This window comes from Salvia miltiorrhiza, chromosome 8 (genome assembly GCF_028751815.1).
Source record: "Salvia miltiorrhiza cultivar Shanhuang (shh) chromosome 8, IMPLAD_Smil_shh, whole genome shotgun sequence".
Taxonomy (NCBI): Eukaryota; Viridiplantae; Streptophyta; class Magnoliopsida; order Lamiales; family Lamiaceae; genus Salvia; species Salvia miltiorrhiza.
Genome location: NC_080394.1, coordinates 7,023,874 through 7,084,821, shown reverse-complemented (window position 1 = coordinate 7,084,821; position 60,948 = coordinate 7,023,874). Strand labels below are relative to the sequence as shown.

At 35.5% G+C, this 60,948-nt stretch overlaps 6 protein-coding genes and 1 long non-coding RNA gene across 11 annotated transcripts in view; 4 read left to right on the top strand and 3 right to left on the bottom strand.

Moving 5' to 3' along the window:
• Positions 1 to 9,807: 9,807 nt before the first annotated feature.
• LOC131000571 (uncharacterized) lies at positions 9,808 to 13,013 on the top strand. The gene is made up of 5 exons (XM_057926570.1): positions 9,808 to 10,915; positions 11,392 to 11,420; positions 12,036 to 12,214; positions 12,308 to 12,437; positions 12,525 to 13,013. The coding sequence occupies exons 1-5, from the start codon at positions 10,161 to 10,163 to the stop codon at positions 12,794 to 12,796; spliced, it is 1,365 nt and encodes a 454-aa protein (XP_057782553.1). The 5' UTR covers positions 9,808 to 10,160; the 3' UTR covers positions 12,797 to 13,013.
• Positions 13,014 to 14,679: 1,666 nt separating this feature from the next.
• LOC131000570 (sugar transporter ERD6-like 7) lies at positions 14,680 to 24,118 on the bottom strand. Of its 3 annotated transcripts, XM_057926569.1 has the most exons (19): positions 24,095 to 24,118; positions 23,205 to 23,376; positions 23,073 to 23,135; positions 22,910 to 22,999; positions 22,752 to 22,811; positions 22,594 to 22,659; positions 22,439 to 22,504; positions 22,296 to 22,371; positions 22,152 to 22,216; positions 16,316 to 16,408; positions 16,158 to 16,238; positions 15,981 to 16,065; positions 15,865 to 15,908; positions 15,729 to 15,791; positions 15,589 to 15,648; positions 15,473 to 15,526; positions 15,339 to 15,398; positions 15,142 to 15,256; positions 14,680 to 15,048 (listed from the first exon to the last, which is right to left on the bottom strand). In XM_057926569.1, exons 2-19 carry the CDS (start codon positions 23,340 to 23,342, stop codon positions 14,930 to 14,932), a joined length of 1,398 nt encoding a protein of 465 aa, XP_057782552.1. In that variant the 5' UTR covers positions 23,343 to 23,376; positions 24,095 to 24,118; the 3' UTR covers positions 14,680 to 14,929. The 3 variants fall into 3 exon arrangements, with proteins under 3 accessions (XP_057782552.1, XP_057782551.1, XP_057782550.1); XM_057926568.1 differs by lacking the exon at positions 24,095 to 24,118 and having other exon boundaries at positions 23,205 to 23,418; XM_057926567.1 differs by lacking the exons at positions 22,152 to 22,216; positions 22,296 to 22,371; positions 22,439 to 22,504; ... (4 more) ...; positions 23,205 to 23,376; positions 24,095 to 24,118 and adding exons at positions 16,488 to 16,552; positions 16,659 to 16,734; positions 16,805 to 16,870; ... (3 more) ...; positions 17,466 to 17,528; positions 17,615 to 18,165.
• On the bottom strand, positions 20,221 to 22,055 carry LOC131000610 (sugar transporter ERD6-like 7). Its single transcript, XM_057926623.1, has 9 exons — positions 21,803 to 22,055; positions 21,633 to 21,717; positions 21,491 to 21,534; positions 21,327 to 21,389; positions 21,183 to 21,242; positions 21,064 to 21,117; positions 20,919 to 20,978; positions 20,721 to 20,835; positions 20,221 to 20,637 (listed from the first exon to the last, which is right to left on the bottom strand). The coding sequence occupies exons 1-9, from the start codon at positions 21,803 to 21,805 to the stop codon at positions 20,519 to 20,521; spliced, it is 603 nt and encodes a 200-aa protein (XP_057782606.1). The 5' UTR covers positions 21,806 to 22,055; the 3' UTR covers positions 20,221 to 20,518.
• A 1,017-nt stretch (positions 24,119 to 25,135) lies between the features above and the next one.
• On the bottom strand, positions 25,136 to 27,926 carry LOC131000549 (probable LRR receptor-like serine/threonine-protein kinase RKF3). The gene has a single exon (XM_057926525.1). It carries the CDS (start codon positions 27,686 to 27,688, stop codon positions 25,757 to 25,759), a length of 1,932 nt encoding a protein of 643 aa, XP_057782508.1. The 5' UTR covers positions 27,689 to 27,926; the 3' UTR covers positions 25,136 to 25,756.
• Positions 27,927 to 50,558: 22,632 nt separating this feature from the next.
• On the top strand, positions 50,559 to 53,866 carry LOC131000577 (receptor-like cytosolic serine/threonine-protein kinase RBK2). 3 transcript variants are annotated; one of them, XM_057926580.1, is made up of 8 exons: positions 50,559 to 51,018; positions 51,550 to 51,948; positions 52,037 to 52,288; positions 52,401 to 52,555; positions 52,797 to 52,876; positions 52,979 to 53,114; positions 53,209 to 53,358; positions 53,447 to 53,866. In XM_057926580.1, exons 2-8 carry the CDS (start codon positions 51,570 to 51,572, stop codon positions 53,603 to 53,605), a joined length of 1,311 nt encoding a protein of 436 aa, XP_057782563.1. In that variant the 5' UTR covers positions 50,559 to 51,018; positions 51,550 to 51,569; the 3' UTR covers positions 53,606 to 53,866. The 3 variants fall into 3 exon arrangements, with proteins under 3 accessions (XP_057782563.1, XP_057782562.1, XP_057782561.1); XM_057926579.1 differs by having other exon boundaries at positions 50,660 to 51,018; positions 51,104 to 51,948; XM_057926578.1 differs by having other exon boundaries at positions 50,661 to 51,018; positions 51,547 to 51,948.
• Positions 53,867 to 56,590: 2,724 nt separating this feature from the next.
• On the top strand, positions 56,591 to 57,392 carry LOC131000634 (uncharacterized). Its single transcript, XR_009093762.1, has 2 exons — positions 56,591 to 56,862; positions 56,982 to 57,392. It is a non-coding gene; the product is annotated as an uncharacterized LOC131000634 (long non-coding RNA).
• A 1,660-nt stretch (positions 57,393 to 59,052) lies between these two features.
• LOC131000526 (autophagy-related protein 18g) overlaps positions 59,053 to 60,948 on the top strand; it is a 6,132-nt gene continuing 4,236 nt past the window's right edge. The window contains 2 exon segments of the mRNA XM_057926484.1: positions 59,053 to 59,558; positions 60,081 to 60,539. Of these exon segments, the coding sequence (XP_057782467.1) occupies positions 59,394 to 59,558; positions 60,081 to 60,539 (624 nt within the window). The 5' untranslated portion in view covers positions 59,053 to 59,393.

Here is a 60,948-nt window from a genome sequence, read left to right as displayed (position 1 = left end):
TTTTATTTTTATTTTATTTTTTTGTTAGAAATTATTTTCAATATTTTCTATTTATATTTTTTCTGTTATAAAAATTTAAGGCAACTAAAAAGATTAAACTTATATTTGTTCATTTTTATCAATCATAAATAATTAATTCGTAGTTCAAAAATTGAATATTCAAATGTTTTCAGATTCATGTGTTTATTGAGATTATGTTGTTCATAACTTTGATTTTTTTATTGAGATTTATGTTTGCATTTGTTTATATTTAAATTATATTTAATATATGTATATATTTATTCAAAAGATCATTCAATTTCAATATTGGTCGTGCATCGCACGAGCGGACATACTAGTGTCATTTAATTGCGATTTGGTGGAAAAATTAATTTTAAACAGGTATGTGAATTTAATTTAATTTAATTTAATTTTTTTAGGCGAAAGGTGTATAATATCGAAAAGTCAAGAAGAAAAATCCGACTTTTAAATTATTTCACTTTGACTATCTCTAACAAACATTACTAAATTGTGTGCTGCTCCATTAACCACTCGACAAATATATTAGAAACCCAACACAATATTCCTTCTAATATAAAACTTTTTAATTGAGTTTGTGAGCGCGCATATACATATATTAACTTTTATTTTTATTTCGTCAATGAGACATAATTTAAATGATAAAGTTGGGGCATTTAAAGTCTCTCCTTTGTGAGAGACATTGGGTTCAATTTTGTTTGTATGCGGTGTAATTTTTGTCATTTTTGTATGGATAATGATCTCGTCTGCGTAGGTTATTTTTCCTTTTTGTGTGATGTAGAGATCCCGCCTACGTGCAATTGACTTATTTAATTATATAATAAATATCTCTTGTAATTCTCGAAAAAATTATTTTTATTTCCTAAATTTTATTAGATAAAGCCTCAAATAACTATAATAATGTGGTCTCAACATAGCAATATGGAGGAATAATTGATATGTTATCGTGGTCCAATTGTGATAATAATAGGCATAGTCTACATCACTATAATTAAATTATGAAGTGGCTAATTTATTATGAATATGGGGAATTATGGCCATCGAAAAATATGGGAATATTGTTGTGCCCATCCACGGTCCACCACATTAATTATGCCTTAGTACCAAATCTAAGGAATTTAACATGAGCATTTAATTTATCTCCCCAAAACAAATATGAGTATTTAATTTGTTGATGAACAGTAAAATCGAGGAGTATTATATTTCCTTCTTTTGGGTGCATTCTTCAAAATTTTAAAATTGCTATGATGAAAAATTATTTTCTATAAAAATTTAGTATTCAAATGCACCATATCATGAAATACATAATCTTTAAATTAATAATACATTTCCAAATAAATTTACATTATAACGAAATTGCATGCCCATGAACGTTATTTTATGTCACTCAAAATAAACGAACAAAATAATCAAGATGTCACATTCAGGATACAGTTCAATCTAATATGATAATTAGTTCACTCCTCCCTCACACAGCAGTAGTCGGATAACCTAATTTTACATCATATATTGTCATGAAATTAAAACATACTCCACCACTAATAATATTTCATTCACCATTACTTTTCACTTTTTCACCACTCATAATACTTTATTTACCCCTACTTTTCACATTTTTCATCTTTTCGTGTTAAAACTCGTACCCATCGTTCCTAGTAATTTATTTGGGAGACGAATGGAGTATTTAATACTCATTTTCTTTCAACTAGCTTGAATCATATTCCTTTTTGAGTCGCCTCAACTATCTTTAGTTATTTCCTTATATGGAAAAAATTAGGAAAAATAAGGAATATTAATTATTAAATTCTACAACTAATTAGGTTGTGCCCACTTATTCCACCCTTTTGTCTCTTTCACATCTAATCACTTATTCATTTTATTTCCAACACGCTTAAAGCACTGAACATTAATTTTTAATACTCATCTAAGTGTCACTTAGGTCTTAAGTAGTACTCCCTCCTATTCTAATTATATGTAGTTTTATTAGTTTGCATTGATTTTATATTATAAGTTATTTTGGTATAATATACCACAATTAACCTCATTTATTAAGGATATATTAGCTGATACAATTCAATAATAAGTTGATCCATTTTTATATCTATCGTTTTATTTTCTCATTTTCTCGTAGGCTGTATTTAATTTTAATTTAATAATAATTAATTAAAATTAAATTAGATAATTTATTTATTTATTAATATATGTGTTAAAGCTTAGAAAAACTTATAATTTGAATAGGACGATGATGCATGGATCATGGAGTACCATTTTGTCTTTAAAAAAAGTACTGTAGCACATTTTGGGCCCACCCAATTGCATTTATTTCCAACTGCAGGTATATATATTATTTGTTTATACGTGGTCTACCTCATGCTGATTAGTGATTGGTGATTACAAACATTTTGATTGAAATTGGAGCTGACAACTAAATATTTGGTTACTGAATAAAGAACTAGCATTTTCATGTTATGCAATACACGTGAAAATATTTTTCAATTTTTATATTTATATAAAATTAATACTAATTCAATTATTATACTTATAAATATAATAAAATTTTGATTTTAACTGAATATATTTGAATTGAATATAGAAAAAATAAAAAATAATTCACAATTATAAAATTTGATATTATGAAAAGCAAAAAAAAAGTTAAAAAAAGAATGCTAATAAAAAGAATTAAAATAGATTTATTCAAAAAAGATAAGAGAGGAGAGAGAAATTTATAAAATTTTAATATTTAAATAAATTTAAATTTTATAGTTTAAATCAAATATTTACATAAAATAGATATATCAAATTAAAGTTTTTATTGTGATCTTTAATTTGATATGCATATTAAATATTTTATAATTAATCGAATTTTACATTTTTTGGAAAAAAGTAAAACAACAAATACTAAGTTAAAAGAAAGGAAAATAAAAAGAAAAATAGAATTTAAACATAAACCTTCAATTTTATTATAACTACAAAATTACCACTTAATTTTGAAATTGTTTTCAAATTGAAAATTGCCTTTTTATTATAGTATAAATTAGACCCCGCTTCAAAATAAAAAATAAAAATAAAAAGACGAAGAAAAGAAAAGAAAAGAAAAGAAAAAAATTTAGCCTCTTGTCGACCCGATTCTCTGTATGTATCTATTGTGGATCAAATGTTATAGTATCAAATATGAGAACTTAAAATGAATGAACATCTCATTTTATGCAACGATTACAAGTTAACTTCATAAAAGTTATTTTCTCCAAAAAAAAACTTTATACAAGTTAATTTATGTAATTATAGGACAATTATAAATGTTAAGTTCGTTATTCTATAAAATAAATGCAAAGTTCATAATTTTTATGATAAAATGAGGTTTATATTGGAATTCAACCTTATACATATCATTCACCTTAATTATATATGTGAACACTTTTACTATACTATCTTAAAACTTGACGATGAAGTGCAGTCTGTTGGTAATACATTTCTCTTCCAATCAATAGGTCGGAGGTTCGAGTCACCTAGAAGGCTAGAGTGTGAGTGTGTTTTTTCTTTCTTTGGGTGTAACAATTTTTTTAAAACAATACTATCTTAAAGCTTATTATTGTCATCGAAATTTATTTTTTTATATAATTTATGAAATTAAAATATCACTAACAATTTTAGAGTAATTAATATTGAGTAAATATATTAAACAAAAAAAAATGATAACACGGAATCGCTAATCTATATTTGTGTGCATATATATATATGCCACTTCTAAAGGGGAATTATGTACTTATTTGACCTTACCTATCTATGATCACTACGTACCTAACTCAAACCACTGGGCTCGCCAAGTTATTGGTGCAGGAAATTTATATCTGATTAATTATTTCGGAAGTTCTGATTGAGCTCTTAATTAATGATATTAACCCAACTACATATCTTGTATAAAATGTCTCGCTTCAAACCAAATAAAAATTGTTATAAAAAAATAACCCAAACTTTAATCTCATAATAATTTTTAATCCAAATTTACAAATATCATAAATATAATCTGAATTTATCTATGTTGTTTAATTTATAGTTTGAGGCTGAATTCCGACTAATTGAGACTAACGTGTTTTGTCGGGAAACTAAAGTGGCATATAAGAAATAGAAAAAACTAATAATAACACATGTACAAAACTAATTATTGAATTTTTTTTAAAAAAATAGAGAAAATATTAGTATTATTTACCAAATCAAAATTCGTACTATAACCCAAAAAAAAAAATTATTGAGGGGCGGCAATCATTCAATTGAAGAGTTTGTACAATTTATGTTAAGTGTAGACAGAGAATCTGAGTAGTAATTGTTGCTAGTTGGCAGTGAGATGTCATAATATATACTATCCATTTACAAAGAAAGACAACATGAGTCCACAAATCACAATACATAATATACATTTCAAGCAAATAGAAAACGAAAGCTACTCTCTCGCGCTTTCTAGAAGACATTCTCTTATATAATAATTTTATCTCATTTGAATGATTCTCTTCCCTTCTTATATTCAACTATATCAATTGTACCACCGAAAACACCCCTACTATTAGGACTATTAGATTTTATTTCATCAAAAGTTGGGTAGAAAATAAATATTACTATTAGAAATTAATATATTTTGAATTACTAGAATTAGGTTTCATGCTCGAATTTATTTAATGAATTTGCTGGTGGGAACTGGGGTGAAATCCAAAAAATATTTGTAAGGTGAAGTTTAAGTAATTGACTGACAATTAGAGATTTAATAGATGGAGTAATAAAAAAAGATGAGTGTGGCTTAAAACCCATCCATTTGGCATCTTTATGGGACAGGCCGCCTTATCCTTCCATCCAAATACTCAATTAACAAATCTCATTACGGGGTTTCAAAAAAAACAAAAAACAAATCTCGTTATCATATTTATTAGAGTTTCAGGGTTTTTTAGGACAGTTTCTTAAATTGATTTGGACTATGTTTATTAATTAATGTCTTATTTTACTCTAAAAAAATTAATGCCCTATGTTTACAAGTCTAAATATTTTTGTCATAATTTCTAAATCAACATAAGTTATTGTCCTAAAAAATCCTCTGACTCATATTTATTGCCCTTTGAAATTTTCGTAAGGACATAGTGGAGGCTCGCAAGGCGGTGCACATCCAACTCGGTCGAACCCCCCAATATCACGCCTTCAAGACTCCCTCCGAGCTCAGAAGGAGAGATAAACGAGTGCACTGCACCACCTAATAAGAAAATTATTAATATTAAAAAATATATTCAATTTAAATATCGAGCCTAGTGGCTCTCATGGAGGAGCCCACCTACGAACCCAGCTTGTCATTACTCATACATGCTCTTAATTTGGGGTGCCAATGAGATGTTCATATTTTAATTAGTAATAAATATTTTATTACATGCACGATAACTGAAAATGAAATTAAATACATTACATCAATCATTTTCAATGCATTTTTTTTCAAAGCTTTATGATTTTAAAGTAATACGAAGATATAATACTATATAAAAGACATAATAAAAGCAAAAAGAAAAAGGTTAACGATATTTTATATCCTAAACTTTCAGCTTTTTATAAAATATTTTAAACTTTTGTTTTCTCTTAAAAAATTCTGAATTTTCATAAAATATTTTGAATTTTTATTTTATAATAAAAAAAATTTAAATTTTCAATATTTTCTATAAAATGTATCGCTACACAAAATTCAGTGACTAAGATATGACTTTTCTCAAATTGATTGTAGCTAAATTGTCAGATTTATACCACTAAGTTGATAATTTAAAACTTTCTGACAAAATGAGTCGTCTTCCTATCACCAATTTTATATAACGGAACATTTTATGAAAAGCGATGAAAGTTTGGGATTGTCTACGAGAAAAAAATGTTCAAGATATTTTATGGACACGTTAAAAATTCGGGATTTTTTAAGAGAAAATGAAAATTCAAGATATTTTATGGAAAAATACTGCAAATTCAAATTTTTTTAAGACAAAACAAAAATTTAAAATTTTTGTGAAAAATACTAAAAATTCGAGACAATAAAACACTATTAACCCAAAAAAATGGTAATTTAGTCGTGAAGTCAAGAATCGTTGAATTAGTACCAATATTTTTATGACAAAAACAAAGAAAAAACTAACTACCTGAAAAGCATACATTGACCTTCTATAAATCTTGAATTAGTAATTCTTATATTTGTAATTGAGTCAACTTTTGAGATAGTCATATTGAGCATTGAAATTTAATATTTGGTCATTCGTCTTAAAAACACAAATTTGGATAATTTTTTGCAATTTCAGACTGTATTACCTTTAATTTAGGCGGATCGGATCGAGTTGAGCACGTGGGTTGGTACTTTTGGCACTAATATTATAATTTGTGCCAAAAATACCAACAGAAAGCAAAACAAAAAAACTACTAATTAATTTAGTACTTTTGGCACTAATGTTATAATTTGTGTCAAAAGTACCAAATTACTTAGAATAAATGAGAATATCAGAATATTAGTGTCAAAAGTATTAAAAAAAAACAAGTAATTTAGTACTTTTGGCACAAATGATAATATTAGTGCCAAAAGTACCAAATTATTTGGTATATTTTTGTTCTAAGTAATTTAGTACTTTTGACATAAATTATAACATTAGTATCAAAAGTACCACTCAAACCCACGCCCAATCGATCGGATCCGCCTAAATTAAGGGTAATACAATTTAAAATTATAAAAAATGACAAAAATTTATATTTTTAAGTTGTATGGTCAAATATTGAGTTTCAATTCCCCAATATAACTATATATGAATGCATATTCTCTTTGTAATTTATACTATATGCTATTAACAACTGTAAAGTGACATAAATATCTTCCTACCGCTGTACCCTATAGTCCAATCGGCAATTTATTAAGTTGATAAGGACGATTAGTAGCAAAAGAGATATTTGTTGGGTGTATGTGTTAGTCAAGCGATAGAGTAGTTAATGATTAAATTTAAAAGTTTTGTGTTTGAATTTTTCGTGATATTGTTTTTAATTTTTTTATTTAATTATTAATTTATCAAAAAGATTTTTTTGCTGAATTTCTAAAATTCTAGTGTTTTTAACTTCTTAGTTATTTTTAATGGCGTTTGGGCTATTTGTTAATTTGTAGCCAAGCCATACAATGGTTTTCTTGATTTGCTCAATTATTTAGGCATGGAAATAAGAGGTGGGGTCCTACTCCTTTTTGTGATAAAATTAGCTACCTCAAATGTGCATATTATTTATACCCTACAGGCTACAATGGTAGGGAAATCAGAGGTAAGTGAAAGTTGGAAAACCTAGTAAAATTAGTTGTATTTTTATTACTCGTGGATTATTAATGCAAGCCATTTATCTTCTGGGTTTGAAATGTAAGTCTAGATCCTCTAAACAAAACGATGCATTAATAATTTAATCATTTTAAACTAACATACGTTATATATTAGGATCTGGGTCGATTTTGGGGCTGGACGATCGACTGTAGTCTGTACTAGTCCCCTAAAAAACAAAGACCCCCAAAATATTTTGGTTCATATATTTATAATTTTTTACCTTAAAAAAACAAGGATTTATTTGTAGCAATGTCAGTAAAGGATGTGCTTTTTAATTGTGTGGTTGTGTGTGTTCAATTCCTTCTAGTATTAGCATTTTTGCAACTTGCACATCAGGCTTTGAGAAGGGCCCAAGCACGAATTTAGTAATTTTTATATATTTCCAATTTTTTATTATATTTTTTAACTATTAATAAAGGACATATACATTTTTAAGAACTTGCACAACAAATTAGATTTTTTAAATGGCCCAAGTAAGAATTTTTAATATTTTTTTTTGCAATTCTAATTTTTATATTTTTTCAATAATTAATAAAGAGTAATTCTAAAAATTTACATGGGACCTCTCTTTTCTTAGCTCCGGCTTTGATCAGGATCGACTTTTGCGATGGTTTAGAAAAAACATGATTTATCTTGAAAGGTTATGCTTTGAAAAGGTAAGACATCCATCAATCTAATAATCATTTTACAAATTATTAAGTTGAATGTGTACAAAACCAAATTTTACAAATAATCATTTTACAAAACAGGATCGACTTCCTTTGAAGGTTGTCAATTTCCAAGTATAACAAGGCGAAGTCTTGAAACATGATTTAATAAAATGACAAAAATAAAACGCCAAATCAAAACGTCATTCCCAATTAGCAGGTGGAAATGTAGAATATATGCGACAACAATTTAGATATTACTTTCAAGATTTATGTTTATTTAAATGACGATACGAATCTAATTACTAACAAATTCTGAATTTTGGTTAATTGAAACACATCCTGTAATTTATACTACTATTATTCATAAAATTCTAAGAACGAATTAATCATTTTTAGAAAAGGTGGAACTTAATTTCTTAGCGGTGCGCGCCCAGTCAGCTTGCATTAAAGAAAAGTGGGGTGAGCTTACAATTTTGTATGGTATAGTAATGTTTGAGCTCCACAAATTATTAAACGTACTTTATTTATATTTCAATTCAATAATTGATCAAAGGTATTATTGTAAATTTTATAGGACAAAAAGACTTCCGACAGGCAAATAGATATGATCTCTCTATCTAGTACCTTTTCATGATCAATTTATTAAAAGAGAGAGAGAGAACTTCATTCATTTAAAAATGTAAAATTAAATAAAAAGAACAACTAGCATTAATCCATTATTAAACCGGTAGCTCTCGATTAAATATATGCATTATAGGCTTACACAGTCAATGAGTAAGTTCATTAAAAAAAGAGGTTAGTATCATTTAAATTAATGACAAATTAGAGAGGACTAGACCAATTCTTCATCTTCTTTTTTGTTTATTTGTTTTTTACTAGCTAAGAAAAGTTTACTGAATATTTTAGGATGAATAAATAAAAATAATATAAATTAAATTGACGAAAAAGTATATTTAATCTTACAGATATGAGAGAGAGAAACTGAAAAAGAATGCATGGGAGTTTAAGGCGCCGTGTTTTTGGTGACGTGGCGTTGCATGCATTGCATGGTGAAGTTTCGATACGCCGTGTTTGGTGAACCCCACTCTGTCACTTACATTTCAATTATTTATTTAATTGACTAATCATAAAGGTAGTTTCCAGTCACAAATATGATGATAACTACTTAACATTATATTATTTGGGAGCAGTTGGGTGTTTAATGTGTTCCTTTTAATAATCCAAATCTCTAAACTGTCCAAACACATACTACATATCTTTTGATCCTTTCCAACCCATGTTTCCTTCTTGGAGCAGTTGGCCATTTCCCCCCAGTGGGCCAAACTCCAATTATTTTGCCTTCCATTCCTTTTTTTTCTCTTTTTCTTAACATTCCGATGATAGCTGTGTTTTTCACCTTTTATATAAAAAATAATAATATAAGTATTATTATTTTGTTAGGGTAATAAAGTAGCATGGGTAGAGATATACACATTCTTCGAAAACAAAAATATATTGAAAACCCAATTATAATACGAAAATTTATTTCAAATGATATAATTTGAGCTTGTCTTACCACATTATTTTTCAAATATATTACTATATAATTCAAAGCTCGATGCAAAAAGTTAGGTTAGTTCTAAATCCTTTAAGAAACACCCACCCCTCATTCAATCTCTAGTTATTAAAGATGAATCAGTGACATAAATTAAAATTCCAGTTTAAGAGGAGTTGGAAGCTGGGATTAAGCAGTAAAGCTAACTTTTCATATCCGCTAACTAATTAGAGTAGCGTGAAAATCAATTTAGAGTAGTATTTGGCATAAAAATATTGAAATGAAAGACTTTAGCAGATTACAAGTAGTCCACTACGTAGCAAATTACATAATCTAATTAAGGTGTGAAACTGAAAATACAAGCTAATGATTCATCATCAAATTCAAAAAAGGCATTGACCTGCCCAAAAGTCACCTGCCCACTTCATTCAAAGACTGCCAACACATTTTCAACCTCATAAAACTCTCTCTCTCTCTCTCAGGCTCAAAAAAAAAAAAAACTCTCTCTCTCTCTCTTTCACTGAATTCATTGCACTTTGGCTGACATCTCTTCCAGCAATCATCCGCCGCATTCCATGCTGCGAATCGCACCGCCGCCATAATCAAATGCTCAAGGTATTCAACAAGAAGCTCCGCCGCCTCTGCTCCAGACTGGGGTGGCCCCGCCGCCGCACCCGCCGCTCCCGCCCCAAGATCGTCGTGAAGAAGCTCGGCAAATCGAGCTCCAGAGCTCAGCCGGAATCCGCCGCCGGAATATCGTCGGCCGTGATCTACCCCAGCTCCGAATTAGGCGGCGCGAAGGCGATAAGGTTCGTGTCATTTAATGCTGCCCTCTTCTCCATGGCACCAGCTGTCACCACAGCGGAGGAATCTTCGGGCGGAGAGCAGGAGCCAAGAAAAGGGCGGGAAAGGAACGATCGGCCGAGGAGCATTCTGAAGCAGTCTCCCCTGCATCCCGGCAGCGCCTCCGACGACCTGCCGTCGCGGCAGCAGAAATTCGCGAGGTCGAGATTGAGGGTTTCCATAAACCTGCCCGACAACGAGATATCGTTGAAGAGGAGCGGGCAGCTGAGCTTCGACAAGTTTGAGGAGCTGAGCGGAGAGAGCAGGCGGCCCGGCGGAGGTAGGGGTAGAGCGGTGGCGGAGGTTCTGCGGGAGCTGAATGCTGATGTGGTGGCGCTGCAGGATGTGAAGGCGGAGGAGGAGAAGAACATGAGACCGCTCTCCGATTTGGCTGAAGCTTTGGGAATGAAATATGTGTTTGCCGAGAGCTGGGCGCCCGAGTTCGGCAACGCCATTCTCTCTCGCTGGCCGATCAAGCGCTGGAAGGCGCACAGGATCTTTGATGACACCGATTTCAGGTTTTTTTTTTAATTTTTCTTGCTCTTTATGTTTTTTTTTTAGAAAATTCATGTTTACGAGTTTTCTGTCTGCTGTTTGTCTTGATCAATTAGATGCTTTTTTTGCTCTCTCTCTCTCACACACACACACATTTATGGCGTCAGTCAGCACAGCACAGCATGAATTGGTAAAGACAATAAAACACGAGATAAAATTAGTATGAGAAGCAAGGGATCTCATCTCATGTAATAAAAGGGCCAAAACATGAGCTATAATAAAAGGAGCAAAGAGTTTTTATTGGTGGTATGGTATATGCAAAGCTAGCTGATTTGAATATACAAAGAATCTATGCATGTGAGCTACAATTGCATAAAGATTTACTTACAAAACACCAGAGATTTAAAGTACAAAGTAAGTATACAAGTATAGCAATGAAGGTAGACATGATGAGAAAGAGACAAAGATTTGGGCTTATGCAAAAAGGCATCTAATGCAGGAATGTACTGAAAGCCACCATTGATGTCCTGTTATTTGGTAGTGTAGAAAATAGAATGACGATAAATGAAAGGATGCAGAACCGAGGCGAGAATAAATTCTCTCTCCGTAAGGCAAAATTACTTCCGCTCTGTGCTCGCGGATCTACAGTAATTGCCCCCAAGATACAACGGTTTCGGGATGATAGACGAGTCCTTAGCACTAGGAGTTCGCTATCCGGTCGAACGGCTTGATACTCGGGACTGAGTATGTAAACTAAACTAATATGACAAATTGATTATCTGAATTCGTTTGTTTTTAATCTCATTCTGGAGGGCCCTATTTATAGTAGTCCAAGGATTTCCTTGAACTGACGTGACTGTTTGGCCAAACAGGAGGTCCGAACCGACGTGTCTCTTCGGTCTTGAACTGCCACCACGTGCCCTGTTTGGGCAAACAGATCCGAACCATCGTGTCTCTTCGGTCCTCAACCGCTGCCACGTCCGTTTGGGCAAACATGTGGTCCGACCTCGTGTCTATTGGCACGTGCCATCCGTTGCAAACGTGTTTACTGCAACTCATCATTTTTACAGATCGACAATTATCTATCAAAGACCTATCATTTATTCCATGACAAAGATTAGAGTAAGTATTATTCCACTGTCCCTCAAGTAGGCGAGATCAACGTGTTCTGCACGCTCCTCGACCACCTAGACGAGAGCTGGAGGATGAAGCAGATGAACGCCATCATCCAGTCGACCAGCGTGCCCCACATTCTAGCCGGAGGCCTAAACTCACTAGACGAAACAGATTACTCCCAAGAGAGATGGTCGGATATTGTGAAGGTCAATACCATATATATACATATACATTCTTGGTTGATCATCATTCTTACAATGTAAGACCAATTATTAATGTCTGGTTGTTCGTGGGCTTAGTACTACGAAGAAATGGGGAAACCAACGCCCAAAGTGGAGGTGATGAAGCATCTAAAGAGTCGAGAATACACAGATGCTAAGGATTATGCAGGGGAGTGTGAGTCTGTTGTGATGATAGCCAAAGGGCAGAGTAAGAGCTACTAATCTATAACAACACATCCCTTGCAATTAAGTTCCCTCATTGAGTGTTGTTGTTGAAATGTATAACGCGGTGCAGGTGTGCAAGGGACGTGCAAGTATGGGACGCGAGTAGACTACATATTATCATCAGCAGACGCGCCTTACATGTTCGTCCCAGGATCATACTCGGTGGTCTCATCAAAAGGGACTTCTGATCACCACATTGTGAAAGTTGATGTGATCAAAGCAAGCAACAGCAGCAGCAGCAGCACTTCTGAGCACAAGGCGAGGCTGCAGCAGAGGAGGCCGACGCTCAAGTTTACACATTCTTCGTCTCCATCAAAGGCTGTATGGAAGATGCATTCATGAGGAATAGTTTGCATTATTTTGTTTTAATTTGGTTAGCTGATTTAGTTTGATGATTGAGAGAATAGATTTTATAGGCTGCTTCCTTCTTCATCTCAGTTTAAATTTCTGATGTAAAGGGGAAAAAGAGTGTTAGTTTAAACATGCAATGTGACTCTGATTGTATAGATAGATTCATTTGTAAAACAAGTTGTTAAGTAAATGTGCTTCTGGCTCTGTATTCTTGTGTTGTTTACTTGTGCGAAACATTTTATTGATATTTGATAGTGTGATATTGCCATTTATAAGAAGCATCTGATCTTCAAAACAAGTGGAAAAAAAAAAGAGAAAGAAAAAAAAAGGAACCACTATTGACAAATGGTATATTGTGTACAAACTTATAGTCATTATCTGTGTCTGAGGAGCTCGATTTGAAAATTTTAAATTTATGACCTTTAATCACAAGCTCACCTACGCTATCTGCTATGCTACCCAAAATAGGTGAACCTATATTTAAATATGAGTACATTTTGCCCTAAAAGAAGGGACTTGTCGTATTTATATAGTGAGTTAATAAGAGTTTAGAGGGTCAGACCGTTAGGTTTCGCTTTGCTATTTGAGTACTAGTTGTTGCAGGATGTACAATATAAATAATATAGAATTTTTTATATTCATAAAATGTTAATCTATAAGTTAATTATCAATATAAAGAATAATATCAAAACACAAATTACAATAAATTGTATTAAATATTATACGTATTAAAAATATTACATCATGAGGCATCCGAAGAAGAGAGGTCTTGAGTTCAATCCTGTCTGTGTGAGTGATGTTTTTCCACTTTATGTGGTGTTGTATTCCCGCCTACGTGCGGTGTTGTATTGTTTGGTGTTGAGGTTCCACACGCAGGGCGTTTCTCGCCTCCGTGCGGTGATGTTTTATCACCGTTTGGGTGGTGGTGAGGTCCCGCCTACGTGCGGGTTGTATAATTGATTATATTCAGATATCTCTTGTAATTTCAAAAAATAAAATATATTACATCATAATTCATAAGTTGACTAAACAATAATTAAGCACATAAACAATTGATTTAATTGAGTCGTCTAATTGAACGACTTCATGTATATCACAAATATTGATTAGATATGTACATTTGTAGAGTGTTTGGAGGAAATGTAATTACTAATTAGGCTATTAAACTGGAACTTGCATTTGGGCCATTTTTCGCTAATGGGCTCTTCTTTGATATATGCTTGAATTTATAAATTTTAAAGAGTAATTTTATTTATAGCCTCAATTTATTAATTAGTATAACTTTTTAACTGAAAATAATATCAAATTTATTAATTTATTCTCGAACCTCCCAAATTAAACATCAAATAAATATTTGAGTAATTCTATATAGTCCTATATTTTATCTTTCTAACCCCTTATGTAAAAAATAAAACAAATATTAATTCATATATTAATTTATTATCCCCCTAGTCCCAAATTGAATTTATAATAAATAATAACTTCATCTAGCGGCCCAGTTTTTTTTTTTTTTTTTGAGGAAAGTTCCCAAAATGATAAAAAACCAGTTCTTTCCCGTCAATAAAATGCACTCCCTATTGCGTCATCACTTTTCTTCATTCTTGTGCATGAACTTTCGACTTTTCCTTTTGCAACTTCTTGAATTTTCTAAGTAATTTTTTTTTAAAAAAGAGAGAGGAAATATAGGAATAAGAAGAAGAATTGCTCGAGGACTTGGGGAAATACAATTTAAAGTGGTTTAATTTTAAACTATTACTCCAGTAAAATCAATAAATATCTTAAACAGCATGCCAAAATTTATGTGCTTTAGTGGATGGGATGCGTTAAAAGAATGTCAAGTCTAAAATCTAAACTAACATTTACGAAAAATTGAATTGGTCACTGGTAAACATAATTCTATCGATTTTGTTGGAAACATATGTTGTTATGAGTTTTATGACACTGTATCAGCATTCATCTCACGTTTGAAAATGTTGATATAACAATGTTTCAACCAAGAAAAACCCTCTTGTTTGTAACAGCAGAGACTTGTATTTAGCGATGAAGATGTTTGCAGTTTATTGAATCATCATTGGCTTCTGACAGCAATGTTGTTGTAAGAAGAAATATTGAGATGAAAAGGATCTATGAAGAGTTGATTGCTGCTTGAATCTGCTCCAGAGTTCTCCCCTTTGTCTCAGGCACTACCTTAATCACAAACACTATTGCAAGTGCATTCACACCTCCATAAAGAATGAATGTTCCTGCAAGTGCAAGTGCAACCACATTCATTACCATTCTTCTTTAATTACTCTAAAATCCACATCAAAAATGCAAAAAACAGCCCAGTTTTATACCATAGGAGCTCCAGCTCATGAGAAAATTGAAAGTGTAGGAACAAGCCCAAGCACCAAACCAGTTCACCAGTGTGGCAAGGCTTCCTGCAACTCCTTTGATGTTTATAGGGAATATCTGCACGTAGCTCCTCGTCTCGTTTCAACATGTTTATATCAGAGTAGTGTAACGTAGAAAAGTTCCATGTTTGTTTTCATACCTCAGACATCACCACCCATGGAACTGCTCCCATTCCAGCTGAGAAAGCCGCTATGTAAACCTAGTTTCAATAAAGCATATGAAATTTTGTATTGATATGTAATGCAGCAACAAGATTAATTAAGAAGAACTTACCAATATGCCACTCACAGCTAGTGCTGGAGCTGCACCTTCTGCTATTCCATACTCCTGGTACAGAATGTTTCTTCCTCAATAACTTGTCTCAGAAAAAACATCAAATATGTACTTACCTTCACAAAGAATGAGCTCCCTGTCAGCAGACATCCTAAGACCAGTCCTGATCCTGATATCTGGAGACAAAAAGATACACAGATTTGCTTTAATTTAAGACCATGACAACAACATTACTTCTTGCTTATGGAATACTTACTACTAGAAGAGGTTTTCTTCCTGCTCTATCGATGAAAGCAGCGCCTAATGCAGTCACTATCACCTGACAGAGAGAAATGTTTCTTACACTTTGCTCAAATCCTAGTACTAAACTTTCACATAACGCAGCAAGCTACCTGAAGAATCGCGTAGATTATAGTTCCAACTTCAGCTGGGAATCCTGTGGAGCATCGCAGATTCAATGGTAACGACTTAAAGATTACAAGGGACTTGTTTCTTCTAAATGTATTACCTGCAGACTCAAAGATACTACTTGTGTAGAAACAAACTCCATTGATACCTCCAAACTGTTGGCAGACCATTAGTCCTACTCCTATCTGTTTTTGTAGAAAAATTGGAAGTGGTAGTGAGAGAGAGAGACACACACATGTACACAGCCAAATAAGGCATAGAGTAGATGAAAGAGTACCGTGACTGAGCTCAGATATCGCTTTTGAAACAAATCTAGCAGTTTGGCTTTTGGAAGCCTCTCCAATGTCTCTATATAGTCCTGTCATTTACACACTCTCATCTTCATATCTCTCATCACATCTCAACTATGGTGAAACTTAGTTAGTTGGCGCATACTTGAATTTCGGCTGCCTCTGCTGATACATCAGCACCCTTTCCCCTAAGCCTACGCAGTGACGCCTCAAACTCCTTGTGTTTTCCTTGCTTTGCCTAAATAGATGCCAGCACGTAAGCTTTTTTTTTCTTCGAGTATGATAATATCGATCAATTCATGCATTCGCATTCTTACCAGCCATCTAGGGGACTCTGGGATGATGCTGAGACCTACAAGCAGAACAGCACAAGGAACTATGCCTGCAGCGGTATCATCACAACAAATTTTATGTATGTATGTATGTATATAGTAGTATCCTTAAATTCACCAAATACATATGACTAGGATGGTTTTTTAGAATCTTACCTACTAATGCTAGAGTCCTCCACGTCAGCAATGTGCCTATGATGAAGGATACAGATACTCCAGTACAAATCATAAGCTGCAAAGTTTGAAGATGAAGAAATGGCCTTAAAACTATAACCACTGAAGCGAGAAGTCCATTTATCTACCTGATTTATGGTTGTCAAAGCTCCTCTTAAATCCTTGGGAGCGATTTCAGCTATGAATACCGGAACCTAGCAATCAAACGCGACAACATTTTAGCTTATGTCTGTGGTGTCAACATTTTGTTGTAGAATAGCAGCAGATTTTAGTTTTACCACATAAGAAAAAACTCCCATCCCATATCCAGTTTCCAGTCTCCCGATGTCGAGAAGCAGGGCATTCTGTGAAGATTATTACAGTTTGCTAAATGAAAAAAACTGGTTTATTACAAGATAGTAAATGTAGTAATGGATGATACCTCGGCAAAGTAAATCGAAAGCCACCCTGCTGCACAGAATCCACTTGATACTATCATTGCCTGCTTGCATTTCAAATTCAATACACTTTTAACTGTGATCCGACTGTATGTAAAAAGCATAGATTCTTGGTGACCAATGCCATTTTCCTTGGATCCCAACAAACTCACCCCTTTACGGCCTATGTAATCTGCGATTTTGCCGCTTGTGATTGCGCCAATCATCGCTCCAAAAGTCAGTATGGAGCCAAACAATGAGTACTGCAAACATGTATATATAAAAAAGTGAAAGTTGAGAAGATCGAATTCAGACATCTTTGTTTGAAGCATTTGAATTTAAAATGAAGTAATAATAGCAAGCTGTGAGCAACCTCAGCTAAGGATAAGTTGACATCTTGTCTGATAGCAAACTGAGTAGGCGATGAATACCCTGCCTGTGAAAACACCATTGATCAAATGAGAGAGAGGAGATGAGACATGAGAGAGAGAGGAAGAAGAACAAGGTAGATGGGGGACGTACGCAAGATCCGAAGGCGTAAGAGCCACAAACTGCAACAAATGTGCTGAGATAGACCATGCATCTATCCTCATTTGCAGCTGCAAGAAGTGGAGCTCTACTCTCCTCTTCACCTCTCTCGACATCTTGCTTACCAGCCATGGCTTTCTTCTTGTGTCACTGATGCAGGAGAGAGAGAGAGAGAGAGGTGCAGCAGCAACAAGATATGTTGATCAGAGCGTTTGTGGTTGGCGCCATATATACTTGTTGGTGAGGAAGTTAGTACTACAATAAATGGAGCTCTGCAGCTCAATACTTTGCTGACAGATATACCCTCAGCACCAGCATTCAAGCAACTTGAAAATGAGGGTCATTGCCTAAAACCAGCCAAGGATATTTATGGGAATTAACAGTTTCGTATTCTTTATATCTCTTGGTTTTTATGCTCACTGAAAGCTATTTTTGACAGCCAAACAACTATATATATTTTATAGTCATGTTGATCTTGACTTCATTAGGATGATACCATTAAGCAGCAAACAAATTAAATTAGTATCTTTTAAGAATTTGATTCCAATTCAAATACTTCAATGCCTCTAAATCATTTGTATTGTTGCTCCTAACAAGCATATTAAATTCTCCATTCTTGTACTCATATTTATGTCGTCACCAGACTTCATACACAGGTAACACATAAGACATTAGTTATCGTGCATGAAATTAAATACATGAGGCTGCACCATAGTTTGTGTGTGTGTGTGTGAGAGAGAGAGAGAGAAGAGAGAGAGTCGTGCAAACGTCTTGCACAGACGATATAACCACACACACTGATCATGAAAGCAAGAAATAGATTGATTAGGAATAGACAGAGAGAGAAGATATGTAAACTACTTTCCACTTGCCTCATCTTGATTGCTAAATGGGGTTGTCACACATTATAAATGAATGGCTTTAACTCATTATCCAATCAAGTTAATTGAGTTTTTAGTTATACTTGTTTTCAAATACGTATACTCAAAACCATACACGACAATGCTCGACATAGAATTAATTAAATATCTATATATCTAACGGCTACTAAAAGGGCTACTAAGTTATAGTATATCATATGTATATTACAAGTTGTGCTGGTTACATTTGTCGGAAGCCAAAACTGTCAAGAATCATGTAAGAGCAAACAATTAAAAAAAATCAATCTTTTTTTGTTTCTATTGCAATCAGACAAATTAATGTATAGGGTTAATCTTTTGTGTGGCTTTCCAGCAGAGAAATTTGACATGATTGACGTCGGGGCATAGATCTAATTCAACAAGTTGGCCAAAATATCTTCACCTACCACAATTGAATCTCCCCACCAATCACTTTTAGCATCATTCAATCAACAGCAGCACTTGCAAGGCGAATGAAAAGGACTTCTCTATTTCCAGACTATTCAGACCATTTATTTATCATGTCTTAAACATACTTCATTTTATCAGTGCATATGATTTAAATAAAGATACGAGGATAACAACAACACCAACAATATACTAATAACTTAAGAGGTAGTCTTAAGTGCAATTGGCCGCACCTTTTAATTTATTAATTAATTTAATACTTTTAAAGGGTAAAATGTATATAAAAAATACACAAACTTTGGTCCAAATTTCAAATTGCACACCAACTTTCAATTTTTCGGTTAAATACATGGACTTTGAACTTATTTCATTTTTTTCACGATTGGCATTTAATTAATTAATTTATAAACTTTAATTAAGGATTAATTAGAGTGAACGCCGCAAGTTTTCGCCAATGAAAAACATTGCGAAGGGGAGAGAAACATAAACAACAACTTTGCATTTAGATTTTAATTAATAAATGTTGACATGAACCGATAAAAGTATTATTAAGAATGATTATATATGCAAATTTAGATTCAAAAGTGTACTAAACTACACAGAATTAGAAATATGCAAATCTTAATCAAATATGCGGGAGTGGTTATGTCCCTTGTAACAAAATGAGTTTAAAAAAATACCTAATGACTGAGAAAATGAAGGATCGGCAATGCTTGAACTCTTTATTATGTCTCTCTCTCTACTTTTGAGTAGTGTTTTCAGTATGTAATTTGGTAGAAATAGAATAACTCTCTCTTCTCCTATTTATAGACTACCATTTCCCTTTGGTATCGGTCTTTATTTTCTCCCGAATATTACGCCCGTTATTTTCCTTGATTGTGCCATTGCCCACCTAAGCATCTCGTACCTTCGACATTCTGCAGACGGTTAACATATTTTATGACAACGCCACGTATTTTGGGCTGTAAACGAAACGAGCCGAATATTAGGGGGCTTGAGCTCTGCTTGTTTAAATATTTAAGTGTTTGAGCTCGAGCCGAGCTCAATTCGAGATTGGCTCGTCAACCATTTACGTACCGAGCTCGACCTCGGCTCGTTCGTATACGTGTCGTTCTCTTATTTTTTGTATAAATAGGGGACTATATTTTTTACCCCACTACTGCACTACATATGCATTGTTTGTTAAAAACTAGAGTTCAAAATTAAAACACGAGATCCAAATACCATAGGCTGCTTCTTTCTTGATCTCAATTTAAAATTCTAATGTAGAGGGGAAAGAGATTGCCGTTTGACTCATTTGTAAACAAGCCTTTTAATTTATAACTAATTGTTAAATTTTTTTGAAAGAGAAATCAAATTCCATTGGTAACTAAACTGTATGATTCAGAGACCTTTGAAGTCTCTTATGATTCAATCACAAAAATCACTTGTTTATAGAGCAAAAGAATTTGCTGATTCTTCCTTTCTCCATAACTAGCCATGCACATCGATCTTTGCAGTTTATTAAACCATTCTTGGTTTCTGACAGCAACATTTCAACTTTCAAAGGTTGCAAGAAATATTGAGATGGAAAGGAAGGTTCTGGATTGTTCTACGAAGAGCTAATTGCTGCCTGTATTTGCTCCAGAGTTCTCCCTTTGGTTTCAGGCACTACCTTAATCACAAACACAACTGCAAGTGCATTCACTGTAGCATAGAGCATGAAAGATCCTGCAATAATCCCATTAATTACATCATTGTTAGTCACAACGATGAGTGGATACAAGTGATGCAATTGTAATCTAGTTTCTGACCATAGGTGCTCCAGCTCATGAGGAAATTGAAGGTGTAAGAACAAGCCCATGAACCAGACCAGTTCACTAGTGTGGCAAAGCTTCCAGCAGCTCCTTTGATGTTTAGTGGGAATATCTGCACCACAAAATCTCATTTAGACATTTTTGTTAATCATAGTGTATCTGTGAAGTTCAAAAGAGTTGTTTCTGCTGTCATACCTCAGACATGAGCACCCATGGAATTGCTCCCATTCCAACTGAGAAAGACCCTATGTACACCTAATATGGAGCTTCTTGGATTAAGCTTTCTTCTTCTCTTTTTCTTGTGTTATATAAAATGTAGGAGAATAGTAAGAGAACTTACCATTATTCCACTCAAAGCTAGTACTGGAGCTGCATCAGATGCTAGTCCACGCTCCTGCATCAGAATACATATTATTTCTTCAATAACTGTTTTTTTCAAGAATTTAACAAAATATTTACCTTCACATAGAATGAGCTCCCTATCAGCAGACTACCTAGGAACAGTCCTGATCCAGAAATCTGGAAGAAGAAAAAAAAAGACGATTTGCTTGCATTTAAGACAATGAGAACAAGATCAATTAGTTGTTGCTAACTGATACTTACTATTAGAAGAGGCTTTCGTCCTGCTCTATCGATAAAAGTAGCAGCTAGCGCGGTAATTATCACCTGAAAAATTGAATGTTCTTACACTTCACTCAAAACTAGTACTAAACTTTCTCTAGAAATGACTGCAATGGCCTCATAACCAATAGGATGCAACAAACTACCTGAAGAACCGCGTAGATTATGGTTCCAACGTCAGCTGGGAATCCTGCACAACATTATATGTGTAGATACAAATCAATTCTCTTCAACTAAAAGATTGCAATTCTGCAGTTTTGTCAAAAATCTTGTTCATTTTTATGTTACCCGCGGCCTCAAAGATACTGCTGGTGTAGAAACTGACCCCATTGATACCTCCAAGTTGTTGGAAGATCATTAGCCCTACTCCTATCTGTTTGACAGTATAATCGGATACGGTAGTTATAGAGAGAGAGAAGAGATAACCAAATAGAAGATAGAGAAGATCGAAGACTAACCATGAGTGAACTCAGATATCTCCTTTGAAATAAATCTAGCAGTTTGGCTTTTGGAAGCCTCTCCAATGCTTTCTATATTGTCCCTGTCGTATATACAATCTCGTCCTCTTCATATTCATCACGGCATATCAATTAAAACGAAACATTAAGATTTTTTCACGTACTTGAATTTCGGCTGCCTCTGCTGATAAATCAGCATCCTTTCCCCTAAGTCTACGCAGTGCTGCCTCAAACTCCTTGTGTTTTCCTTGTCCTTGCCTTAACAAATGCCACCATCACCATGTAAGCTTTCTCCTGTATTCGGATCATAACAGTGTAACACGAAAAATCAGTGCATTCGGATTCTTACCAGCCATCTCGGGGATTCAGGGATGACGCTGAGACCAACAAGAAGAACAGCACAGGGAATGATGCCTGCAGCAGTTTTACAAGTGATGAGTTTTCTACACAAATTGTATCCATACATATGACTGCAAGGCGTCGTGTGTCTTACCCACTAATGCCAAATCCCTCCATGTTATAAGCGTGCCTACGACAAAGGATACAGACACTCCAGTAACAATCATAAGCTGCAAGGTTAGAAAAGATGAGAAACAACCTTAAACTATATACTGGGAAGCTTTCTTGGTTTTCTACCTGGTTTATGGTTGTCAAAGCTCCTCTTAATTCCTTGGGGGATATTTCAGCTATGAATACCGGAACCTAGTAACCAAACACGACAACGTTGAGCCTATGGTGTCGACAGTGAATATATCCTAAAATACTCATGTGATTAGAGCAGAAGAGTTTACCACATATGAAAAGACTCCCATCCCATATCCAGTTGCCAATCTTCCAATGTCTAGAAGCAGGGCATCCTGTGTGTGGAAATTATTGCAGTTTGCTAAATCAAGAAACTGGTTTCTTGGAATCTATTACAAGATTCTAGTTATGTAGTAATGGATGATACCTCGGCAATGTAAATCGATAGCCACCCCATCGTACAGAATAAACTTGATACTATCATTGCCTGCTTTCAAATTCAACAACAGTTTGTACTCTTAACTATGATCCAGCAACAGTTTGTAAAATCAAAGATTCTTTATGTTAGATCCCAACAAAACTCACCCCTTTACGACCTATTCTATCCGCGATTTGGCCGCATGTGACTGCACCAATCATTGCTCCAAAATTCAAGATGGAGCCAAACAATGAGTACTGCAATGATAAAAATTCAGACATGTTTGTTTGAAGCATTTTGAATGAGAAACGAAGCTAAAGATGAAGTAACCTCAGCTAAGGATAGGTTGACATCTTCTCTGATGGCAAACTGAGTAGGTGATGAATACCCTATCTGCAAAAACACCATTGATCAAAACACACAATTCTTGAATGAGAGAGAGAGAGAGTAGATGGGACGTACGCAAGATCCGAAGGCGTAAGAGCCACAAACTGCAACAAATGTGCTGAGATAGACCATGAATCTATCCTCATTTGCAGCTGCAAGAAGTGGAGCTCTACTCCCTTCTTCGCCTCTCTCGACGTCTTGCTTACCAGCCATGCCTTCTTGCTACTATCACTGATCACTACCCAAGCTGGAGATGTGATGCAAATTAGAGTTTGTGGCTGGCGCCATATAACAGAGTAACTTATGCTATAAATAGAAACTCTACAACTGTATTTTTTGGACAGATCTACCCTCAGCAACGTGAGCTGCCAAATCTGGTCTATGTATTTGTTGTATCCAGAAAAATGATCATTGCCTTAATCAACAAAGGGTATTTCCAAAAATTACCAGAAACAGTATTTAATTTGTCTTGTTTTTACTTTGATTCACAAGATGCCAATAAAGCAGCCACCCAAGTTGGTTTTCTTTTTTGATCTTCATTCCAGTTCAACTACTTCAGTAGTGGTACCACTCGATGAAACTAAGCATATTGGATCTCTATTTTTTTTTTTCATATATAAATTACATAAGTAAAAATAAAGAAATTTAAAGACAGCGTGACGAAGGACTCGAACCCAAGACCTCAGGACTTGAGCATTAACCTCGCACACTTGAATCTCTGTTATTAATAATAGTGTCACATGTATTGATGAAATGAAACATAAAGTTCAAACACGATGGAATCGGATGAGGCCGTATCCGGCATACCACTCAAGTCGTCCTTAATTACAACCAAAGAGAACACATTCTTAATATTTTTGGGGTCGTTCTAATCAAAATTATTCGTCCTTAAATTTGTAACAATTGATTGATAGATCTCATGAATTTGTAACAATTAAAGATTGATGGTATCATCATCTACTTACCGATGTAACTGAACAATTTGCAAAACGTCTTCACGCACCACATTAAAAGCTCCCAACTGTCACTTTTAGCTTCATTTCAATCAAGAGTTATTTGATTAGCATAACATGAAAGGGAAATACTAAGGACTAAAGGGTCATATTTGTGTCCGTTGAGATAATTAAGATCGTTTATTTTCTATGGTGTTGAACCAAGTATCTTATTCTTATCCTAGTACTGCACCATCCTATCCAAACATGAACTCATCACCAACTATACTAATAATCATAACAATTGTAATAAAATTTCTGTTTTCTTTTTTATAATGTTCTTCCTGATGAAAGGCTTATTCTAAACAATGAGAATCCTAAAGTATTACACACTAAAGATGATTGTACAATTAAATCATCAGTGAGACATGAACTAATTAAAGAAAATATGTCTGTGTGCCTGTTTTCATAATGAAGCGGATGGATGAAAATAATTTCACAGCATTGAAACAGAAAAAAAAAATATATATATATATAAACAGAATGTAAAATAAATTAAAGCCTTCTGACGCATTTTCGTCGTGTGCACAAATGAAACAATTTTTCCTAGGAAGAAAGAGGAAGAAACAACAAAACTGTATTTAGATTTTTGATTAATAAATATTGAGGCTAACTGATAAAATCGTATTGATCATGAATGATTATGGAGGTTTACAATCGAAAGACGCAAATCTTCATCAAATATGCAATGTTATAAACTATAAGTGATCCAAATACCATAAATGCATACTCGCTCCTGCACAGCAGCAGAATTGGAGTGTAATCTTCTTCAGAGGGATCTATAATAAAATCGAAATAAATCTGAGTTTTTTGTCTGAACTGGAATAGGCAGCAAATGTATGATACCAAATTTTATATATATACCGTATTTACGAGGTGTAAAGTTAATTTGCAAGAACATCCGTCTTCAAATTTGTGTAATATAATCTGTCATGTTTGAACCGATGGATACGGAGATAGTGGATCTAAGATCTATTTGGCTAAATATATAAATCAATAGTGTCTAGTCACTAATTGAATCAAACTGAATAATTATCCATTTCTTTCAATTCTGAAAAGAAGAAAAAAGGGTCTTGAGCGTGACTGTCAAACTGATGGCCGGTCTGGCCCAAGCACATCGGCCAGAAGTGAGGAACCGAACCGGGCCAAAACTTACTTGTACAAAAAAACTACAAATGCAGAGGGGCATCAACCCACAATAAACAAATAAAAATACATCTTTGTACAAAAAAAAATTGGAAAATAACTATACAGTGTAATTGAATCCTGGAGAAAGGAAAGCAAAGAAAATATGATGGATGGAACATCAAACAAGAGAAGCTACCTCGCTCACCATCATAAGCTTTCTTGCTTCACCCTTTTCCTATTTTCATACATAAATACACACCACCTAAAACCCCATTAATAACCAAATCAATCTCTTCAACTCTCAGAATCATGTTGGAGATGGCAGGGCAGAAATCCGTCTGCATTCTCAATCAAAGCTGTAACTAGCTCACGCGCCGTTTTCTTCAAACACCGGAGCCCAGAATGCAAAGCGACTGCAACAGATCTCTTTGAAGAAGAATAATTGTGACATCTCAAGTTCTAAAGAATCATACCAAAAATGTGCCTGCTCTCACAAGTTGAAGGAAGCTACCTACCATTTTGGTTCTCATCTTCCTTCTCCACCTCTACATGGTCGTGCTCAAAAGTGTAAGTCTGATAACCAGCAGGCGTCGATAAATTAGCAGAACCACTGCTACTCACAGACCTCTCAATGTCATCAAGATTCGCAATGAGAGAAATGGGCCTTTCAGGTACTGAAGGGATAGGCATATCTGTATCCAACATCTTCACCACCTGATCCATTGTAGGCCTAACATATAGTTGTGGGTGCGAACACAGAACAGCCACCCACACATACTTCTCCACAACCTCCGGAGGGCCCAACTCCGGCATATCCTCTTCCACTACATCCAAAGCTCTCCCTTTCCTAACCAACGACCAAGCCCAGTCAGTCACTAGAGTTGGCTGTCCATCATTCACCGCAATCAGTGCTTTCTTCCCACTCAAAATCTCAAGAAGCACCACCCCGAAGCTATAAACATCACTCCTCTCCGTCAACTGTCCATACAACGCATACTCAGGCGCCACATATCCCATTGTCCCTGCCACTCTAGTGCTCAAGTGTGTCATCCCCTCTGGTGTGAACTTGGCCAATCCAAAATCCGCCACCTTTGGCTCAAACTTGTCGTCCAACAGAATGTTACTCGCCTTAATATCCCTATGAATAATCGAGGGCTGTGCACCATAATGCAGATAGGCGAGCCCCCTGGCCGTCCCAAGGGCAATCCTCTGGCGTATAGGCCAACTCAGTTTCCTCTCCACCAACCCAAACAAATGATCATGAACACTCCCATTCTTCATCAGATCACACACAATTATCCTCTGATGACCCTCCAGAGGCGTCGTGGCCGTGCAATATCCTCTCAATGCAACCAAATTTACATGTCTGACACTAGCGATTACCTCGACTTCATGAGTGAAACTAGCATCCCCTGCTGCAGAACAGTTCTTGAACCTCTTCAATGCAACTTCTGAATCATCAGGCAACACGCCCTTATACACATTTCCATACCCTCCTCTCCCAATTATATGATCCCTAGCGAAATTTCTTGTGGCCGCCTTAATTTCGTCGAACGTGAACCTAATCAATGTTGTGCTAGCACTAATTGAATCTAATCCAGAGCTCATATTAGTATCAGTTCGCATGCTTTTCCATTTCTGCTTCAATAATCTTTCCTTTCTACGCCGTAAGAACCAGAACACAGCAAACCCTAGAACCAAAATCACAACGCACGCGACAACGACGACAGAAATGACAATCTTCTTCCTCTTGCTATTGGAATGGGACGAGGTGAAATCGAGATTGAACAGACACTTGGTCGTACCTACATCGGCGGGGCCGAATTGATTGGCGAACGCGGCGGCGTAGATGAAGGGGTACGCCGTGCAATCGGAGACGTTCCCGACCGACGGTCCCTGCAGATACGACGCCCGGATTCCGGCGAGCGAGGTGGTGCACGAAGCGCAGGGGGAGTTGTTGAGGAGCGACTGGTTGCAGGCGGTGTCGACGCCGTCGAGGGCGGATCGCGGCACTTGGGCCTCGAACTCCGACCGCGTGGTGATGTTCATGCACCCGCGGGCGATCCACGGCGTCTCGAAGCCGCAGCTGCGGCGGATGTCGAAGCCGGGGACGTACTCCCTGACGAGCGACTCGTAGATTTCCCAGCACGACTCGGCGGAGTCGAGCGGGGGCAGGAACGAGTTGGTGAGGCGGAGGTGGTCGGCGAGGACGAGGCGGAGGCCTTGCAGGATGTACTGGCACTCGGAGTGGGTGTCCAGATTAGGGCGCTGGGAGTTCGGCGCCAGCCCCCGCAGGGGTTCGAAGTTGAGCGGGCATCGGGAGGAATCGGAGCCGTTCTGGAGTAGGTTCCGGCGGGGGCCACGGTGGCCGGCGAAGGACGCCGATGGAATTATTAGTAATTGGGAAATTGATAGTAGAAAATAAATTAAGCGAAGCATCTAAAATTGGGGAAGTAGAGGTATCAGTGAGTTCTGCAGTTGTTAGTGTGTGTTCCGAGGTGAGGTTTTCGTGTGATGGGAGATAAAATGGAGGTGAGCTCAGTTTCATTTGCAGGCGGCGGCCAGCAACGATGACTAGTTGCAGAGAAAGAGAGAGAAGCTTCGGAGGAAGGAGGCTCTACAACTCCGCTACCATAAATACACATCGGAACCTTCTACGCACTTTTACTACTCTATGATTTTGATGTATTTATTTTATATTTATTTGAATCTAATTAAGTGTTTGGTTGTCTTCTTCTGATGTAATGATTTGGAGGTCAGGTTTCCCAATCTGGCTTTCGAATATTGCTCGTGCCGATTTGGCGTAATAAGAAGCTCGTCTTTAATTTCAAAAAAAAAAAAAGTGTTTGGTTGGTTCAAGTAAACAGATGGAAAAATAATGAAAGTAAGTATAAAAAAATAACGATAACTATTATTTTTGGTAAGTGTTTTTTTTTTTTTTTGAGGGAAACGAGAGACTTTTATTGAGCACACGAACATGGAATGTGGAGATGACCCACCACAGAGGACGGGGGTTCATTCCAAACATGGGGTGCAGTGATATCTCTCGCTGATCTCGCTAGGCAATGAGAAACAACATTCCTAGCTCTTTTAATGACGTGAACACGGACCTCTGGCATAAGCAATAGTTTATCTCTGCAGTAAGAAGCAAGAATATCAATCTCAACAATATTCATTTCCTTTGAACTGATCGCATCGTAAGCTCGTTTACAATCGGTCTCTACCCGGCCCTGCACGAGGCCCTTCTCCTTCAACCATGAGAAGGCCTCCTTGATACCCATCAACTCTCCTTCATCAACAGCACACATACCTAAGATTTTGATGGCCTTTCTAGCGATGAAGTTTCCAGCATGGTCACGGATAACAATCCCCACTCCCATCGAATTATTCTCTGAGAAGAACGCTGCATCAACATTGCAGCAAACTTGACCCTCAGGGAGAGGATGCCATCCCCCGCAGCCTTTCTCTGGACCCCCGTTTCTGACTCGAGGGGAGCGCCTCGTTTGAACCGCTAGCCAATCTTCATAGCAGTTCTTCGCCATAAGAACGGCGCGAGCAGGTGTAGGGTGGTCACCATTCCACACCGCCGAGTTCCTTTCCCTCCAGACCTGCCATAATATCATGCAGACTCGGGCTCTGCGATCACCGTCATCATCCCTAAGAATGGCGAAAAGAGCTTGCACGAAAGAATCACACCGTTGCTCCAACTCGAGAATCACTATAGTCATTACAACCCAAAAAAAAAAAAACAGGGTAGTCATTACATTATTGTTTTCTTCCCTATCTTACGGAGTAATAATTTGAATGATTAAATTACCCTCAATAAGAATTGATGATTAACTCATGCGCTTAAAAAATAAAAAATAATAATAAACTCAATTAATTGTATTTATTCTTAACTTTTCCTTCAAAAATGATATTTATTCTTAACTTTCAAAAGCACCCAACCAAATACTCCATCAGTCTCACTTCAAATCATCTAATTTCTATTTTTGATTGTCTCACTTCAAATGATCCAATCTAAATTTAAAAAGAAAATTAGACATTTAATACTACTTTTTGAATTGTCCCATCACCACTTTACATATTTATGAGTATATATTTTTTAATCTTCGTGTTCAATTTTTTTGAATCGTTTGAAGCGGGATGGAGAAAATATGAGCATAAATTTAACGATTAAGAGTCTTTAACATAAACGTATACTAAAAAAAGAAAAGTCTGAACATAAACGGCTTGATTGTAATAACAAATTAACTAATAGTAGTATCACACTCCAACTTACCATAGTAAATTAAATAAGCGATCACGTGTAAAAGAAAGTAGAAAATCGGCCTCAGTAGTTGAAGTGGTTGGAGACTGGCTGAGTTTCTAGGTTCTTTCCCTTGGTCTTGTAGACTGAAAATAGTAATTGACTCAATATTTATTAATATTAGTAAATTTGAGTTGATAGTCACTGGATAATCATTGCTTAAAATTAATGGGTGTAGTGTAGCGTTACTATCATTAAGAATTTATTTTGACATATGGAGTATAGTTTATTGGACCATCGAATATTCAAGCGGTTGTTAAAGTCAATTATGCACCATTACGCAACTTAACCAAATTAATTTAATTTAATATTCTAATTCTAATGAGATACAGGTATATCTCAATTTGATATGGATTTATTATATGTCTGAAACAAAGGTAAACGAGGGGCATTTATTTCCACAGTATGTTATATTCATAATTATCCATTTTAAAATAGGCAATTTGAGAGGTGCGCCTATCTAGATGTAGAATAAATTAATAAGTGCAAGTATAGACATGTATTTCTCTCATTAAACTATGAATTCAGTATAGTAGGCCGAATGTATTTAATCAAGCATAAACATGCTCATCTTGATATCTTTATTAAATTTCAATTTGGGTTATAAAGCTGCGGATTAAATCCTCATCAATCAACGAACTTAATAAGTTATTAAGAGGATGCTTAGGTAAGCTTATTTTAAAGGCGCGTGAACTTCGACATTTCATGAAATGTTTTAAGAGTTTATAAATTATTAAAGTATATGGATAATTAAGATAATACATTAAAGAGAGAATTCTGAGTTAGGGAGTAAATCCCAGTTAGATAGAGAAAATTGAAGATAAATTATATTGAAAAATTAGAAGGGTATATTATGAAAATAATAAATCATGATAGGATTATTTTTGTAAAATGCATCTTGCTTATAATATTATGAAAATATAAGTTGAAATTGAGGAATTTATTTTTTAAAGAGCTTATAAGTTGAAGAATTTTTTTTTATAGCTTGTAATATTTTAAAATTTATTTTGTCAAATAATTCATAAAAATTTATAAGTAATTTATAAATTATTTTAAATAGCTTATAAACTTAGTCAAACACTTCCTACATGGAATGATTTGAAATGCGCATATGAATAGGTGTTGTGGATAGTCATTAAAGAAAAAACAATTACTATGTTTTCAGACATTTGTTATGTTACCCAGCCCGAGTAGGAAGTGTTTGACTAAGGGGGGTGTATTCGTTGTGGATTTCCACAGACTTTAAAAAGTCCATGGAATTTAAATTCCATGGAATTCACATAGATTCCATACGACTTTCAAAGAATTCGTGGTTGGATTTCACCCCGATTTTCACTGATTTTCGAAGAATTTAGGGGATAATTCTGGAATTGAAATCCATGATGCCAATGCCCGCTGAGTCCCAGCACCGCTGGAAACCCAGCGAGCGCTGGGAATCCAGCGAGTTCTGGAAACCCAGCTAGCGCTGGGTTCCAGCGAGGCGGCTTTTTCTCTTCTTCAGCTTCTGGATATAGTAAGGGATTGACTCTTCTTCTGTTGGGTCAGAAAAACGAGGGGGAACTCATGAGAGTAGCACCGTGGAGCCAGTACCAGTTGGCATCATGTATATTTTCTTTCATATTCTTTTTGCATCTTTGCTTGTTAGTTTTTTTTTATTAATCAATCAAATCGAGTTAAAATTTGAGTAGCTTACCAGTTGAGTTTAATTGACCATGTAAATTTTGGTTTTGATTTTGTTCAGCATTTGCAACCCACCGGAATTTGCAGAGCTTTGATACATGAGTTGTATTGTTCTACTGTTTATTGTTCTAATCAAGAATCTGGGAGAAGTAATTTAGAAAGAACTCGAGTTGAGAATTTAATTTTGCACAGGGATCAATTCTCTCTCAAACTATGAACAAAGAAACTTGATTCTAAAAGCAAACCACTGCAAAAAGAAAACAAAATTGCAGCTTAACCAGAAAAAAGAAGTGCGTTGATGTCAACCTAGGTTTCCTTGTTAAATCGTACCTCATCTCCTACATCAGCTAGAACATATTCCTACATAATCTTTGGCCCTGTGAAACTGAAATCAGCGAGTGAAACATCATTTTTGAACTTGGGAAGAATCGGCTTGTCCGCGGGTGCGCCTCCTTTGTGTGCTTTGGTCGCGCTGCCGCTGGACATGAAAACTCTTCTCCTCTCAAAGTGGGACCAACTCAAAACCAAGAAGTTTTGCCGGAGCCTGTAGATATTGATGAGAGTAAAGATCAAACCCAGCGAGCGCTGGATATTGATGAGAGTAAAGATCAAACCCAGCGAGCGCTGGAGTTCCGGCGCTCGCTGGCTTCTTGGCCGCGGGCGCTGAAACTCAGCGCTCGCTCAAAACTCCATGGATTTCAATTCTCGTGGTTCTTGGCCTGATTTCGTCGTGTGTATTTTTTGGATGAAATCCATGAAAGTCATTCCGGATTTGAAATCAATGGAATAACGAATACACCTATATTTGTATGGATTTTAAAAAGTCTGAAACGAATACACCCAGATTTATATGGACTTTTAAAAGTCTTGAACGAATACACCCAGATTTCTGTAGACTTTTAAAAGTCTTGAACGAATACACCCAGACTTTTAAAATCCATAGAAATCCATTAAATTCCACAACGAATACACCCCCCTAAGTTTAATTTAACAGTCACTAAAATTGATGCTAATGCAAAGGCACGTATATAGCTTCGAACTATTTTATTTAGTCTATCTTGAAAATATAAAGTATTAATTCTACACAGATAAGTAAATACTATTTCTTAGGAATATAATTTAAACTGTCAAATACGTATTAAATAAATTTGTTTGTCATCAAATCAGTTAGATGCTGTGTCCAAGTGCCTTTATTTTTTCACAGTTGGGCTTTGTAGCTCTAAAAATCGAACCCCAAAATTAGACTGGGCTAAATTTCGCTTAGATGGGTCCAACTTTTTGGATCCAAAATCTGTGGAAAAATCTTATCACGTCACTTTTTACTTTTTAATTTTTGCAAATTAGTTCGACGAGATTTAGTAGAACACGAATATTATTATTATTATTATTATTAGTATGCCCTCTCATGTGATACACAAATCATGATATATTTTATTATTTTTTAAATTATTAAATTATGTAAAAATATCGATATATCATTATTTATGAGTTAGATTAACTGGTAACAAAAAAAAATGTGTTAATTTAAAATAATGTATACTAATAATATTATTAACTTAACGAGAATAATGTTAAATTTAATGATTTTGTATAATAATAATAATAATAATAATAATAATAATAATAATAATAATAATAATAATAATAATAATAATAATAATATTTATAGATTGTAAAGCAAATAATTTAAGTCAATCACATTTTGAACAAATAACACTAAACAATCAATATAATAAAATTAATAACCATCATTTAATATAATAATAATGGGCTTTTAAAAGTCAAACTATATTATTATTAAAAGTTCATATTTAAATAGCTCAAAACTAATTAAGAAATTAAAAAAAATACGAATAATATAAATAAGAAAATATAACAACAATATTATGTTAATATAAATAAATAAATAATTCGTACACATAATTAAATAAATCTATATAATATTTTAAATTCTAATTTTCTAGATATATAACTAATTTTTTATTTACAAATTCATATTAAGTTTAATACTATCAATCTTCTTCTCCTTAATAGTATTAAAAACTACTATAATTTATTTTAAAATTTAAAATAATTATAATTAAACAATCATGCAAAAATATTAAAGGAAAAAAATAACATGTACTTATTTTTTTTCATCAAAAAATGAAAATAAAATGAAAAAAGAGTATTATATTAAATATTAGAGATAAATGAGAGAGAACAAGAAAATAGTTTTAAAACTTTAAACGATTATAATTTATTCATTTCAAATTTATTTTTTATAATTTTTATATCGAATTAAATATCTTCTCGTAATATTTAATTTAACATTCATATTGAATATTTTTTCATGAATCGAAAGTTAATGATGTATTTGAAAATAATTAAAATAGAAAAAAGAGGGAAGAGAAAATTTGATGGAAATTTTTGAGAGAAAAGAGAAATTTTGGTGGCAAAGAAACTCATCTTTTATAGATTATTTATTTTCTATTTAAGAAGAGAACTCTGGTAGTTTTATATATTATGATATGCCATGAAATTTAGTTTGGCCTTTTCGGTTACGTAAATCCCACTTAACTTAATTTTGGGAAAGTGATATTTAATTATTGGTTCGGTGATTAATAAACAACATAAGACAGATATATATGATATGAAAAATAAACTAAATTATTCCGTGCACTACCTTTTTAGACTGTCAATAACTCAACAAGTTCCATTTTCATTTAGTATTTATACAAAAAAAAAAGGAAATAATAAATATTACAGGAAAATCGAGATAATAAGAAATTATAGTTTTGGGCTTAAATTTATCTATCATTTAAATATATGTATCGTACATAAATGGAATGAGTGCGACAGCCATTATTGCAAAAGTAGATTTGTAATCTATATATTATATAAAGAACCAGTTTGACAGCATTTATTAACCGTCATTTATTTAACAGAATATTCCCTACATTTAACGGCAGTTTATTGAGAATATATATTGATATTTAACGACAATATCAAGATAATTCATTTAACTTACATTCACCCACTAACCCACCTTATTATTCAAATTTTAAAAAAATGGATATTCGCCCACTAACCCCCTCCCCCCCCACACATAATATATGCATTAGTTTAAAATTCACCACGTGTCCATCAATCTATATCCATCCATTACATTAAAATACATAGTCAAATAAACAAAATAACAAGTATTCTATTTCTACTCATGTCTGAGCAGTTATATACTCCATTGCTTATAAATTATATCATTCACTTTGCACCACTTTTATGTATCTTAAATTTAAGTTCTTAACTAGATTTTAAATATAGTATAAAAGTCATTAAAAATAAATTGAAAATGGATCGGCTATTAACATTTTAAAATATTTTATTATCTGTTTCTTTGTTAAAATTTTACTACTTTTTTACTTATGTATACGTATGAAAATATTTTATTTATTTATTTATTATGTGTAATACTCTATAATAATAATGTGTATATTAATTTTCATTATCAAATGATTTTAAATTATTTAATAGCTATAAGTATCATTTCACTACATACATGCTGAAAATTATATTTTTAAATTTAAAATTTTATTCAGTAATTGATATTTTATTTTTAAATCATATTTTGTATTCATTTTTATTTTTATTATGTTTAATATATATATATATATGTATAATACTATCATTTAATTTCGATTTCGTCGTGCATCGCACGGATGGACGTACTAGTTTAATTGTATCTATCAATCTTAACCCAACCCACCCCATCATGTTACTTTCAAACGTGAAATATCATGTAAAAAAATATTATGAATTTATTATTATATGTTGAAAATATGGTTTTGAAATCATATTTGGATTTAATTATTTTATTAAATATTTATTATTTAATTAAATAATTATTGAATGTTAATCTACATCTCGAATAGATAAACGTGATATACTTGAAGTCTCAAAATCAATTTCCGATGAGTGAGATATTTTATGCTAAAGTTTGGATGTTATGTTGTGGTGTAACATTTATGTAATGCTCCTTGTCCCACATTAGAAATATAGAGACGTTATCTCTAGTATTTAAATGGTTAAGCTCATGGAGCTAATAACTTGTGCGCTTGTTAGTGGGCTTGGATGAAGGCCTTGGCCTCGCGCATCGCTGCTGACAATCGGACGGACGGACGAGTTGGGTTGGATACTACGGGCTGCGGCCAAAGACTTGGGTTTTGGCAATTGGTGCTTTGGGGGGTGTTTGAGTTTAAACTATATTCTTTTTGGACAAAATACTTTTGGGCTTCATTATTTTGACCCAGCTGAATTGTGTGACAGCCTAACCCAAGAGTCCATCCGTTTGTCTGTAAGAGCCCATGCCTTGAGTGTAGATTTTCGAAACTGCAGTGTTTTGAATTTTGCAATTGCTGCAAAATGAATTCTGTAACATCAGAATTCAAATTCTTTTGATTGTGTAACATCCATAACAACCTTTGACTGTTTAATTCTTTTGATTGAGAATTTAATCTCCTTCATGAATGAGCAGCCTATAAATAGGACTGCATAGAGAGCATGACATTACATACTGAAATTCTGCATCTTCACTCACTGCATATTAGCAATTCTCGATCCTGTTCAGTTCGTCGGAACTCGCTGGACTTGTGGTGCTACTTCTGACGAGACGCTGTTGTTTTATCTTTGGGAAAAAATCGCCAAAACCGCGAGCATTATCGGGGCGGTATTCTTCTTGCGGGAAGAGTTCAACTTGACTCAGCTACTGCATCTGTTGGTTATTTTGATCTTGTATTCTGTTTTCGATATTTCCTTGTTATTCTAATTCGTTTATTTTCTTAGTTCAATTTTCCATTATTTAGTTTATTCATTTGAATTATAAATGTATCCTGAATATAACATTATATTTTAAAATGCTCACCAGATAACGTAGCAAAGCTCGTCACAACAAAATCAATACTTATACGAGCAGGGGCTGGGGGGGGCTGAAGCCGAGTTTTTTTTTTTTTAATATATATAGATATATGTTTATATAATAAAAGAAATTTATTTTACAAAAGTTGATTAGCTTGTTATATTATTTCATTTATAATTAATTTAAGGATAATTGTGTTATTTAAAACTATATAATCTATAAAAATATTATACATTATAATCACTATTATGTTTGTCTTTTAATAGAAAATGGCTAAAATGGATGGAATGCCCAAAAAAAAAATTATTTGCTATTATTACTATGCTTGTCTTTTATTATTATTGATTCTAGCTTGTAATTTATTGAAAATATATAATTTATGAAAATATTGTTCGTTATTATTGTTATTATGCTTGTCTATTAATAAAAAATGCCTAAAATGTACGAAATGACAAAAAAAGTTTGTAATGTATTGAAATTAATTTTTAATATATTAAAACTATATAGTATATGAAAATGTTGTTCTTTATAATTAATATTATGCTCGTCTTTTAATAAAAAATGCTTTAAAAATACAGAATGTCCCAAAAAAAATTGTAATGTATTGAAACTAATTTGTTATATATTTAAATTATATAATCTATGAAAATGTTTTTCTTTATTATTACTATTATGCTTGTGTCCTAATAAAATAATGCCTTAAATATACGAAATGTCCAAATTTCTCGGGGGCTACCGCCCCCGAACCCCGTATAAGTTTAAACCCTTCCCAAATTAATTCCTGGCTCCGCCACTGTATACAAGTATCAATAAAGTATATGTTTGTTATTCGTGATACATAAATTAATTAAACAATTTGAGATATAGGCATCGCAATGGATTCTAATTAATATGATTTCACCAATCAATAGTAAAATAAGTGGTTTATTTTCGCTGCACATGCCATCATCACATCATTGATATATATACACCGCATATACAATAAAAATTTATACTCCATTCATGTTGAGTAATTAAAATGACGTGACTATAAATACACGAATACGAACAACTAATTAATACCAACCCAAATGAGAATGAGAAATATATATATAGATCATGGTTAGTTTGAGAAATATAGATTATGGTTAGTTTCATTAATAACATAATTTAGCTTATTTTCTTCTTATTTTTTACGGTAATATTTTAAAATTATAGCACAAAAACCTTTATATTTATAACTTGTATAATTTATAATATTGATTGAAATTATGTAAAATTGAAGATGATGTGACGGTCATAAACATTAACTTGGATGATATGCTCTTTTTCTCTCTCTTTTTCTTTTCTATAATTTAATTATTTTGCAAAGTTTATTCAATATGTATCTTAAATTAAAGATCGCGGCAAAAATTTTAATTTGATATATCATACTATATAAAAGAAGGGTTTTAAATGAATAAGTTATGAAGCTCAAGCTGTTATCAGCTGCACGCCGGCCACAGAGATGCAAGTGATGGTGAACAAGCTCCAACCTCACAGCTCGCGGAAGAGCAGCGCAATGCCATTAGATTGTGTTGGAATAAATGGCTTAATTAGTCCATAATTACTTTGTAATTAATGGGATTAAATGGCATATTTGGAATCTACATTTTGAGTAGATTAATTTGGTATATTTACTTGTTCAAATCTATTAAGAATTGAATGAGTAATTAAATGCCAAAAGATAGCCATTGAAAATGGAATGTGGAGTGTCATCCCACATTGGAAAAATGAGGAAGTTGAAAGCTATTTATAAAGTGCTCTCCACCATAAAGGAACAATCAAGTGTGCTTCTCTATGGTGGACCTTATGGTGCACCCAAGTGGGTTTTGACTTAGCCTTTTAAGGCTAAAACTCAAATTCCTACGAGGAAGGTGCGAAGCACCTTCCGAGTCCGAGTCCGAGTCCGAGTCCGAGGCCGAGCACGTGCACGTGCACGTGCACGTCGCATTTGTCGCAATGGGCGCACAACGGTGGCTCGTGTGACGTGGCAGTGACGTGGAACATGCGGCTCGGTGACGTGGCACCGCGTGGCGGATAAGGAATCCGGGTGGATGAGGTTGCTGACGTGGCAGCGGTTGGATCAGGATGGTGAGGCGTGGGTGGTTGGCTCGCACCCCTTTGACCGAACCAGTGCAATGGTTCGGACCATTGGCTTGTTCGAACAGCCACCTCTTCATCGCACCCTTCCTTCTCCTATAAATACCTCCCTGCAGAATGAGATTAGACACACCGAAAATTAACTCAGATAATTATTTTACTCATTCTCCATTCTAGTTCATACTCAAGTCCCGAGTATTCTATAGTTCGCTGGAAGTTCGAGTTCCTAGTACAAGGTCTCGTACTCGTTAAACCGTTGTATCTTGGGGACATTTGCCATCGAACCGTGTGTACTGTGCGGGGCAATTTTGTCTTACTGAGAAAGAGTCCAACTCTTGCCTCGGTTACTACATTCACGTCGTTATTCTGTCCACATTTCTACACACTTCAATAACAGATTGTTCAAGCGATTACACCAAAAGATCCAAATGGCGTCGACCCTACGCGATTGTGTTACCGAAACGGACGTAGTAAAGACGATGGAAATTAAGAGTACTAGTTCTGGATAAGGCCCACCTTTTCCTCCGATCGAAGTGATGCTAGAGAAGTTTTCGGCAGAGCTAGAGGCGGCCATGTGGTGGCCACCATTGAACAAAGGAGAAGAGCAAAAAATGTGCAGTGGAATGGAAAAGGATAAACAAGAATACCTCAAATTAGGCAACACACCTCTCAAATTGAACAAGATGTTGGCCATTTTAGGGCCGATTTTGCCCATGCAGCGGTCGAAGAATCTGCATTATCGGATCCTTGCTTGTATTGGAGGCTTGGGTGTGGTTGTTGCAGTTGGTGGTTGCGTTGTGGCTGTTGTAGTGCTGGCATGCGACCCACAAAGTAATTAAAGAAAAAATAATTATAGACGACTTTAGTTGGCCATCAGATGGAGGGGCTTAATTACACCCAAATTGGAACATGAGGAACCTGATTGATCGAATCACGTAAAGGTGACTATGCTAGAAGCTAAATTGCTATTTTCGCTAAATAAAAATGTGATATTGATGAGGAGTAAAATGAGGAACCCAACGTTGTCACCATACAAGGTTGATCTGTGGTTCAATAGATACAATTGTTGAAAGGAATAACACCATATTTATATCATTTGTTACTCTTGCAGCGCTGAATATCATAGGACTGCTAGCATAAGAAGATGAATTCGTGTGACTAGCTCAAACAAGCAAGGGCGATATTAACAGCGTTGATATCAACGAAGATAAAAGTAGCAACACGATAACCTTCATGCAACACCTGAATTCTTATCTCTCGTCACAACATGGAGAGTTACATCACGATTGTCGATCGTTTACGAAAAACACGTGGATTGCAAAAGACAGCCATATCACACATGAAGATAAATTATTTGTTATTAGTCGAATGTATCTAAATTCTCGTTGTAATAATCTTGAGTACATGCCGTGTACGTGAGCATTTAAAAGGATGAAATTATCCTTATCATGTAAAATGCTACTACTATAAATAGAAAATCACAACTCATTGTATGATTTACGTTCACTCTATATGATATATAATTCTTAAATTTTGAGAGCATTCTTGACTTTACACCATGTACATTTCAATGTTTTCACCATAAATCACCATTTTTCTGTAGTCGATTATTTTTATCGATTCATAGGAGAATATCAACGAAATTGTCGTCAACGTAGAATTTGGAGAAGCTCGTATCTCATTTATTCGTGATTCTCCTCTTACGTCGATACCAAATTCTGGCCTATTTATTATTTATATGAGATTTAAAGGAGTCACATTTTATGAACTCTATGCATTTTTATAGAGGTTAATTAAATTAAAATAATCGAACATTCATGAATGGGCGTTTTATTATACATAATAAATAATAAATAAATAAATAGGTTGGGCTTCAAAAATTAAATAAATAGGTTGAGTACGTGTATTAGATAAAGATGCAATAAAGTTGCTGAAATGATTAATGGAGTGATTAAAACACATTGGGAGACAGCATTTTCCTTACGGCATCAGTTACTTCAGTTTAATGATTATGCATATAATTAAATCCCATTTGATAATTAATGGTGGGCCAGACTCTATACCCTTTTAGTCTCCTATAATCTATCCTTTTTTTTTTTCGATAAATATCTATCCTATATTACTCCCATTAGGTTATTGGAGTACTATTTGGTTTGGAAGTAAATTTCCCATTAAAAAGTAAGCGATGAGAAAAAAATTTACACTTTAGGTACAATATCAGTCATAGAATTGATAAGATAAACGTACGAAATCATGTTAAGATCTTACTAAAAATAGGGGGTCTCATTGAAGCACTCCCCTATATATATTTATATAGAGAGAGAGTTAGGTTGTAGTGAGAATGTTAGTTTTCGTGAAAAATGAGAATAATGCATAAGTTAGTATATAATGTTGCATAAGTTACTTGTAATGGGTGAATAATTATATTTAATTAATTAATAAATTTTTGCCCCCTCTAGAATTCAAAATCGGGTAAAATTTCATCCCCACTAGGTAAATATCTATGATATGAAAATAAATAAATATAATTTAGTTTCTTAAAGGTTAAGAAACATAGTACAAAATTTTACATACATATAAAAAGATAATATATATATATATATAGGGGAAGACTAAAATAAGAACGCTTCTTAAAATATAAATTATGAACCATTTTCAGCCCTTAGATCATCAAGATCTACGGTTGATTCATCACCTTGTTGGATAAATTCATGGTCCTGAGTTCGAATCCCAAAGGTAGCAAAAAATTATTTTTCGCAATTCATGCCTTTATACAGTTTATTCATGCGTGTTATACATAAAATTCATGCATTTTTGCTGGTTCGTAATTCTTAAAATAAGGGTGGTTTATTGAATAACCGCCCCCTATATATATATATATATATATATATATATATATATATATATATATTATAGTTATTCACATCTGTCGATTAAAAATAGATAAATAAATAAATGAGATTTAGCCATCGACTAGATGATTTAGTCATCTAATCGACGGTTAAATCATCCGCCAAATGATATGGTCATCCAGACGGCTAGATCATCTAGCCACCAGTCAGCTGGACTTTTGATACGCCAAATTAATTTTTTTAAAGCGTTTCATGAATATGTAAGGTGTTGTCTCTCAAGTATAATAATGATTGAGATATTAAGGATAATTTAATCCATTTAAACATAAAATATATATTTATAAAAGTGAATATTTTCATATAGACTTAAATGGATATGATCATTTTAAATTTTCACTTATATACTAAATCAAAATTTTGTGCCTATTTACTAAAAAATTATATTCAAAAGTTCAATATACATTTTGATTAGAGTGATGTTATTTGGCCATAATATAGGTGGCTATGATAACTTTAAATTCAATGTATTTAAATATTTTGTTCAAAATAAAAATAAAATGTTGCTAGTTTAGTTATTTTGTATATACTGTAATTTTTATTGTAAAAATTATAAGAAAAGTAGCTACAATGTGTAAAAATTAAAACTAACTAAATCGTAAGTCCTATTTTTATTTTAAATATAATAGATAAAATACATAAGTAATTCATATTATGACTAGCCATAGCCAAACAACTTTTCCCTTTTGATAATATGGCCAAAAATAATAAATTCGTGTATTTAAGTTTTTATGTTTAAAATAAAAATAGGATTTAATTAGTTTTATTTTTTACAAGTTGTAGCTAATTTTTTTATATTTTATAAAAATAATAAAAACTATAATATATACAAAATAATAAATTATTACTAATATTTTATTTTTATTTTAAATAAAATAATTAATTACATCAAATTTAGAACTATTATTACTGACTTATACTCTCTTGCTTTTCGACGCAGAAAATAATGAGATATTTGTAACAATAAATCTATGCAGCCACATTATGGTCACCCACACATTAGTATAATAAGGAAAATTTTGATTTATTTAATTTATTTTTAAAATAAAAATATAATTTATTTTTTCTATTTGTAATTGGAGGAGGTAGTTCGTATAGAATCAGTTTTTGTCTTTTTGATAAATCGAAGAACGAGCACAATAAATTTGGGGTAACAATTAAAATTGCCCTAAACCTTAAGTTGTCTATGAAAAATACCCTTTCTTATAAACTTAAGCATCCTATGCCCTAAATGTTTGCAATGGTCCATTCTACCCTTTAGCATGAAATTCTCAATAAATCCACCATAAAACCATTTTTGTTCAAATTATCAAAATTCGATTAATACATAATCAGGCCCAACATGCTTCCGTACAACTTCAGAAATAATTCAAAACATTAATCAACAATATACCTCTTGTCGACGGGTCACCTTCTGGAGTTAAATCACGTTTTACGGACTTCTTGCCTCCCCGGCCTTCGTCCAACCACACACTCGCAAGAGATGGTTGCAACCTTCTTCCTTCACTGTGTTCAGGCTTTCGCCTAATGGTCACCTTCAGGAATCAGTTTTCCCTCCTTCACTGTGTGTCGACTCCAAATATTTTTGTTGAAAAATGAAAAGAAAATATTTTCTACTAAACCGGAATAGTTGGACAAAAACTAGCGTTTATAGAGGAATTATATAATAATTATTTTATTTCATAAAATACTCCCCAAGGGAGGAGACTAACTTGTTTAGCTACTCATAGTAGCTAATCCTTGTGTACATAAAATAAAAAAGAAACTAAACTAAAAACGAAAACTTTGAAAACAGAAATTAAAATTACAAAAGATAATTTCTAGAGAGAGGAAGTGGTGTCTGAAAATGTTGTGAATTTTCGGGTACTTTCTTCTCTCCAGCTCTTGTGGTTTTATAGAGGTCTGATACCCTCTATTATTGCTTGGTGGTTGGCCTCGAATGCTATCCTCGTGGCCAGCTTGCTTGAAATTGACAGCCACCTTCTTTTGTTGGCCATTATTGCCGACATTTGTTGGTGTTGTCACATGTGCTGGGCCCTTGCTTTATTGCTTTGTGATAATGCTGGTAGGGCCGGCTGCTTTCTTTCCACTCACATTTGTCCTGGAGCGCTGAGTGGTCCTCCTGTCATTCCACCCACTTTTGTCGTTTCTTTTGTGGGTGCGATCCTTGCTGTGAATCACATGATTCACTCTGCTTTGTCGGCCACCTTACTTTTTTGGTGCCCGAGGGGTCCTCCCCTTTGGAGTCTGATGCTTGTCGTGTTCATCAGACCGGAACCTCCTTCTGTCTGGTTTCGGGAAGAAACCTTTGCCGAATTCTGGTTCCTTCTGCGACGAACATTGGTCGCAAATTTTCTCGATCCACTGGCCTGAATGAGCCATGTTGCAGAATTTGCGACGAGTCTCTTTGCTCCCCGCAATCTTGTTGTCCCATATTGTTTGCCTCTTTTTCTCGAAAGATTTTTCGGCAAACTCAGTTGTTGTTCCTGTCATTGTGTTAACCAGGAACACTCCCAGATCAGAACTTTGAAAGAACTTAAACCTGGACTTCATTTTGTCCATCTCTGTGAGACAGACCCAAAGACCCCATGCTCGTCTCGTGGAGATTTGATCCTCCGTGAATGTTGAGGCGATTGGGACTTGAAAATCAGGAACTTTGATTCGGTTCAATGCTCCTGTATCTGGTCTCCGAAGCTTGATAAAATGGAAAGCTTCATAGACTCCTTTTCCGACAGGTTCTGGTGCTGCACTGAAGAAGTATAGTTCCAGAACGTCTCCCCGTTTAAGGGACTCGTTGTTCTCCCAGGCTTCAAACACTGTTTTCTGGATCCACCTGGGTAGACCCTTGATTTCGTTGAAGGCTGGAGCAGTGGTATAAACTGAGGCCAAAGCCCCAAACTCATACCATTCCTTGATGTGGTCTGGATTTGCTCCTGGCGTTGTCCAGATCCTAGGGTATCTCCCTGCGACATCAACCCGACAATTTCCCGGATTAATGCCCTGTCTCGTGATGAGTTTCTCCCATCTGTTTTGATAAATCTGCCAAGAAGGAGAAATATCAATAAAATTAGTATCAACCTTAAGTTGGCCAGTCATCGGCCTAAGATTGATCTCTCCCTCTTTTACCCCAGAGGTGGAGGGTTGACATGTTGGTTCAGGGAGTGACCCCTTAACAACATCTTTTCCTCGAGCGTCCGGCTGTGAAGCCATTCTCTCAGGACTTGGGCTAGGGGTACTTGAATCCCCTGCTACAGGTAATCCGCCCTGTACGGAAAGCATTGCTTTAGCCCGATTTTCACGGACTGCGCGCAAGAGCGGCTTTTCAGTTGCTTCCTGAAGATTGAACATCTTCATGAAACAGACATCAATTTGGCTAGATACTTTGGCTTCGTCAGCCGCTTGTATCTTTCCTGCTTGTTTAGTATGCAGCACACATCTGTGCCACTCTTGTTGTAGCAGCTCTAGACTTTCAAAGAGCTGCCCCTGTATTGCCTCGATGGCCTCCGCTTCAGGGAGCTCCATCCCTTGTAAGGAAATCTGCAAGAACATTCTGATCAGATTTCAAAACGACAATATCATAATCATAATATTGGCATTCTGCTTGCCATCTAATTAATCTAGCCTTTTCAGGTTTAGATTCAATCTTTTTAGTTAAGAAAGCTCTAACGTTAGTGTTATCAACTTTCAAAACGAATTTTTTAGCAAGTAAGAAAAGCGGCCATTTTTTAAACGCCTTTCGCACTGCAAAGAATTCATTCTCGTTGATGTGCCATCGCACAGCCTCGTCGTCGGAGAAAAGACCGCTACAGTATCTGCAAGGTTCTTCTCCATATGGGGTGATCTTTGTGAGCACTGCTGCCCACCAGAAATCACTTGCGTCCGTGTAGAGGACCAAATCATCCTCGTCTTGTGGTATTGAAAGCTTTGGGAGATTCTTGCAAATCTCTTTCAACTTCTTCATACCCTCTCGATGTTCTTCCTTCCAGATGAATGGAACATCTTTCTTCAGTAATGGACTGAAGACCTTTCTGTGTTCCGCAAGGTTTTTGATGAACATCCCTGCGAAGTTGACAACTCCGAGAAAGCTTTGGAGCTGTTTTTTCTCTTTGAGATCCTCCGGGAATCCCTGGACTTTTTCCACAATATGATCTTGTAGAATTATCCCAGATTCATCGATCTCGATCCCCAGAAACTCCATTTTCTGAGTGGCTATGACTGCCTTCTTTTCAGACAGCACAAGTCCTTCTTGTTGACAAACATCCGCAAAGATCTCCAGATGCCTGACATGTTCATGAATGTTTTTTGATGCAATGAGGATGTCATCAATATAAACAAACATAAATGAAGAATAATCTTTGAAGAGATTATCCATCTTCCTTTGGAATATCTGAGGCGCGTTGGCTAACCCCATTGGCATGACATTCCAGACATAATGTCCTTGTGGAGTTGAGAAGGTTGTATACTTCTTACTCCCTTCTTCCATGCGAATCTGGTAAAAACCTGACTTGCAATCGAACTTTGAGAATACCCTTGCACTTCTGATGCAGTTGATGAGGTGTTCTCTACTCGGGATGAAGTATCCATCAAACTCAAGAATATCATTAATCCCTTTATAATTAATGACTAATCTTGGTTTTCCTCGCTTGATCTCCCCATGATTTCTTACCAGAAATCCAGGACTGCTGTAGGGTGATTTTCCATCTTCAATAAGTTTTAAATCAAGGTGTTCCTTGATTATACTCATCATATCCTTTTGATCTTGAGGGTTCATCAGGATAGGCTTGTATCTTACGAACTCATGCTCCTTTCCAGTTTTGACTTTCAAGGTTGCTCTGAGCTGGTTCTTGTCCCACCATGCCAAAGGATCCTCGTGATAACACTTTTGGATTCTCCTTTTGACGTCGGCTATGGACACCTGTTCGTCTTCCTTGATATCCTTGTGTGATATCAGGGATACTTTGAGGATTTGAATTTCCTCCTCAGAGAGATCTGGAAATCCCTCAGTTCTGCATTTGAGCAAAACCTCGCCGAATCTCCTTTGATCCTTCATTTGAGGTCTCCGGAGTCTGCCATCATCACCACGCTTGCTGCGAAATTTGATTGGCATTGAACGATGAAAAGCTCCTTGGAGCCTTTGCACAATGATTTTGTGGTCACAATTGGTTGTGAACACAAGCCTCCTGGCCTCATTGTCTTGTATAAATCTCTTGAAGCTTTGCAGAAAATTATTTCCCAATAATATATCCGCTCCGGTATCATGGAAATAAATTGGTGGAGTCTTGACCTTGTACCAAGGTGTCTGTCCCGCTCCGCCGATCAATATTTCCGTTTGCTTTACTCCCTTTGATAGGAGCAAAATCTTTTTGGAGAAATCCCTTCCTGCAATTCGAGGTAGATCTTCTTCCACTTCTGCTGGAAAGACTCCTCGTTTTGCTGTACAGATTCCTGCTCCCGAATCTACATAAGCAGCAAAATATTCTGCTTTGAATTTCTCGTATAACATCCCTACAGAGATGTATATTGAGAATGGACTTGTCATTAGATCATCAATCTTTGATGCCCGATTGTGATCTCCATTCCTCCTGATTTCCATGACCATGGTTTATATTTGTCAAGGAAATCTCGTCCTAAGATCAGGATATCTGCTTCTTGTCCGGCTTGGCCTTCGGTCTGGATTTCAAAACCGCCAACCTCCAGAATTCCGATGTATCGGTTGTCTCCTGGATTTGCCAAATAATACAACGAGCTACAAGGAAATTTGTTCTCCTTGTTAGTTGTATCAAATCTTGTGGAAACCTGTCTCCATCCTTCGGGACATTTAAGCTTGACTTTCATGTCCAGAACTGGGGTTTCCTGAATCGCCATTCTCTCATATGAATGAGAGAAACTTCTTGTAATAGACCCTGAAGTCAGTCTATTTCCCTGGAATGATAGCCTCGGTGCTCCCAGTCTGAGACTTTGAGTATGGTTTAGCACCGTCTTGTCTCCAATATCGATGTCGATTTCTCCGATCTGAGGAATCTCCACTCGGTTTGGTTTGACTGCCTTGGCTACCTCCTTGAATATTTCTGGAATCTCAATAAATTCTTTTCCCAGAAATAATTCCGTGTGATGAGAATTTGATAGGGCATACGAGACTTGATAAGTCAGTGAGTATGGCCTATTCCCTTTTGTCAACAGCTCCTTCTTTTTGTAGTCCTGATAGAGGGTCAGGGCTCTGCTGAAGGATGAATCCTGTAGATTATAAGCGATCTGTGGATAGAACTCGGTTATAATCGTCTTGGCATAGAGATTTCCTGAAAAGGCTCCCAGAACTGATGCTCTAGTATCTCTGATTCTTTTGTCGCAAAGTGCGACATCAATTGGTTGGTCTGTCCCTGGGGAGAGGGATGATTTGATTACCAACTGAATTGCTCCAATATGAATCCATTTCATCGTACTTGCGACTTCTGGCTTCATTTTCTTAAGATCCTGCCTAATATCTTCAGCAGGAACCAGCTGGATCTCCACCTGATTACTTGTAATCTCCATTGGAAGCGCCATTTCTCGGTTTGTGACACCAAAATAGACATGATGCTTCCTCTTGGATGGAATCAAGCTATTAAAAACTCGATTCAATCTCCCATTGGAAAACCCTTGGTATGTTTGTACCTCTCCGGTTTCCCTATTGAGTTTCTTCACGAGCCTTTTCACCACTTCTTCCTGTGGAATCAGAAAATGGCTAGTAAATCCATTCTGATCCTCCTTCTGGGTGTGGTGGACCTCGTGTTCCTCTTTAGTCTGACTCGTCTCCGGTTGATCCATCGGACATCCCCGAATCTTCAGAACTAAAGACTTCTTCTTGCTCATATATACTCTCATCAGAGGATATATCTTCAAATTGATATACGGGTATCAATTTCTGGTGGTAGATCGCGTCTTCGATATCCGGTGTGGATTCGAATCTCCTTATCTGCCTTTTCTCGTTGTCTGGGCAATTGGTTGAAATATGCCCCTGTGCACCGCACGACCAGCAGTTGCAATCCTTAAAACTTTCATTTGCTTTGGCTTGAGTGCGCCTGAAAGTTTTTCTCGCCGGGATTCTCTTTTGATTTGAGAATCGGTTTCTTGATGGTCCGCTCCGTTGGCCTGACTTGTAGGAGCGTGCCTTCTGTCTGGTCCACATAGTTCTTGGCTTCCAAGAACTCCTTCTGGTCTTTCTTTCATAGGGTTGGTACCTATGTTTCTTTCTGCTCCTTCTTTGATATAGCAACTCAGCACCGATCTCTGTTGGAAGATCAATATTGTCGCACATCAATGGAGATTTCTTGTTGAGCTTCCTCAATCTCTTGAGATTTCTCAGGTCCGCCGCCTTCTGGCACCATTCGGACAGTTTCTTGTGAACATATGACATCCTTCTTGATGCACTATCAAGTGGATATTCTCCTGGTGACACGTACTCGTTGATGAGCATTTCCCTCCATGGACTTGGGAACTTTGTGAAAAAGAGGTCCTTGGCGGTTTGAGCATCAACAACCCCCATATGAACATATAGGGTATAAAGACGTAGAAATTCATCAAGAGCTTTTGGCTCTAGCACTACTAATCTTAGATTGTAGAGTGCCTGATGATATTTCTTGCGTTTCTCCTCTGCCGATCCTTCGAAAAAACCCATTCCCAAGAAATGGATCTTGATCTGTTTAGTAGCTTCCTTAATGATGTCATAAGGTTTTGTGCTAGTAAACAGTTCTTCCCTTGCTGAGATGTCGATTTTATCCCAGTATTGTTTTGCCATTCCTGCCAGACTTGCTTCGAAGATTTTGGCAAACTCCTTTTTATCGTACTCTATAGTGGTGACTACGATATTCAATGCTGAAGCCCATTCATCGATAAGATCCTCCCAATCTTTGAAGCTGGCTTCGTCGAGGTTGAGAATCAATCCATAGGGATGGATTGGTTCAAGTGTGGCCTTCCCTACAGGAGTATCCCGCATCTGTGGCCTGCGTCTTCTAGTTCGCTGGTAATGGCTGGCATCATCTGAAGCCCCACCCTTTTTTGACGAACTTTCTTCTTGGTGCTCGGTTTTGGGCACCTCATCTCCTTGGTTCATCTTTAGATCAACCATGTTGAGGTTAGCAAAAGATTCTGCTAACTCCTGTAGATCATCTAATCCGATTCTGTCAAGGCTATTCATAATATTTGCCTTTCATGATTCGGATTATGTCCTTCGGCTGCAACTCCTTGGGTGCTGCATCAAATAGAGATGGATTCGTCGGGTCGTTGGACCATTGCTTCCGAATTTTTCCGGAACATGGTTTTCGCCTTTCGATCTCCTCCATTTTTCTCTGGATATCACGTAAGAGGGTTAATATTTCCTCTTGTTTGAGTGATATTCTGCTCAGCTCCATCGGTAGATCATACAGCTTGACGCCATAATATTCCACCGTTTTTTGGATCTCCCGCAAGTTGACGTTGTCGGAAGAGCTTGGCTCGATCTTTTGGTAGCTTGGAAAAGCTACGCTCGCCTTGTCTTTGTGTTCCATTAGTCGTGTGACTGATGGGCCTCTTCTCTGGTTCGTTCAATCGCCGTTCTGGTTGCGGCGAGTCCCATGAGATTTTCATGGTAGAATTGTATACTCGTGAATCGTGATAATATCACGAATAATCTTGTCATCTTCTCCTCGCCGTAGGTTGGTAACGAGAACTCGATTATTCCAGTTGAGTCCGTCAAGTAAACGGGTGATCTCACTCTCCACATGTTGTAGAGAATTCCTGTATGGTACACATCTCGGACACTCGTCCGGATCCATAAATTTTCAATGGAGTCTCCTCCCACATGGGTTAATCGTAAAATAAATTAAAAATTACATAATTCCTCTATAAAAACCCGCTCTGATACCATTTTGAGAAGCGCGGGATCAATTTGAACAATTACCAATTTTAGCTCTTTTTTGCTTAACAGTACGTGGCGTTGTCTCACAGTCCAGACCCAGTTTACCGAGGTAACCTATTGGGCACGAGGAAAGTTTCCAGCCGATATACTAGTCAAGCTTAATTAGGTTAAAGAGGGGAGATAAAGAGAATTTCCAATTGCTTACTTGTCCTTAGCAAAACAATTCTGGACATAGTAAGACTAAGAGTGGAAATAGCTTAGGGGTATGGATGTCAATTAGGGTATGAAATGCTTTGATTTATAAGGAAGGGCATTTTTCATCTACAACTTAAGAATTGGGGCATTTTTGCATGTTAACCATAAATTTGACCCATATGATTTATGAAGGCAGAAATAGCACGTGGGCAGCACTTAGCCCGACCACCTCGTCTGACTCGAACACCTCAGCTGTCGGCGCCCAATTTGCTGACGGAATCCGACCGAACAAATAAACATTGGATAAACACAAAATTTACTAGAAAAATAGATATATATGTAAAAAAAGAGATTTCCTATTTCTTAATCGGATTTCAAATCGTCTCTTCCCGACTTCCATATTATAGAAAGTTAACAGTAAATAAATAAGTTAATTATTTTATTTTAAATGAAGGTGGGTAGGGGGTGGGGTAAGTGAACCAACAGCCGCAGCAGCTTATCTTCCAAGAATAACATCACCATAATCATCACCATCACCCTTCTTCCTTCATGCACACTTACCACCACCACCATCACCAATAATTTTAACACCCCAAAAGAAAAAGAACAAAAAAAAAAACGTTCTTGATATTTTGTCGGTGTTACAAAAACTGAGAAGCTATCGAGAGTTTTTTGTTTGGTTAGAACAGAGCAAGTAACCTCTGTATCTGATAAATCCCTGTCTTGGTTTTCTTTTATGTCCGAGATTCTTCGATAGAATTCCGACAAACTGTCAGCTTCCATTCCATGGTATGCATCTCTCTACACTTCCCTACGCAATCCGTACGTATGCAGCAAATTATGTTACTCTTCTTTTCACGGTATTCTCTTACAGTTAAGGCTACGTGCTGTCGTTGTTTGATGGAGGCGCAACCTTGATTCTTTAATCGTACTGAAAAAGAAAGTCCCTTTTAGATTTGATCCGTAACTATGCGAAATAAATCCGTGTTTTTCTTCTTCCTTGTTGAAATTAGCACAAGGTGTTTGATAAAAAGTGGCAACCATTTCGATTTGCAAATCCGATTCTGTGTATCCATCAAATTAACTTAAAATTGCTTGCTGTCCGTATTATTATGCTGTCATTGCTGTAAATTTGTTTCTCCTCAATTTTCGTGCTATTTTAGGTGAATTCTGCATTTTGCTGAAAAAAATACGTGCTATTAGTTTGTTTGTTTCTTCACTTTCAAGCGATTTCTGTGCTTATTTTCAGTGAATTCTGCATATATTCGTGCCTCATTTTCAATTTTGCTGAAAAAAACATGTTGTTTTTGGTTATAGTAGAGTAGTAGATTTGTTCAAGTATGGTGAAGGAGAAAGAGAGAGAGAAAGCAAATGCTAGTTCACCAGACACGGTTCTTGAGGATTTCTTGAGAACTGCAGAATCTCAAACTGATTCCTCAAAAGCAAGCACCTCGGAATCCCTAGTAGAGATCGATCCTAAGCCGGTCTCGCGACTGGCCGGATTTTTCCAGTTGTTGAGATTCAAATCCAAACGGCAGCTAGCCACATTGCAGCCCCGCAACGCGCTTGGATTGTCGAAAAGATTTAGCAGTAGCTTTAGGGAGCAAGTTAGTATCGCGCCCAACGCCCTTCTTGATACGAATTTGAACTATTTTAAGCCTCAATGGAAGAACTTTAGCTTGTTAGAACTCCAAACAGCGACCAGCAACTTTTGTCAAGGTTAGCTAGCTTTGCCCTCTGAGATTTGCAAAAGATCGATCTTTTTTTGATCCTTGGATGATGGTGTTTGATGTGTTTTCCTGATTAGGTTATCTGATCGGAAAGGGCGGTTATGCTGAGGTGTATAGAGGACGTTTGCGTGGGGGGCAGCTCGTTGCCATCAAACGCTTGACAAAAGGAGCTATGGAAGAAAGAATTGCAGATTTTCTCACAGAGCTCGGGATAATGGCGCACGTGAATCATCCCAATACTGCTAAATTGATAGGTTATGGTGTTGAAGCTGGAGTGTACCTTGTTCTCGAGTTATCTCCCCTTGGAAGCTTGGCTTCTATGCTTCACAGTTAGTGCATCATTGCAAGATTCCTATAATTTTACTTTTCTTGCGGCATTTGTATGGACCTTTTTTATCTGAATCCACGTTGTTTCCCTGTCCTTTATTCATAACGAAACAGATCCAAGGGAGAAGGTGGAATGGAGTACTCGTTACAAGGTGGCGTTGGGAACGGCTAAGGGGTTGTTGTACCTTCACGAGGGCTGCCAAAGGCGGATCATTCATCGTGATATTAAGGCTGCAAACATATTGCTTACTGAGGATTTTGAACCTCGGGTAATATATCTAGACTCTAAAATTCTCTATGTTAAAAGTGTTTCTTGTTTAGTTTGTGGAGCCAATATCACGTTTTATATCTACTTGGTGGATCGATTGTTGAATATTTGTGATAATTTTAGGAGTAACTTAGATGGCTCTGGTCCGATTCCATAGTTTTGATATCAATGAATAAACCTTGTAGAGTTGCATGTTTTTTCAAGTGTGATGATTTAGTCCTCATGGATTAGTTTCAATTCAGATATGTGATTTTGGCCTCGCGAAATGGCTACCGGACCGATGGACTCACCTCACCGTTTCAAAATGTGAAGGCACTTTTGGGTACGTACGTGCACCATGAAACGGCCTAGTTCTTGAACAATTTTACTTCACCACCCTCGTTGAATTTTCACGAAACATCCGTCCTAATCCTTGTCTCTGCAGTTATCTAGCTCCCGAGTTCCTAATGCATGGAATAGTCGACGAGAAAACTGATGTATTCGCCTTTGGCGTGCTGCTGTTGGAACTCATCACTGGGCGCCGCGCCCTTGATTATTCGCAGCAAAGCCTTGTTATTTGGGTAAGCCTGCACTTTGAGCTGCTGCACTTGTACCATGTTTTGGCTACATGGTATTTGATGAGTTGATATCGCCACTTTACTTACCTTATGCTAGGCTAAGCCTCTGCTGAAGAAGAACAAAATCCATGAGCTCATCGATCCATCGCTTGCTGAAAACTACGACGCCATGCAAATGAATCTCGTGATCCTGGCAGCCTCGTTATGCGTCCAGCAATCCTCGATCAAGCGGCCACGAATGAGCCAGGCACGCCCCTTTAATTTTTCGTTTTCTTGAAATGCACCGTGCTCGTCTCATTCCCGTGTATGATGCTCGACGCCATGACAAAATGCAGATTCTGTTGCTTCTGAGAGGGAGCTGCGGCAGCCTAGACCTGATCAGGAAATGCAAGAAGCTGTCAAGCTGGAAGAAGTACTACAAGGAGCTCTTCAGCGCCGAGAGGTACAGCTTCGATGGCCTTAACGCGCGAACGCGTTCGGCCCTCGAAGCTTAAACCGGTACCACCAATTTTGTTTCGAGTGCAATTAGGCATGTTTTGGACCATCCGAATATATACAAAGTTTTATGTGATTAATAGGGTAAAGATTTATAGGACAAATTAGCAATTACATTAGTACAATGATGATTGCCTGGAAATGGCAGCTACAAAGGGCAAAAATAAAGGTAGCTGTTATGATACATATGTAATTGTACATATGATTTTATTTGTATTAGTATATTTATATAATTATATGTTAGAATGTATGTTCGACTAGTTTTGTGTCCGTGTGATGCAGGAAAGACATTATATATATATATATTAAATAAAATAATTTTTATACTTAAAATTTAATGATTTTTAATAATATACTAGTCTCAAAAAATTTAGGTCGTACTCCCTTCGTTCCACTGTAAGTGAGATATTTTTTTTGGGCACGAGAATTAAGAAAGGTGTATTTTGTGTGTAAGTGAAAAAGTAAAAAAAGTGTTTAAAGGAAAAAACTTTTACCCAAAAAGGAAAGAGTCTATAAAAAGAGTCTGAGATACAGTGGGACGGAGGGAGTACAATATATGATTTGGAGTAACTATTGCTCGTCCTTTGAAATGCTTTCTTCGTCCATGAAAAATGGAGTATACTCCCTCCGTCCCACGAATCTTGACGCGTTTGGATTCGGCACGGGAATTAAGGAGTTGTAGATTAGTGTTTTAAGTGTGTAGTTAATAAAATATAAAAGTGATAAAGTAGGAAAGCGAAGGTAATAAAAGTGATAAAGTAGGAGAGAGAATGTAATAATTATTACCCAAAATGGAAACATGTCAAAATTCGTGGGACGACCCAAAAAGGAAAACATATCAAGATTCGTGGGACGGAGTAGTATTTTTTGGGCACAAGTTTTAATAAAATGATTGATAATTTGTATGTAAGTGGAGAAAAGATTTCATCATTATATGAAATGAATGGTTGAGATTGAATTAAGGATTATTTTTTTTGTAAGTATGAGGTATTTGTAAAAATAAAAGATAAAGAAAGATATGTGGTCATTTACTAAAAGAGAAGGTGTCTCACTTTTTGTGGATGCCAAAAATGGTAATTGTGTCTCATTTTTCGTAAACGGAGGAGATAGTAAGAACTATCATAGATGTTGGAGCGAGTAAAAATTTGAAACCATGTCTGTTATTGGATTTTTAAATGATTTAAGCAATGCATCCTTAAAGAGATCGATTGATATGTAACTATTATTATCTCACAATCTACTATGAAAATTGTTTTAATTCATCAGATTTATATTTTGAAGATTCATGTTTTTAGTCAATTGTAACGCTGTACAATTAAGCCATAAATAACTGACTAAATATTAAAGAAACAATAATTAAATAAATATTACTCCCCATGTTCACGATATCATTTTCATTTTTATCATTTTAGTCCGTCTACAATATCATTTCAACTTTCATTTATAGCAACTCCACTCATAATAATACCACTACTATTAACTATTATTCACCACTTTCTTAAAACCAGTACCGTCCATAAAATAGAAATAATATCGTGGAAAGATGGGGTATGTTATAAGTACATGTATAATCATAAATTTTATCAATATTAATATTTTAATGGTTTTATTTACGTTTACTAAATATGTTATTGGGTTAATAGTGTTTTATGTCCCGAACTTTTATTTTCTCCTAAAAATTTTCGAACTTTCAATTTTTTCTATAAAATGTCCCACTATACAAAATTCGATGACGAAAAGGTGATAAAAAAAACCCCGAACTTTCAGCGTTTTCCAACAATAATGGTTCATAATATGGTTTTCCAACAATGACACTCCCCAAAATATTTCTTTCGAATACAAGAGCTATTTTTAGTGCATTTACTTGTTATTCAAGTTCTCTCCATTTCTTAACCGATTTGCGATACTCAGGTTAATAATTTAATAATTTTTCCTTAATATGTTGATACTTGTTTCATTACTATGATTATATTATATATGGTCATATAACACCTTTAAAATATTTAAGAAATTAAAAATTAATTAATGCAATAGTGTTATGATTATAATCCATTTGATGGGATTATAATTGATTCACAATTATAATGATTTGATTAATCTTAAATGGTCAAAATTTCTCTTACACTAGCTAACTAAATAATGTTCATAAAAGAATAAATAAATAAATACATATTTTAAATGTTCATATATAATCATAAATATTATTAATATTAATATTTTAATAATTTTATTTACGTTTATTGAATATTTTATATATATTTAGTGAACATTTGTGATCGTTTTAAATTTCTGTATAACATTTATAACATATTTAAGAGATAAAAAAAACTTAACTAATACTTTATCTAAACAATAGAAAATTTTACAGTAAAAAAAATTAGGAGGGGGCTTCAGCCCTTCTAGCCCCCCCCCGGATCCGCCATTGCTTTCCATACTAATCTATAATAATTGCATATTTAATTATATGCACGACTTTCACAAAGAAGATAGAGTAAATATATAAAACTATCACTTCATATTGTAAAGATAAAAATGTTCATAAGATAAAAATAATAAAAAACTTGTCCATTTTTTGATTGAAAAGACAAATAAATACCCCTCCCCTAAAAATAAAAAATTTCTCTCGGATACTTCTTCTATCCTTCTTTTACCTCATCTCTCTCTAAATCTGCGAATTCTCTCTCTCTCTCTCTCTTCTTCTTTCATCTCTCTCTTCACTCTTTCTCTCTCAGTCTATGCCGCACCCGTCGGCCGCCTTGATTCTCGGCGAGCAGCGGTTACAGGCTGCCACCACCGCGATTCATGGGTTCGCTGAGGCCGCAGCAGTCCATCGCCGGAAAAAAATGGCCTTCTCTTACCAATCTGCCCCCCCCTTGCTCCAGCACGAACAGCAGCAGTCAGCCGGACCACGCCATCGCCGCCTCCCTCCTTCTCTGATTCTTTGAACGGCAGCCACAGCCAACCGGACCGCCGCCGTCACAGCAGCAGCAGCTCTGCTGACTCCTCTCCGAACGACAGTAGCACCACCCATCTCTTTCTCTCTTGACCGACGGACAGCAGGAGTCACAGGCCGCCTCCACCGCCGCCGCCGGTCCTCCCCCTCCTTATGCCGCCCTCATAAAACCAGCCGGAGCCCCCCCTCCCCAGACTCACGCGCACACACACAGCCCCAAGTTTGTGTTTTTTTTCAATTCTTTAATAACATTATTAGAAATGCAGAAAGCAAACATATTATGCAAGATGATGTATCTCTATAGTTGTAGCAAAGATAATAGTGATGTGTTGATGTTGCTGTGTTGGTGACATTTGGTTATGCGAAAAATGGCTTCTTGATTTAATGTTAGGAATGTTTCAACAGATCAAGATCTGTAACAGTGGTGAATAGAGCAAACCTTAAGAAGGTTTCTACTATTTGTGTCCGTAGGAATGGGATTCCAAGTCTGGAATTCTGCAGAAATTCTGCTATGATGGGATTTTGATGCTAATTTGCAGAAGTCTGAATTGTGATTATTGATTTTGTCATGTCTGTGTATGGCTTCGTTTAGAGGATGGAGATCATGAGTTGATGATTGAGCTTTTATTTATGGAGATTTATGGAGATTGTGTGAATGATTTTCGTTCTAAGATCTGTTGAGATTGTTCGGAGATTGAATGTTGAGATTGTTGATTCGAAGGAATTGTTGTATTTTAATTGTAGATTGAATTGATTCGAATAATATTTTTGTTGTATTTTGATTGTTGATTTAGAGGAATTGATGTATTTTGATGGTAGATTGAGTTGTTGTATTTTAGTTGTTGTACAACAATTTGATTGAGCTGTATAATTATTTTTTTAATGTTCTTAAATTCACAACCAAATTTATGAATTCACAACAGCTTAATGTTTTTGAATTCACGATCACATTTATGAATTCACAACTTAATATTCTTGAATTCACAATCAGATCTATTAATTCACAACTAAAATTCGAATTCACAATCAAAAATAAATTCTAGTTTTAGTTGTGAATTCAAACTTTAAAAACTCAAATTCACAACTACTTGAATTCACAACCAAAATAAATTCTAGTTGTGAATTAAATTCAGGTTGTGAATTCACACTGGTTGTGAATTCACAACCAACATAAATCTGGTTGTGAATTAAATTTTGGTTGTGAATTCGTTTGTTGTGAATTCACAACCAAAAAATTCTAGTTGTGAATTAAATTTTGGTTGTGAATTCGACTGATTGTGAATTAAATTTTGGCTGCGAATTCGACTAGTTGTGAATTCACAAATAAAAAATTATGGTTGTGAATTCGACTGGTTGTGAATTCTCAATTCACAACCAGTGTGAATTCACAACCAAAAAATTTTGGTTGTGAATTCACACTGGTTGTGAATTGCGGGATTTTTTAAAGGGGTGATGTAAAGTGGACATTTTTTTAATTTTTAATGTGAAGGGTATTTTGGTAACAGTGGACATTTTTTAAGTTTTTTATTTTAGTGGACATTTTTTATCTTTACAATATGAAAGTGGCCATTTTAAAAATCCACTCAAGAAGATATAGCAACTTATGGGCGGTAGAATGTTGCATAGGTCTCATTTCTGAATTCCCTCCGCCCACAAAAATCTCGTTTTTCAAGTCAAAATTGTTTACCCATCACTATAAACCTGTAAAAATAATCACAAACCACCTATTTTAAATGTACATTTATTATTTGCTTGCACGCCTACATACTCAAGATCTACTAAATAATTGAAAATTAAAATAAACTTAAATGACTAAATTAAGTTCGGACAACATTGTCCATTCAAAATCAAAGTAAACATAGAGATACGTGAAAAAAGTCGACTATATTTCTTAAATTATATATTTTGAATTATAGTATTGTATTTTCGTATAATAGTTACTATAATTGCTAAAGTTAACATTTGGTAACTTTATTATGTAATTTTATTTTATAGCATTACTGACATAATTTTAAATTTTACAAAATATTATTTCGTATAATTCTTATAATAATAGTAACAATTATTCTAAAAATCACTTGGCTTTATTGGGTTCATTAACCCGCAATTCACAAATAAATGCAAAATGATCTGTATATGATTCGTAACCGTGTGATAACATCCATACAATATTATATTTAGTAGTTCACGGCACTCCAAATTAAAACTACACAATTCATAATAATCACTTATCCAATATATCTATAATCTAATAATACCCAAAGATCCCCCTTGTATGTAATTGATTACAATTAATATGCATCATACCAAAAAAGGATATAAAATAAAACACCAAAATTGAGTTAACACAAGAATTATGAGGAAAGAGAAATCCAAAAGGATAGTGTATGTTGAGATTTCAATTTGTTTTGGTGTTTAAAATTTAGTGAATTTGGGGTGTGGATAGATTTGGCTTACAGCAGAATCATAGGAAGCGGAAGGGGATCGCGTGCGGCACACACACACACAACACGCATATATATAATCGAACCGAGTCCATACACAGTAAACACAGGCATTTTTCGCTTCAAGTCAAACCCCACAAATTTCACCAAAAAATTTACGAAATCGTCTCATAATTATTGCTGCTGTTTCGCGTGGTGTCCTCATTTCTCTCCGGCGATCGTAGAAATTGATGATCGACGGCAGCTCGGCTGACGCGTCGGCCTGTGCGGCGGTGCGCGACGGCGGTGGACTGGATTCCGACCTCTGCGGTGAGGCGGTGGCGGTTGGGAAAGGTTGAAATTCGGCACCGCCGGACTTGATTGAGGATAGGAAGTATCTCTATTGGAGAAATGAAGAAAGGCAAGGGGAAGACCAGCAAATTGCTGCCTAATTCTTTGAGGATTATATCGTCTTGTATCAAAACGGTGTCGACGAATGCTAGCACCGCCGTGCGCTCCGCCGGTGCGTCCGTTGCTTCCTCCATTTCCTCCCCTGGAGACGATCGGAAGGAGCAGGTCGATATTCCTTACTTCGTTTTTGACTGTGTTGTCTCCGGCGGAGTTCCCATTTCCGTAATCGTTTATCGTCTTGCTATACTCGACTCTGGTTTGAAGTGGATTCTGTTATTTTATTTAGTCCTTTTTTGTTACTTGATTGAATCCAAGACGGCAGTTACTTGTTTGTTTGTCGTATAAGTTTGGAGAATCGGCCGAAGTTGGTTTTTTTCGCCAAAAGTTGATCCGGATAATTGATAGTAATTACTCACTGTTTCGTGAAGTTGATTATTCATTTCATTGATTGATTTTGTGCCTTGCTGTATTTTAGGTTTTCTAAGTTGATTTCTGTATATGAATTTAGTTTTACCACGTTCTTGATTCGAAAGATTAAATTTTGCGAAGAATTTACCAACTTTTTCATTTTTATTTTATTTCTTGTTTTCTGAACACTTGTTATTTTTCTAGTCAATTTCTTAAAGTACTTGTTGAATTGGAATTTGGAATCATTGATTACACATTAAGTTTTATTTTGTTTATCAGGTTTTGTGGGCTGGCTTTGACAAATTAGAGCTCAGTGCAACTTCCGTCAGATGTGTCCTATTACTTGGCTATCTGAAAGGTTTTCAGGTCTTCGATGTTGAGGATGCCTCTGGTTTAAGTGAATTGGTTTCTAGGCGTGATGGACCAGTTACCTTCTTACAGATGCTTCCAGCTCCTGCAAATTGTAATGGTACTGGAAAGTACAAATCGTCACATCCTCTACTGGTGGTGGTTGGTGGGAATGAGGACGAAAGAATCCCGTCAGTTCAGTATACTGGCCAAAGCAATGGCAGATATGGTTTGACAGAAACATCATTTGGGTGCCCCATTGAACCGCCTACTGCTGTTCGATTTTACTCAATGAAGTCGAATGAATACGTAAAGGTTATTGACTTCAAATCAGCAGTATTTATGGTTAGATGCAGTCCCCGAGTAGTAGCTATTGGTCTTGAAGAACAAGTAAGTACCTGTGTTCTTGCGATTGAGCGTAGCTTTCTTGATTACAATATGCACGTGCGACCCCCCCCCCCCAAAGAAACGAAAAGAAAAAGAAGCAAGGGTATAATTAATGATTCCATGAATAAATAAGGCACTGTAAATAAGTGGACTGAGTAGATAAGATATTCGATTGCCTGATTGTAGTATTTGCACTTTCTTTCCCTTTCAGTTTGGTTGGACACATTTTGCCTATGTGATTGTGACTTGGACTCAATACTGTTCTCTTGGCAAGCCTGCCTTTTGTGATAGGAACTTTGGACGATCTGATTCAAATGAGAAAATTACTTAAATTGGCGGGTCCTAGTATATGCAATGTATAGTTGATTGTTAGAGTGAGATTCTATGCAAGTATGATTACGAGATGAATAAG

Excerpts from the sequence above, each read along its gene's own strand:
- LOC131000570 (XM_057926569.1), bottom strand. The coding sequence starts at position 23,342 with ATGGCTGGTAAGCAAGACGTCGAGAGAGGCGAAGAAGGGAGTAGAGCT. Across the intron at positions 16,409-22,151 it reads CTGAATCCCCGAGATGGCTG|GCAAAGCAAGGAAAACACAA; the intron begins GTAAGAATCCGA and ends GCATCTATTTAG. Across the intron at positions 15,399-15,472 it reads TAGCTGTGAGTGGCATATTG|GTTTACATAGCGGCTTTCTC; the intron begins GTAAGTTCTTCT and ends TATTGAAACTAG.
- LOC131000577 (XM_057926580.1), top strand. The coding sequence starts at position 51,570 with ATGGTGAAGGAGAAAGAGAGAGAGAAAGCAAATGCTAGTTCACCAGAC. Across the intron at positions 52,556-52,796 it reads CTGAGGATTTTGAACCTCGG|ATATGTGATTTTGGCCTCGC; the intron begins GTAATATATCTA and ends GTTTCAATTCAG. Across the intron at positions 53,115-53,208 it reads AGCAAAGCCTTGTTATTTGG|GCTAAGCCTCTGCTGAAGAA; the intron begins GTAAGCCTGCAC and ends ACCTTATGCTAG.
- LOC131000571 (XM_057926570.1), top strand. The coding sequence starts at position 10,161 with ATGCTCAAGGTATTCAACAAGAAGCTCCGCCGCCTCTGCTCCAGACTG. Across the intron at positions 10,916-11,391 it reads TTTGATGACACCGATTTCAG|GAATGTACTGAAAGCCACCA; the intron begins GTTTTTTTTTTA and ends CATCTAATGCAG. Across the intron at positions 12,438-12,524 it reads GATGATAGCCAAAGGGCAGA|GTGTGCAAGGGACGTGCAAG; the intron begins GTAAGAGCTACT and ends AACGCGGTGCAG.
- LOC131000610 (XM_057926623.1), bottom strand. Across the intron at positions 21,390-21,490 it reads TAATCTACGCGGTTCTTCAG|GTGATAATTACCGCGCTAGC; the intron begins GTAGTTTGTTGC and ends TCAATTTTTCAG. Across the intron at positions 20,979-21,063 it reads TAGCTTTGAGTGGAATAATG|GTGTACATAGGGTCTTTCTC; the intron begins GTAAGTTCTCTT and ends GCTCCATATTAG.
- LOC131000549 (XM_057926525.1), bottom strand. The coding sequence starts at position 27,688 with ATGCTTCGCTTAATTTATTTTCTACTATCAATTTCCCAATTACTAATA.